The sequence below is a fragment of the Saccostrea echinata genome, unplaced genomic scaffold (assembly GCF_033153115.1).
Source record: "Saccostrea echinata isolate AGI-Se365-2 ecotype Australia unplaced genomic scaffold, CSIRO_AGI_Sech_v1 ptg000025l, whole genome shotgun sequence".
Classification (NCBI taxonomy): Eukaryota; Metazoa; Mollusca; class Bivalvia; order Ostreida; family Ostreidae; genus Saccostrea; species Saccostrea echinata.
This window is the reverse complement of record NW_026889774.1, coordinates 27357019-27429107: the sequence shown is the minus strand read 5'-3', so window position 1 is coordinate 27429107 and position 72089 is coordinate 27357019. Positions and strand designations below refer to the sequence as shown.

Here is a 72089-nt window from a genome sequence, read left to right as displayed (position 1 = left end):
CATTTTTTGCTAAACGTCCCCATTAAGGAGTTGAAGGGCCGGCCCCTAAATACTTCTTTTGCAAATATCTCAGAAACGAAAAAGAATTTCTGAATAGTTGTTGAACAAAAAGTGTTCAAAATCATGAGAGCTTTAAAGAGATATGAAGAAAAAGGGGCTGGACCCTCACAATAGGGGCTGAGAGGGGCTGAAAGTCTTTGAACAATAACTCTTTAACGATCAATATTTTGTTATGCATTACTGAATCAAAAATGTTAATCTCAACAATTTACAACTATATATTATGATATTCACATCATATGTTACATAATTAAGGGCCATAAGGGGCCAGAATGCTAAATCTTTGGCGCTTTATATCTCAAAAGTGGGAAATATTTTGATAAGCAATATTGAACAGAAGATGTCCAAAATAATGTTCTAAACAAGATGCAACCTTTCATTTTTTGCTAAACGTCCCCATTAAGGAGTTGAAGGGCCGGCCCCTAAATACTTCTTTTGCGAATATCTCAGAAACGAAAAAGAATTTCTGACTAGTTGTTGAACAAAAAGTGTAAAAAAAATCATGGGAGCTTTATGGTAATATCAAGGAAAAAGGTCTGACCCCTTAAATAAGGGACAGAGAGGGGCCAAAAGTACACAATCAATAACTCTTTAATGATCAATATTTTGTAATATATTACTGAAGCGAAATAGTTCTTCTTCACACACTTTATCTAAATAACATGATGTTGATATCATATGTTGCGCAACAAGGGGTCTTCAGGGGGCCAGATTGCATAATCTTTGGTGCAATATGTCTCGAAAAAGAAGCATATTTTGATAAACAGTATTGAACAAAAGACGTTCAAAATAATATTCTGAACAATATGCACTCTTTGAATTTTTGCTAGACGTCCCCATTTAGGACTTGAAGGGCCGGCCCTTAATATTTCTTTTGCATATATCCCGAAAACAAAAAAGAATTTCTGAATAGTTGTTGAACAAAAAGTGTTCAAAATCATGAGAGCTTTAAGATGTTATCAAGAAAAAGGGGCTGACCTCTCACATTAGGGGCCAAGAAGGGCCGAAAATCTTTAATCTATAACCCTTTAATGACCAATATTTTGTTAAACATTATTAAAGCAAAATTGTTCGTCTTAACAATTTATTTATATCATTATATTTAAACGAAAATCTCATTCAAACTCTTATCTTATCAAAAATCGGACGGAAGACCCACTCGTTGCTCGCAACGAGATTTCATCTAGTTATTATTCTTTTTTCTTCTTACAAAATTTGTGCAGACGATTTCTCGGAGATGGCTCGTTCGATTTCATTAAAATTTTCATGGTAGATGCGTTGATATCTGAAGTTAATTCCGGCAATTTCGTTAAGTGATATTTACTTCCGGTCGGAAGTTATCGCCCTTTTATCAAAATTTAGAGGACCTCCTTGTCTGCGATGGAACTCAAAAACGGCTTAGGCTAGAGTGCTGAAATTTTCAGTGATGATAGATGACATGTTGCCATGTTGCACCTGGGTTTGGATATTTTCCGGAATTGCCTAGTATGGAAGCTCGGTAGGGGTCAAAATTTAGGACACGAATCATAAGTGAATTTTTGAGACATTTTGTATCATATCTTCTAAAGGATAATTATTTTGTTAAAACATACTGAAGAATATTTGTGCAGAATGACAAGATCTTTAATATGATATCAAGAAAAAAGGGCTGACTTATCATATTAGGGGCCGAGAGGGGCCAAAAGTATTAAATCAATAACTCCTTAACGATCAATACTTTGGTATAAATTAATGAAGCAAAAAAGTTTATCATAACAATTTACAACTATATATTATAATATTTATGTCATATGTTACATAATTAGGGGCCAAAAGGGGCCAGAATGCCAAATCTTTGGCACTCTATTTCTCGAAAGTGGGAAATATTTTGATAAGCAATATTGAATAAAAGATGTTCAAAATAATGTTCTAAACAATATTTAACCTTTTGATTTTCGCTAAACGTCCCCATTAAGGAGTTGAAGGGCTGGCCCCTAAATATATCTTTTGCAAATATCTCAGAAACGAAAAAGAATTTCTGAATAGTTGTTGAACAAAAAGTGTTCAAAATCATGACAGCTTTAAATTGGTATGAAGAAAAAGGGACTGGCCCCTAAAAATAGGGGCTGAGAGGGGCCAAAAGTCTTTAATCAGTAACTCTTTTACGATCAATATATTGCAATTCATTACTGAAGCAAAAATGTTTATCTCAACAATTTCCAACTATATATTATGATAATCACATCACATGTTACATAATTAAGGGCTACAAGGGGCCAGAAGGCCAAATCTTTGGCACTCTATATCTCGAAAGTGGGAAATATTTTGATAAGCAATATTGAATAAAAGATGTTCAAAATAATGATGTGATCAATATATAACCTTTTGATTTTTGCTAAACGTCCCCATTAAGGAGTTGGAGGGCTGGCCCCTAAACATTGTTATTCTATTTATCTCTTAAACGAAAGGAAATTTCTGAATAGTTGTTGAACATAAAGTCTTCAAAATCACAAGACCTTTCATTTGATATCAAGTAAAAGGGGCTGACCCCTCAAATTAGGGGCTCAGAAGGGCCAAAAGTCTTTCATCTATAACTCTTTGATGTTTAATATTTTGTTTTAAATTATTGAAACAAAAATGTTAATCTTAACATTCTGCAACTATATATTATAAAATTTTGATCAAATGTTACGTAATAAGGGGCCATAAGGGGCCAGAATGCTAAATCTTTGACACTTTATATCTCGAGAAGGGGAAATATTTTGATAAGCAATATTGAACAAAAGATGTTCAGAATAATGTTCTTAACAATATACACTCTTTTAATTTTTGCAAGACATCCCCATTAAGGACTTGGAGGGCTGGCCCCTAAATATTGTTATTCTACATATCTCTTAAACGAAAGGAAATTTCTGAATAGTTGTTGAACAAAAAGTCTTCAAAATCACAAGACCTTTCATTTGATATCAAGTAAAAGGGGCTGACCCCTCAAATTAGGGGCTCAGAAGGGCCAAAAGTCTTTCATCTATAACTCTTTAATGATTAATATTTTGTTTTAAATTATTGAAGCAAAAATGTTTATCTTAACATTCTGCAACTATATATTATAAACTTTTGATCATATGTTACGTAATAAGGGCCACAAGGGGCCAGAATACTAAATCTTTAACACATTATATCTCGAAAAGGGGAAATATTTTGATAAGCAATATTGAACAAAAGATGTTCAGAATAATGTTCTTAACAATATACACCCTTTTAATTTTTGCAAGACATCCCCATTAAGGACTTGGAGGGCTGGCCCCTAAATATTGTTATTCTATATATCTCTTCAACGAAAGGAAATTTCTGAATAGTTGTTGAACAAAAAGTCTTCAAAATCACCTTTCATTTGATATGAAGAGAAAGGGGCTGACCCCTCACATTAGGGGCTCAGAAGGGCCAAAATTCATTCATCTATAACTCTTTAATGATTAATATTTTGTTATAAATTATTGAAGCTAAAATGTTTATCTTAACATTCTGCAACTATATATTATAAAATTTTGATCAAATGTTACGTAATAAGGGGCCATAAGGGGCCAGAATGCTAAATCTTTGACACTTTATATCTCGAGAAGGGGAAATATTTTGATAAGCAATATTGAACAAAAGATGCTCAGAATAATGTTTTAGACAATATGCATCCTTTCACTTTTTACAGATCAATATCTCAGTCAAGATCTTGACTAATCTTATCCAAAATCAAACGGAAGACCCACTCGTTGCTCGCAACGAGAACCATCTAGTTATTATTATTATTATTATTCCTCCCAAATTTTGTGAGCGCGATTACTCAGAGATGGTTGGATAGATTTTCACAATTTTTCACATGATAGTAGGCTGATATATGAAGTTTATATAAAATTCCGTTTTTTGAAAAATTCACTTCCGGTCCGAAGTTACGGCCGAATTTCCAATTTTTAAATGGACTTTTGTCCGGAATTTTTCTCGGAAACGGTTTGAGGTAAAGATGTGAAATTTACAGGGGTATTAGATCATAACATTCTCTTTGTTTCGAAGTTGTTTTCGTGTGTTTCCGGTACTTCCTGTCCGAACCGGAAGTGAACTTGTGTTTGGTCAATTTTCAACTTTTTTGTTTTTTAATATTTTTTCAAGATATTATTATGTATAACAGAGGTTATTCTACAAATACTAAATATATAATTTGTTTTGAAATCAGATTCCACATTTTGCAGATTTTCGGTACCCTCATTTTCCCTATTTACCTAGTGTGTAGACAATGGGCAAAGAAAGATAACTCTGACTTGTAAGTGAGAATAGAACTTTCGAGATAAAGGCGGAAATAGTATCGATGACGTTAGAGACATATACACTCTCCATATCAAAATATTTAGACGTTCTATATTCACTCTTCAAAATTTAAGAGGACGTTGGTTACCGCTTCCAGTGCATGTAAAGTTTGAAGTTGCCAGTGTAGTGTAAGTCTGTATTGACAGTTAGTTAATTTACACATGAATATATCTAAAAAAAATTAATATATATATGCTAGGTAGCTAATTCAAGTAAATATATTATAAGCACTGAATATACATTTATAGTGATGGACAGGCATGCAGTTTTATCTATTTCGTATATTAAGTTCAGAATACGATAGTTATAAGCCTTCTATAATGCAGACGATTTATTATTCTCTATGATCTGAATGCGAAATTATCCCGATTTCCGAGTTTTACTTTCGATATTAAAAAATATTACATACACTCAAAAAAGGAATTAAGCGATAGAAAATTGTAATACAGTACTGTTTTAAAGCCTTTATAAATAAATTGATATCTGCCACTGAAAAGAAAGAAAATCAATCTATAGATTAGATTTGGTTATTACATATATATTTGATAAAAGGTTAAATTATTTATGACACATGATCTATACTCTATATACCCAAGGAATTATAAAAGATGTGAAAAGGCGATTCTTGGATTCTTGTGAAATACTCAAAGAGTTAAGGAGTGTGTGAAATAATGGTACGCTATATGTTTCTTTTGAAAAAAAAACAAAAACAAAAAACATGATAAAAAAATTGTACAAGTCTGTTGATATGTGGGATAAGTATATCTGAATGAACACAATTTTATGCAATGATATATAATCATGTACATGCAACTGACGTCCGTACTTTTCCTTGTAATTCATAAAATTATCTAATTCCTTTGAAGCCCCCCCCCCCCCCGGTCTTGAATTTGAATTATATATTCGTTTTAGATTTAAATCTGGAACATGTGAATAACATTACCATTTACATGTATACAGAATTTCATATTTTATAATTATGAAATGTTCAATTTACATGTCTGAGAGAGAGAGAGAGAGAGAGAGAGAGAGAGAGAGAGAGAGGAGAGATTCCCTCTTAATCCCGATCCAGACCAAAAATTAGTTCTTTATCGGTCACAACCATTCTTTATTAGATGTTTTCTGATTTCATAGTCAGTCATGGTCACATGCTGTATATTTTTCAGCTTAAAAAGTATCACACGAAGTGCACGTGTGTTGACCTGTCAATCAAAATCACTTGACGCTGTATGCACTGCAATTAAGTAGCCTGCGTTCGAAATGATCTTGAAGTATGATCTTTAAGTAAATCTGATGCAACAAACTTGTGAAAAAAATAGAATAAAATAAAATATCTCGGTATTATGAACTTCGACTGTGGGACGTGGAGTCCGGTCCTTTGGATGAGATCGTATAAATCGAGGTCCCTTGTCGCAGAAGATGCTGGCATAAAAAAGATTCCCCACTGCTCAATTGCGATAAATGCCAAAGTATAGGATAAAAATTTACAGTCTCCACCGGCGAGTGGTGGCGTCTCCATGTGAGTGAAAAATTCTGGAGAGAGACGTTAAACAACATACGTATAATCAATCAATCAATCAATCAATCAATCGATTGCTGAAGAATTACTGTAATTGAATAATTTGTCTTAAAGTTAAGTTGTCAAATCTTGATATTATAACTTTACAAAACTCAGTGACTTTACGTTTAATGTGATACTAAATTAATTCATTATATTTTTTTATAACACCATCACAATTATGCCAAAACATACACACAGTGAAGTTTATGATAGTACGGTGTTCGTTCGTCTGTTTGTTTGTCTTAGAAATGATTGCAAACATTTTTTTTTTAAATTGCTAATGATATACGTATATCTCTTATAGGTGCCAAATGTATTATACAAGATTGATAATGAAAATCAAAGTACCTTAAGTACTGAAAGGACTTTTTTCCAGTTATTTTTTTCTTTCACAGTAAATATGATATGTATGTTTTTTACACAGAAAAAAGCAAATTCTTACAGATTTAGAAGAACGGAAGACTTTTTTGTTGCCATGGCAACAAGAGTCTAGTTATTATTATTTTTCTTCCAACCGATTTTGTGCACGCGATTTCTCAGAAACGGCTGAGCCGATTTACACAAAACTTTCAGATGTAAAAGATATTAAATTGATCTTGATAGGTTTTTTTGTTTTTTGATGACGTCACTTCCGGTCGTGAGATACTGACGATTTTCTGATTTTCAGAGGGTCGGCTTGTCCTGGAAACTCCTCCTAAACGACTAAAGCTATTGAGTTAAGATTTTCAGTGAAGATAGAAGAAAGATTGTAGATGTGCAATTGGGCATCTATATCTTTCCAGCTCAAATGGCGTTGAAGCTCGCCTGGGCTCGAAAAATAGGCTCACAAACATCTCGCAAAATTTGACACGTTTTCTTTTATATCTTTTTACCTGTAAATATTTTGTTAAAACATGTATTACAAAAGATGTGTAAAATGATCAGACCTTTCATTTGATATCAAGAAAAAAGGGCTGATCCCTCAAATTAGGGGCTCAGAGGGGCCAAAAGTCTTTTATGTATAACTCTTGAACGATCAATATTTTGTTATAGATTACTGAAGCAAAAATGTTCATCTTATCGATTTGCAACTATATGGTTTAAAATTTTGATCATATGTTACGTAATAAGGGGCTAAAAGGGTCCAGAATGCTAAATCTTTGGCGCTTTATATCTCAAAAAGGGGGAATATTTTGAAAAGCAATATTGAACAAAAGATGTTCAGAATAATGTTCTTAACAATATGCAACCTTTCAATTTTTGCAAAACGGCCCCATTAAGGACTTGAAGGGCTGACCCCTAAATATTTCAATTCAGCATATCTCGAAAACAAAAATAGATTTCTGAATAGTTGTTGAACAAAAAATCTTCAAAATCACAAGACCTTTCAATTGATATCAAGAAAAAAGGGCTGATCCCTTAAATTAGGGGCTCAGAGGGGCCAAAAGTCTTTTATGTATAACTCTTGAATGATCAATATTTTGTTATAAATTACTGAAGCAAAAATGTTCATCTTATCGATTTGCGACTATATGGATTAAAATTTTTATCATATGTTACGTAATAAGGGGCTAAAAGGGTCCAGAATGCTAAATCTTTGGCGCTTTATATCTCAAAAAGGGGGAATATTTTGAAAAGCAATATTGAACAAAAGATGTTCAGAATAATGTTCTTAACAATATGCAACCTTTCAATTTTTGCATAACGGCCCCATTAAGGACTTGAAGGGCTGGCCCCTAAATATTTCAATTCAGCATATCTCGAAAACGAAAATAGATTTCTGAATAGTTGTTGAACAAAAAATCTTCAAAATCACAAGACCTTTCAATTGATATCAAGAAAAAAGGGCTGATCCCTTAAATTAGGGGCTCAGGGGGGCCAAAACTCTTTCATGTATAACTTTTGAACGATCAATATTTTGTTATAAATTACTGAAGCAAAAATGTTCATCTTATCGATTTGCAACTATATGGTTTAAAATTTTGATCATATGTTACGTTATAAGGGGCCAAAAGGGGCCAGAATACTAAATCTTTAATGCTTTATATCTCAAAAAGGGGGAATATTTTGAAAAGCAATATTGAACAAAAGATGTTCAGAATAATTTTCTAAACAATATGCAACCTTTCAATTTTTGCAAAACGGCCCCATTAAGGACTTACAGGGCTGGTCCCTAAATATTTCAATTCACCATATCTCGAAAACGAAAATAGATTTCTGAATAGTCGATATGCAACCTTTCAATTTTTGCAAAACGGCCCCATTAAGGACTTGAAGGGCTGGCCCCTAAATATTTCAATTCAGCATATCTCGAAAAGTAAAATAAATTTCTGAATAGTTGTAGAACAAAAAGTCTTCAAAATCACAAGATCGTTCATTTGATATCAAGAAAAAAGGGCTGATCCCTTAAATTAGGGGCTCAAAGGGGCCAAAAGTCTTTCATGTATAACTCTTGAACGATCAATATTTTATTATAAATTACTGAAGCAAAAATGTGCATCTCAATGATTTGCAACTATATGTTTTAAAATTTTGATCATATGTTACGTAATAAGGGGCCAAAAGGGGCCAGAATGCTAAATCTTTGACGCTTTATATCTCTAAAAGGGGGAATATTTTGAAAAGCAATATTGAACAAAAGATGTTCAGAATAATGTTTGTAAACAATATGCAACCTTTCAATTTTTGCAAAACGGCCCCAATAAGGACTTGAAGGGCTGGCCCCTAAATATTTCAATTCAGCGTATCTCGAAAACGAAAATAGATTTCTGAATAGTTGTTGAACAAAGTCTTCAAAATCACAAGATCTTTCATTTGATTTCAAGAAAAAGGGGCTGATCCCTCAAATTAGGAACTAAGAGGGGCCAATAGTCTCACATGTATAACTCTTGAATGATCAATATTTTGTTACAATTTACTGAAGCAAAAATGGTCATCGCAACGATTTGCAACTATATGTTTTAAAATTGTGATCATATGTTACGTAATAAGGAGTTACAAGGGGCCAGAATGCTAAATCTTTGACGCTTTATATCTCGAAAAGGGGGAATATTTTGATAAGCAATACTGAACAAAAGATGTTCAGAGTAATGTTCTAAACAATATGCACCCTTTCAGTTTTTGTGAAACGGCCCCATTAAGGACTTGGAGGGGTGGCCCCTAAATATTTTCAATCAGCATATCTCCACAACGAAAAGAAATCTCTGAAAAGTTGTTGAACAAAAAGTCTTCAAAATCACAAGACCTTTCATTGATATCAAGAGAAAGGGGCTGACCCCTCAAATTAGGGGCTCTGAGGGGCCAGAAGCCTGTCATCTATAGCTCTTTGATAATGTTACATAAATCAGAAGAATGAAATCTAATTAGGGAAGTCTATATATTATTATCTTTTAACAAAGATCATAGTCAAAATCGTATCTCATCTTATCGAAAAATCGGACGGAAGACCTACTCGTTGCTCGCAACGAGATCTCATCTAGTTATTATTATTAAGGTCTTCCGACTTCCTTCGGAAGACCTTATTGTTTTCCGTCTGTTTTCTATTATTATTATTATTATTATTCTTTTTTTCATAGTTATGGCGATATCTCAGCTGTGAGTGAGCAGATTTCAGAGATTTTTTCGCGGAAGATGCATCATGTAAATATCTCCAGACGTGTTTTTCATTTTTTCAAAAATCACTTCCGTTCGCGATTTTTGGGGAAATTTGTATTTTTTAAATGGCATTTTGTCCAGAATTTTTCTCGACAACGGCTAAAGATATGAAATTGAAACTCATTGAATAAATAGAACATCAAATTCCAATATGGGGAACGACCTTTATTTTTCGTCGTCGGCACTTCCGGTCGCAAGCGGAAGTGAATTCAAATAATCCAATTTTTCAACTTTTTTGTTTTTCAATATTTTTCTTTAGGATTTACAGGGTTTATAGAGTGTTTTACAAGAATTCTAAATATGTATTCAATATTTTGATGCGTGCATTTATTGCAAAGATATGACTGATCCAAACTTTGTCCCACTGTCTGGGGTTCGAATCCTGCTGGAGGTAGTTAATTTTTTTTTCTTTGTTTTTCTCTTTTTTTCAGTTGCTAATGACTTCTCTCTCTTTAAAAACATGTATGGTAGTTTTTGCTGATTTTTAAAAGCTTTTTTGTCAGAGATTCTGTAGAAAACCTTTCGACATATACTGAATATCTTTGCATCTATGATATGTCCTTCTAAAACTATTTTAAGATTTCATTCTTGTCCCCAAAGCTTGACCCATTCAAAAGTTGTCACCCCTTTTGCAATAAAACCTTGTTATCGCTACTCCTCCGAAACCGTAAAACGTAGAGATTCCAAGCCTTCAGCAGTGTCTTCGACTCATTTAATACTCTCTTCATTCTATCATTGCAAAAGCATTCTTTGGTCCCTTGTATGAGTTACTGCCCCTGAAAGTTTATGCTGCTTACATTTAATGAACCTTTTTTAAAACGGTGTATCCTAGAGACATGGGACCAACTGCATCGGCATGTTTGACTTTGACCTTGAAATATAGGTCAAGGTCAAAGTCATTTAAAAACATAAGAAATTCCTTATATATGTGTGAAATATAGCAATTCACCAAATGACCTTGAACTTTGACCTTGACCTTTGGCCTTGACATTGGGTCAAATGAAAAGTAAGGACATGCATCCAGCTCCAGTATCAGGTAAAAACATAGAAAGTAAAGATTTCCTTGTTTTGTTTTTTTTTTGTTTTTTTTTTTTTGAAATGGCCTTGACCTTTGATCTTGACCTTTGATCTTGACCCAAAGGTCACAATCAGGTTTAAAGATGTGAAAGTAGTTACAATTCTTAGTTTAAAAGAGGCATAAAATAAATAATTCATCATTCCCCCCCCCCTTCTTAAAAAAAATCACATCAACAACAACGTAGAATATTTCTGTAAAATTCAAACCAGACCTCGGATCGACAACATATTTGGTACATTTGTAGTATAGACCTCAGAGAAACTTTCTTGAGAGTTTTACGATGAGTCTTATAAGTTTATAGAAGTCATGAAGTTTCACGGCAAAAACTACAAGTTCTGTTGTGTTTGAAATTAAAGTGCAGGTGAACGAAGAAATGATCTAAACCTTTTATCGGCTATTTCTTCAGATGTCGTTAGTAGAATTCGATTTTCCTGATATGATACGACATTTTAATACCAAGCATTCTCTCTTTCTTTTACATTTGGAATTTATTTGATTTTTATGTAGAATTAATCAGTTTCCAGAAATAGCGATTTTCGGTATATTAAAAACAATTCTCGCTTTCATTGTCGTGTTTCCCTTCTAAAAATGCATGTTGGGAGTTTAATTTGTGCTACACATATTTAATTTAACCCAAAGAAATGCTTATTTAAATGTTTCCTATTTATTTCAGGATATTCAGTCAGAAATGTTAAAATCCGAACCCGATCTTTTAAGCTTACAACAAAGCTATTTTCAAAAAATTCAGCATGCTCACAATATCGATGAATCGGGCTACAGTCCATTAATACATTTTCATTAGGGAACAGTGTTAACGTTTTCTCACGCACACCCGTCCCTTGTTATTTTATATACTGCTTGCAAGTTCAGGAACTATTTCCTTTTACGGAACTTCTTTCTTCCCCTACCGATTCTAAAAATACGCTTGTATTTATTCTATAGTCTTAAACAATTAACTTGCTCAATTTTATCGGAATGTGTAGCGCAGTGGTTAGAGCACCTGCCTTTCAAACCAAGGGTTTTGAGTTCGATCCCAGCTGGAGGAGGATTTTTTTTTTTTTTTTTTTGGATTTTTTTTTTGCTTTTTTTTTTGGCATTTTTCTTTTTTTCGGCCTAAACAACACGAAAACACTTAAAAAGGTCGAAAGGCCTCTAATTGTTCTCTGAACAATTAGTTTACTTGTTATTATTAAGGTCTTTCGATATATATGATAAGATATGAATATGAAACTTGCTGAGGTGATAGAGCATCAAATGTAGATATGTTGATCGACCATTATTTTCCATCGTTCGTACTTCCGGTCGCAAACGGAAGTTAATTAAAAAATGTTAAATTTGTAACTTTTTTGTTTTTCAATATTTTTCTCTGGGATTTACAGGGTTAATCGAGAGTCTTCTAAGAGTTCTAAGAATGTTTTTATCATTTTGATTGATGCATTTGTTGCAAAGATATGTAATACAAAGATAGATTACATGATCAGTACGTACTGGTCCCTGCTGACAAAGCAGGTAACAATATTGTCTTTGTTTGTAAGACTCATTATATTAAATGTATTTTAGAGGAACTTGGATTTAATTCTACAAGTGGTAATCCAACTTATACTCATAGTTCCCTTTCTAAGGAAGAACTTCTTCAAAATCATATGTCAGTTTTGAATATTTTTAATATTCCAAACAACCAAAATGAATTCGAATTACCATATTTATATTGGATTCCGAAACTTCATAAAAATCCTTACAAACAAAGATACATAGCGGGTTCCAGTATATGTTCAACCAAGCCTCTATCTTTACTCCTCACTAAGATATTAACAGTGGTGAAGAAGAAACTTCAAGAGTACTGTGCAACAATATATTCGAGAAGTGGTGTAAATCAGATGTGGATACTTAAAAATTCCAAGGAACTTTTGGAAAATTTGAAATCACAAGATTTTACCAAAATCAACAGCTTTAAAACTTACGACTTTTCAACTTTATACACAACCATTCCCCACGATAAATTAAAGTCCAGGCTTTTTGATATCATTGACAGCTGCTTTTTCAATAAAAATGGAACTCGTAAATATACTTACCTTGTCATTGGTCATTTGCAAAATTATTTTGTTAAAAAACATTCTGATTGTACACACAAGTACTCTGAAGTTGACATTAAAAAGATGCTTGAGTTTCTGATTGACAATATCTATGTGGTTTTTGGAGACCAGGTCTTCCAACAATCTATTGGAATTCCCATGGGTACCAATTGCGCCCCGTTATTAGCAGACCTTTTTTGTATTCATATGAAGCAGAATTTGTCCAAAATCTTGTACGTGAAAAGAAGAAAACACTTGCTGTGGTCTTCAACTCGACATTTAGATATATCGACGACGTATTGTCAATTAACAATGGCTATTTCCATTCTTATGTCGATACGATATGTCCTGGTGAACTTGAGATAAAAGATACCACAGAGTCTGACACATCTGTTTCATATTTGGATATTTTACTTGAAAAAGATGTTAATGGTAATCTAACAACCAAGCTTTATGATAAACGTGATGACTTTAACTTTTCAATCGTCAACTTCCCTTACTTATGCAGCAATATACCTTCATCACCTGCATACGGGGTATATATCTCTCAGTTGATTCGATACGCAAGAGCATGCTCTACGTATGTATAATTTCTAAAACGAGGTAAATTATTAACAAATAAGTTGATGAAACAAGAATATCAGCTGTCTCGTTTTAAAGTCATCATTTCGTAAGTTCTATGGTCGATACAATGGCCTTGTCAGCAAATACAGTTTATCATTGAGTCAAATGCTGACTAACGTTTTTCATACTAATTGTTAGGCCATTATTTACACACTGAATTGTCGACGGATTTTTCCGTGATTTCCCGATCATGACAAGGAGCACACGGCAGGTGTGACCGGTCGGCAGGGGATGCTCACTCCTCCATGGCACCTGATCCCACCTCTGATGCTTGGAGGTCCGTGTTTGCTCTGCTCCTATTTTGTATTGTTTAATGGACTTTTGAGCTTGAATACTGTTCGATATCTCCATATCTTTCATATGACCGATCCAAACTTTCTCGTATTGTTGCGGGTTCGAATCCTGCTGGGGCGGGAGATTGTTTCTCTCTTTTTTCAGTTGTAAATGATATTTTTCTCTGTGAAGACATGTATGATAGTTTTTGCTTATTTTTTAAAGCTTTTTTAATAGAGATTCTACAGAAATCCTTTAATAATCATGATCTATGTTGAAAGACTGTGTTACATAAACGCGAACCAAAATTACCTTCAATAAAGTATTAAATGAAGTGAGGTAGCACAGCGATCTGGAGAAAAGTTCGGTCGGAAGACCACTTGTTGCCCTAGCAACAAGAAACGCATCTAGTTATTATGTTCCCCAAACGAAGTTGGGGAACATATTGTTTTTACTCTGTTTCTTATTATTATTATTATTTTTCTTCTTCTTCTTCTTCCTGGGTACTTTTTTGTCCGCGAGTGATCTCGTCAACTACTCATCCGATTGAGGTGAAACCTTTTTAGGGTTAATAGGCATGTTATGTAGATTTGCGGAATCAAGGTCATTTTGAGTGCACGTGCATGCACGTGCGTGCGCGTGCAATGCGTAAAATGACCAATATACTTGATATAGCTGTAACTTTTATATTTTTTGATGAAATGCTTTGATACTCAGAATATAAGGATATATTAAAAGTGTAAACAAGATGACATGGTCAACATGCACATGCATGCACGTGTGCGCACGCGCAAAGCGTAAAATGACAAATATACTTGATATACTCGTAACTTTTATACTTTTTGATGAGATGCTTTGATACTCAAAATTTTTATATATATTAAAAGTGTAGACAAGACGACATGGTCATCGTGCACATGCATGCATGCATGCATGCACGTGCGCGCGCGTGCAATGTGTTAAATGACCAATATACTTAATATAGCCGTAATTTTTATATTTTTTTATGAAAAGCTTTGATATTAAGAATATACAGATATATTAAAAGTGTAGACAAGATGATGTGGACATCATGCTCATGAATGCACATGCGCGCGCGTGCAATGTGTTAAATGACCAATATACTTAATGTAGCCATAACTTTTATATTTTTTTATGAAAAGCTTTGATACTAAGAATAAACCGACATATTATAAGTGTAGACAAAATGGCATGGTCATTATGAACATGCATGCAGGTGCGCATGCGTGCAATATTAAGATGACCAATATACTTGATATAGCTGGAACTTATTTATTTTTTGATGAAATGTTTTAATACTGAGAATATAAAGATGCATTAATAGTATAGTATAGATGAGATGACATGGTCATCCTGCACATGCATGCACGTGCGCGCGCGTGAAATGCAAAAAACTATCAATATACTTCATTGGCTTATTTAATGAAGCTTACAGGAAATAAGACACCAAAAAGGTGTTGGGGAGCGTTTGGGGAACATCTGTAACGGTCCCCGTTACAATTATAACTAGTTATTATTTTTCTTCCTGGGTACTTTTTTGTCCGTGAGTGATCTCCGAAACTACACATCCGATTGAGGTGAAACCTTTTTAGGGTTAATAGGAATGTTATGTAGATTTGCGGAACGAGGGTCATTTTGCGCGCGCGCGCATGCACGTGCGTGCGCGTGCAATACGTAAAATGACCAATTTAATTGATATAGCTGTAACTTTTATATTTTTTGATGAAATGCTTTGATACTCAGAATATAAGGATATATTAATAGTGTAGACAAGATGACATGGTCAGAATGCGCATGCATGCACGTGCGCGCATGCGCATTGATTGAAATAAACAATAAAATTGATATAGACTTAACTTGTGCATTTTTTGATGAATTGCTTTGAAACTCAGAATATTAATATATATTAGAAGAGAAGACAAGAAGACTTGATCAGTGCACACATGCATGCACGTGCGTGCACGTGCGCGCGCGTGCAATGAGTAAAAGGACAGATATACTTGATATAGCCATAACTTTCATATTTTTTGATGAAATGCTTTGATACTCAGGATATCAGGATATATTAAAAGTGTAGACAAGATGACATGGTAAGAATGCACATGCCTGCACGTGTGCGCATGCGCATTGATTGAAATAACCAATAAAAATGATATAGACTTAACTTGTACATTTTTTTATGAATTGCTTTGATTCTCAGATTATAAATATATATTAGAAGTGCACACAACATGACATGATCAGCGGACACATGCATGCACTTGCATGCACGTGCGTGCGCGTGCAATGAGTAGAATGACCAATATACTTGATATAGCCAAAATTTCCATATCTTTTGATGAAATACTTTAATACTCAGAATATAAGGATATATTAATAGTGAAGACAAGATGACATGGTCAGAATGCACATGCATGCACGTGCTCGCGTGCTCAATGATTGAAATAACCAATACAATCGATATAGACTTAACTTGTACATTTTTTGATGAATTGCATTGAAACTCAGAATATAAAGATATATTAGAAGTGTAGACAAGATGACATGGTCAGCGCACACATGCATGCACGTGCGTACGCGTGGAATGAGTAAAATTACCAATATACTTGCTATAACCATAACTTTTACATTTTTTGATGTAATGCTTTGATACTCAGAATATATTGACATATTATTAATGTAGAAAAGACGACATTGTCAACATGCACATGCATGCACGTGCGCACGCATGCAATGCTAAAATGACCAATATACTTGATATTGCTGTAACTTTTATACTTATGAAATGCTTTGAACTCAAAATATGTAGATATATACTAATAGTATAGATAAGATTACACGGTCAACTTGGATATGCATGCACGTGCGCGCGCTTGCAAAGCGTTAAATGACAGATATACTTAATATAGCCGAATTTTTTTTATCTTTTGATGAAATTTGAATATAAAAATGTATTGAAAGTGTAGACAAGTTGACATGGTCATTTTGTACATGCATGCCAGTGCGCGCGCGTGTAATGCGTAAAAAAAACAATATACTTGATTGCCTTATTTAATGAAGCTTACAGGGAATAAGACACCAAAAGGAAGTTGGGGAGCGTTTGGGGAACATCTGTAACGGTCCCCGTTACAATTAATACTAGTTAAGTTCATCTTGTATGTCTTCTTGAATTTGGTCTTACAATATCGTTACAGTTCAGTTGAATTGCAATCCTGATTTCGATAGACTATTTTATGTACCCTTAAATTCTTAGAAAATATTTCAGGCACGTAGCATCAGGAGGGGTCTGCCCTCCCCCCACTTTTTTTCCAAACATAACCTACTTCTATTGTAAATTTCCACTGAAAAGCTGGTTGCCCCCTCCCTTTGTTGTAGGATAGTTTAAATCAAAGTAATTTGGTATTATAATGTGTTTCGAAAATACAGTGGCGCCTCGTTAATCCGGACGCCTCCGTCCCCAACGAAATCGTCCGGATAATTGAATCGTCCGGATAAGTGAATCACTTCTAAAAAGACCCTTTTAAAGCATGTATAGTGATATAATGTGAAGGCAAAGAAAAAACCTCCATTTTACCTTGATTTATTGAATTTATTTTTGTAGTTTTAAAAGAAATAATTAATATTCAAAAAAGAAAAAAAAATGAAATGTAATTTATTTACACGATAAAAAATGGATAAGCAATTTTATGTAGAGACTTCCTTTTTTAACACAGGAAACTTTACTAGCCTTTTATTTGACGTCTGGTTACATATGGGCTGACCAAATTTAGATCTGCTGCTGTTTTATTTCGGCACGTTTTTTTTATTTATTCAAGCTCATATTAGGTAAAACTGTTCATTATCACCATTGAGAATGTTCAAATGACTAATCGCATTTATTCTCTACATAGGGAAGTAAGTAACTAAACACTGTAATCAGTGTACGTATTGTAAACATTCAACGTAAATACAAGCCATATTCAGGATTTTTAATATTTTTTCTATAAACTCTAAGTTATATACTTTGAAAAAACGTGATCGGCATTTATAACTAACGCCAGTTACGTATTTCTTAATGCATTAAATAGAAAGATATTTTCTTGAACTATGTATCCTTATAAATTGTCTAATGAAAAAAAAACGTTTCAAATAAAGTACGCTTTGAGAAATGGAAAATCGTATTTTGATAAACTTACGCAACTCAATACCACAACGAAATCTCGTGATTTACATGTATTATTCATTTTATTTAAAACTCTATAAAATTCTCATAAGTTTATACATGGTTAGCAATTAATTCTATTCTGAACAGATTTATATTTAATTAATGCACAGTATAAGCTAAATTCTTCGAGTTTATAATGTATTATTATTTGAGGTAAACAGTTTTTACACACGCTAATTATAGACGCTATTGTTTGGAGGTCACAGGTAACCGCCTTGAAACTGACTCCACGAACAATGTTTTTACAACAATTGTCACTACTGCAAGAAAGGTGTGAAAAAGTCGCTCTTCCAAAAATTACCGTCCGGATAAACGAGTCATTTTTCAATGAAATATTACGTTTGTAGTAGAAATAGACCGTCCGGATCCGGAACGCCAATTTCCGGATTAATGAGACAGAATAACGTGGAAAAAATCGGTTCCCAAAAAATATCGTCCGGAAGGTGAAGCGTCCATATTACCGCGGCGCCACTGTACTTGTTTTGTTTTTTCAGGTAGGTTGTCAGAAAAAAAAAAAAAAAATCTGACTCCCCCCCCCCCTCCCCCGCTTTCAAAAACGATACTACTTGCCTGTATTTTATAATTTTAAATTTTCTTAACACCTTTATATGCATTTTAACTATTCAAAATAGACTACCGCCGATACATCAAAAACAACATAAATTAAACTTTAATTTACATAAGTAAAACGACTGTATATTTTTTCTACATTTTCTTGGAGTTTTTATGAAATCACCACACGCTGCACAAAAGTTAAGACTACATGTACTACATGTACTTTGTTACATACATATACCAAAAAGTGAGATATGCGTTTCAATATTAAAATTTAAGTTGCACAATTAATATTTGCTCGATTTTCTTTACTGTTGACTTCCAAAAAGTTTTCGGTCAAATTCCACAACCCAGATGATCGCAACATTGCTTCAAAAAAAAAAAAAATATGAATTGCTAGTAATATAATCTTTAATCAAAAGGTATTATTGGTGTGTCAAATAGCTATAAATCGATTAGCGTACATGTGTCTTTCGTTCCAGAACCAGCAGGGAAGGATCTCTGTATGAAAAGGTCACGCATGCACATCCTTGATTATTACCAAAAGTACACACAGTAGGTGGTGGAGGAGAAGAGTTTGATTTGTTGTTAACTCTCCTGTATTATATCACATGTTTTTATTTATTTTTATTTAGGCCTTTATGTCATTGTTTTAAACTTTCAAAAGAAATTGCTATATAGAGGAATGACATACTTTTAAAAATCCAACAATTAAACACACAACTGGTAATATGCATCCCCCTTTTTTACGTTATCTATACAAGTATTCTGTGAAGAATGTTTTTTTTATTCGGGGTTGTTCATATACTACAAGTTTAAGATTGTGTACCTGTCAATTTATCTACATGTATAATATACGTTGTACATATATTCTTGGGAGTCTAGCGGAATTTTAAAAGAATCTTTTTTAAAAAGATTACCAACACGTTAATTACTACTCCTTTTGTAAAAATTTTATAGTATGTTTCAAGCATCCAAACCACATTGAACTGTTCTCCAATGAATATTAATGAAATGTGCGCAATGAGGATGCGTAGCATATTATGTCGATGTTGTATTCTCACTCGTGCAGTTTTCGTTTTTACGTTTGTGTAATTTCCTCACTATATCGTGTAAATATTTTGTTGATTGTGCAGTTTTTCTATAGTTTGTGTAAATTTCAATAGCTTCGTGTATATTTTCCTCACTTTGTGTAAGTTTTTACTTACTCGTGTAATTTTTGTTTTAGGTCGTGCAGAAAATAATTTTGAAGCAATCGGCGTGCCATAGAGACGTTGCGAATTTAAGATGGACTTTAAATAGAAGTGCAGTGATATGCAGTATAGCGTAAACATGAGATATTCATTTGAACTTGAAAAATTGAGAAATTAAGATGTACAATTAAAAATTGTGAAAAGTCTTGTTGGTCATTAAAGTGTCATCATTACTTTACTGCCATCTTTACTATTCATGTTTATGTTATAGCACAGGAGTTCGCGTACCTATCAATTTAACCGAAATTTTCAGTAAATAAAAAAAATACGTTATACCTATAATAATAACACAAGGAGTGCAACGCATTCCAGGTCACCGGGGAACCGCTCCTTTAATATCGAGGCTGCCGCGCAATCAATTTTCAATTGAAAATTATAAAACACAAACCATTCTTTTCGGAAGGAACCATTCTTTATGTCTGTTAATGCATATGATTTGAAATGCCTGTTTAACAACAGTAGCAGTGACATTTCTCAACGACTTCGCTCAAACGTTGGTTGTCCGCGACGCCATTACGTGACGTAATACGGGCGCATCGCTTTACCCAAAAGGAACATATAATGCCTGAAATGAACAATCATATACAATATGATACCATAGTAAGCCTTTAATTTGTAATACGAGTACTTGTTTGTCTATTGTGAAATATGATTTATATAAAATATTTGAAACATTTTACATAATAAGTTAGCAGTGGTATTTAAAAGATTTGTGGGGCATTAGGCGAGGGGGGGGGGGGGGTTCAACACACAACTTACGGTTAATAAATCTAAATTTTTATGTATAGATAGAAAAATATGTGAATAATTTGGGGGCTGACGTCATCTTCATTTTTATTCTAAAATACTAAAAAAAAAAAATTGCCCGTGAATCTTTATAATTGATTATTAACTTAAGTATACTAAAGTATTCCTTGTTGTCTTGACCTTTTAGACATTGAACGGGTATATGTTTTCCAACCCTTATTGAATTTATTCAATGTAAAATGTTAAAAATTAAGCATATATTAATACTAGATTACGTTTAAGGTGTTAAAAAAAACTTGAAAGCAGGAAGTAGAAGGGGGGGGGGGGGTCCAATCCAAGTTCATATGTCTTCAATTTTGGCGAGGAAAAGTAAAAAAAAAAAAAAAAGAAGAACGAAAAGATTATTCAACAATCGTATACTTTGAGAATTTAATCAGTACTATCGCGGAAGATGGCGTACCCATCAATTGTAACGAAATTTTCAGTAAATAAAAAACCTATTAAATACTTATTTTAAAAAAAACGTAACACTTATAATTTGTGCTCGTGCTCACCTGGGCAGAAGGCTCAAGTAAGCTTTTCTGATCATTATTTGTCTGTTGTTTTATCAAGAAAAAGGAGGCCATTTCATAAGTATCTATATATGTGGGATGTATTTACGTACAAGTTGTCGGGGGGGGGGGGGGGGGTCGATATTCAAGGGTTGTTCAATCGCTGGACGTGCTGCGCTTCCATTTTACTTTTATTTATTGGGGGGATATATGATTTTTTTTTTTATTGAACTTTATCACTCACAATTTTGTTCACATGCATGCAGTGTTACATTATTAAATAATTCATTTTACACATACATGTACAGACCCTCGCACACTTCATGCAAGAATATTAAAAAGTGCCCAAAGCATTTTTTGAAATGATGTTTCAAATGTCAAAAGGAAATGATAATTATCTTTTAGGAGAAAGACACTGCTCAAAACATTTCCCTGTTACGTTCAAATCATTTGTCTACTGGAAGTACATGTAATTCATTTTGATTTCTTATACATGTATGTATCATTTTGTACGTTGTATTCTTCACATTATTTACACCTGTATTTAAAAACGGAGAACTGTTGAATTGGTTTGTAGAAGATTCATATCGTACATGACCTTAAATTATCTAAATTTCCATATTATTATTCATCTCTGGCATTTTTTTTTTCTTTTTGGGTAAATCAACGCACCCAATATAACGTCACGTAATGGCGTCGCGGACAACCAACGTTTGAGCGAAGTCGTTGAGAAATGTCACTGCTACTGTTGTTAAACAGGCATTTCAAATCATATGCATTAACGGACATAAAGAATGGTTCCTTCTGAAAAGAATGGTTTGTGTTTTATAATTTTCGATTGAAAATTGATTGCGCGGCAGCCTCGATATTAAAGGAGCGGTTCCCCGGTGACCTGGAATGCGTTGCACTCCTTGTGTTATTATTATAGGTATTACGTATTTTTTTTTATTTACTGAAAATTTCGGTTAAATTGATAGGTACGCGAACTCCTGTGGTTATAGTTACACTATAGATATTAATTGGTTAGCAGTAAATACACTCACAGTTTTTCATTCACGAGGGGCGGAGCCCCGAGTGAATAAAAACTGTGAGTGTATTTACTGCTAACCAATTAATATCTATTGTGTAAGTTACTTGTACCAGAGGACCAATGAGAGAAAAGCATGTTGATAATTAGCACCGCCTACTACGAGGTGTCAAGCCACGGTCCGGAGTCTGTATAAATAGCTGTCTCCATCTGCAAGGATCATAGTTAGCTGCGTCACTGCTACTGCGAATTGTTGATAAAAAATTCGGAATTGATACGTGTGAAGATATTGTTCCCTTGGAATGTTGAAGACGCAGAAAACATGATTTTTGTCAGGTACAGGGTAGCGATTGTAGGCTTTTATATTTAATCCGTGAACTCTGACAGAAAATTTATCTTTCTAGATCGTTTTTTTTTTTTTTTTTTTTTTTTTTTTGAAAAAAGGGGGATGGGTATGGGAAACATCGCCATTGAACTTTCTCTAAATGGCAATCGGCGTACAGAAAAAAAAATGAAATGATTTGTGACATTTTAATGAAAGTTTGAAATGGTATTGGAATTAAAAAAAAAACGCGGGGTGACTTCTGATGTGATATTGCTATTTGTATTTGGAGACGGGAAAGAGAATGACGAGAACTCGAGATAGGACGTATCATTTACTGATTAAGGATACGCGGAGAAAACATACAGAAACATTAAAGAAACGAACATCGACAAGCTAATATTAGTATTTTTTAAATTACAAATGTTGACTTAATTTATTCATCAGCCAGCTCTGGAAATTGACATCATTTATTCATCAGTCAAGGTCTTGTCACAGTATGGCTTGATGCCAAAAGGTGGGCGTGACTTAAAAAAAAACTGTGATTCTTCTGGCAAATACACCACAGCAACATCAAGGCAAAATCTAAATTTACCGCCAGTCCTATGGTACAATGATTGGTGAGACACATGAACTAGCTAACATCATTACTTTCAATTGTACCATAGGACTGGCGGTAAATTTAGATTTTGCTTTCATGTTGCTGTGGTGTATTTGCCAGAAGAATCACAGTTTTTTTAAGTCACGCCCACCTTTTGGCATCAAGCCATACTGTGTCAAGACCTTGACTAATGAATGAATGATGTCAATTTCAAGACCAAGGCAATGGCTGATGAATAAATTAAGTCAACATTTTAAATTTCAAAAATACTAACATTATTTAGCTTGTCGGTGTCCGCTTCATAAATGGTTCTGTATGTTTTCTCCGCGTATCCTTAATTAGTAAATGATACGTCCTATCTCGAACTCTCGTCATTTTCTTTCCCGTCTCCAAATACATATAGCAATTTCACATCAGAAGTCCCCGCATTTTTTTTACTTCCAATACCATTTCAAACTTTCATTAAAATGTCACAAATCATTTCATTTTTTTCTGTACGCCGATTGCCATAAAGAAAAAGTTCAATGCCGATGTTTCCCATATCCATCCCCCCTTTTTTCCAAAAAAAAAAAAAACGATCTAGAAAGATAACTTTTCTTTCAGAGTTGACGGCTTGAACATAAAAGCCTACAATCGCTACCCCTATACCTGTACCTGACAAAAATCATGTTTTCTGCGTCTTCAACATTTCAAAGGTACAATATCTTCACACGTACCAATTCCGATTTTTTTTATCAACAACTTCTGGTAGCAGTGCCGCAGTAAAGTATGATCCTTGCAGATGGAGACAGCTATTTATACAGACATCGGACCGTGTCTTGACACCTCGTAGTAGGCGGTGCTATTTATCAACTCGCTTTTCTCTCATTGGTCCTCTGGTACAAGTAACTTACACAATAGATATTAATTGGTTAGCTGTAAATACACTCACAGTTTTTATTCACTCGGGGCTCCGCCCCTCGTGAATGAAAAACTGTGAGTGTATTTACAGCTAACCAATTAATATCTATAGTGTAACTATAACTAATAATATGTCTTAATGACAATGCCAGAAGATCATGTTATCAATGCATGAAATATCAGTTTCATTGTCAGTAAGTGCTATGAACATGACGAATGCTCTGAAAGTTTTCAAAAGTAGACGATATACATGTATATTTCAAAATTTGACAGAAAGTAACCAGGATTTACAAGGTTATAGCTTTTTTAAAAAAAAAGCTGAAAGTCAGCCACTTGAATACAGAAAGTTTCTTTCTTGTTTTGTGATGGTATATGATTTGTTTTATCCATCATGTTGTGTTTCTTAAAAGTCATTGTAATCTAGGTTAAATTCGCATAAGGCCATCTTTGAAAAATTGTTTGGTTGCCCTCTCCCGACTGACTGGCTAAAAAAGGCCCCACTCAAAACATTTTTTAACCTCCAGGAAACAATTTTTTTTTATGCATTTCAGAAAATAAATTTTGAAAATTCAGCATTGATGTTAAAATTTTTCTAGGAAAAAAAAATTTCCACCTACCTACCCAGACCCAAATTTTTCATCTTGAGAATGGAGAGGCCAAACCAACATTACATGTATTTTAAAGTTGGCCTAATAGTTTTCTTATTTATAACATAATGCTGTACATAATAATTAATAAAACATTGAATAAATTTTAGTTAGACTGCATCGTGATCATTATGATGACTTCCAATTAATTTCTCTTTGGCGCGGACATCAGAGAAAGTTTGTCTCAGAATTGAACAAAGCCACTTAGATCCCATTGAATCAAGGAACGTTGATGAATGTATACATTTTCATTTATACTGTTAAATTCTATAAATGATATAGATTATGATGCATAAAAGGAAGGTAGACTTTGGATTAGATTGTTTTAATCATTATTAATCATGCAGGTTCGAGGCAATGCATGTTTTTTTTGGGGTGGGGGGTGCATACTGCATGTATATTTAATTAAGTCAATTTCTAAGTTTAAGCATCCATTTTGTGTAATTAGGAAAGAAAAGAATTGCTTCCAAAATAAAGTAATGAAATGGAAAACAATTTAAACTGGAAATTCAAAATATGTTTATATATATATATGTATACTCTAAAATGTAACTGATGATGCATGATGTCTACCATCAAAGCAATACTAGATTAACATACTGGATTCCATCTCTCTCACTCCCTCTCATTTGGGGAGGGGGGGGGGCTGTCTATAAATCCGCGCAGTTTTTCACAAATGAATCTCTCAACTATCGCAATTCTGCTGTGGTCAGTTTCTCATCTGTGAGCGCAGTTCACGTGCACACGCTGCACTTACACCTCTATCATTGCGTGGACCCTAAGGCCCATGCAGAAAATATATAAACGAGATTAAACCAAAACGAATTGCATTTAATACGTCACTTAATAATTTTCTGGATTTTTTTTTATGAAGCATAGTGACGTTTTTTTTATATTGATTGAAATATTTGTCCATATAAACGTACTAAGAACCCTCTATATACACTGCACACTAAAAAGTTCTGATTTTGTGGTACTTGTATGCAGATAGAGTAATCCGCCCTTTGATCTAGAATAAAATAAATTGAAATGTACAGTTTATTCCTTTATTTGAGATCAAATCAAGCATTCATAACATTTAAACAGGCCAAGAGAAATAGATTGAACACATCATTTGCAGGTAATTTTGCCCACTTAAGTAAACAACAGTGGTTTCTGTTCATCAGTACTTCATTGTCTTTGAACATTTTTTCTGGGGGTAAATGTGAAGTACCCTATGTTAAAATGTTATAGATAAGCTTAATATTTACACCTTTACTCACTATAATTTTCTCAATGTACAAAAAAACTTCTCCTTTAGTGTAATAGAGGGTCCTTAAGGGGGGAGGGGGAATGTCCGAAATCTAAGGGTCGATCTATTGCTGCATGTGTGATAGAATCTTCCGTACAAATCAACGAATCTCTGTATAGAAAGTGTTGCGGCTGCGGAGCAGCACACACAATGCCTTCGTCATAGAATAGAATCCGACATTTAACAGTTATAATATCTTTTAATACGTGCAGACATTTTTAAAGTTAAATCATGATTATTTTAAAATTTACATGTTTCAAGATGGAAGGCTTCTTTTTTGTAAAACGTATTTATTTAACCCAGAACTTCTTTTTTCTGCTAGAAACACAGACCTATAGTCCACGTATTGCAGTCCTTTTTTTTAAAGACAGCAACTTGTCATGTAAATTATAAGATTTTACTGTCTTACAGTGGTCTTCTGATGTTTTCATTATAACTTTCATCATTAAAGTGAAACGAGATTCATTTTTCACTGAGCTGGGACCTTTGTAGCAAGTGGATTATTGTGTGAATTCCGACCCTTACATGTCTTATGCAAGATATTGATCGAGGGTCTTGCATCAGGCATCTAGAAGAATACACACACATTCATGACATGCAACGGCGATTGAGGGTATATATATATATAATTTAATTTTGTTTGTATTCTAGCCTCTGATTGGTTAATATCCAAAAAGGAACACAAATTATTTCTGTATAACCTGGTTTGGTATGGGGACACACACCCCTGACAACCAGCTGAATCATCTGTATCCATACAATCCTCTCATTTCCAGTCCTCGGGATTCATGGAAAATTCCATATTAAATAAATGTACCTTTAAATTCAAACAATAATTCGATCTTACCACATGTAACCAAACAACATGGCTGCTATGCCTATGTATCAGTTTTTACCTCCCCTCGCTTCCCATCACTTCCGTTACTTCCGTTACTATGGTTGTATTATTGAGCGGCAAATTTGAACTAACAAAAAGTAACGAAATTTTACACCCATAGTTATTTAATGATTTTAAAATTAAATTATAAGGAATGACTCTAATTCTTGGCCAAATTATTCGAGTATAACCTGGTTTGGGTCAGTTTTTATATATATATATATCAAGTTTTAAATGTGCTGTACATATAAACTTATCTTCTATAAAAAGCACCGAAATATTTTCAAAGTATAATATAAAACAGTACAAATTTCCTACTTAGAACAATCTATGTCTTTAGTTTTCGTCGAGAACGAACAAAGAATGATGCAGTCTATAAATAGATCGAGGTTCATTTCTTTATTCAGAGAGTGTGCGTGAAGAAGCAGGCCTTCTGATTGGAGCAAATAGTAGGAGTTTCTTTAGAACAAGTCGTGTAAATATTTTTCCCAGAATTCCAAATTACGCGAGCGCACTTGCAGTTTTGTCATGTTGTAAATTTTGAATTTACCGGGTGGCAGTAAATACAAAATTGACAACATGACAACTTAATTGTAAATTTTGTATTTACTGCCACCCGGTAAATTCAAAATTTACAACATGACAGTTTCATCCCACCGTAACTAGTCAGCCCGCGGGCTGACTAATTAAAGTCATATACGGCGTATTTTTGATAAATTAAGACTAACTAAAATTAGAAAGATCTTTCTAATTGTTTTATTACTTTATATAAAGATAGGATTTTCCTGTAAATTACACAATTTAAATCAATCGCGTTTCATAGATATTAGAAATTTAAAACAATAACCGATTTATTTACCGACTCCGCATTTAAATATCAGACACAGTTTAAAGTCAATTTAACTATAGAAACGTGCGGTTATTCAAGTTCAAAATCGGTGAAAATTTTAATTTGAACGTAAATAACAAATATCATGTACATATACACTCAATCTCAATTTTTTTTTTTACTTTAGCTCAGATACGCCATATGCATATAAAAGAAGGATAAAAGAAGCTTTAAAAGAAGGATAGATTAAGTTAGTTGTTGATCTATGGATATACATAATATAATATTTATATGATTGCGCCCATGAGGATAGTGTGCTTATGACAGTTTTTTTCCTTTGTTTTGTTTTGTTTTGTTTGTTTGTTTGTTTGTTTTTTTTGTTTGTTTGTTTGTTTGTCTTTTTTTTTTTTATACATATACTGTGTTTTTACATCTTTATACGATACATTTTTTTCAAAGTCCATTTACTTACATAGGTTATGAAGGTTACTTAAGCATGATTAAGATTTTTGCCGCCATCTTGGGGCCAACATCCTTAATTCCTTATAAGTTTAAACCCCCGTGAGCTATAAGTTTAAGATAGGTTTGCTGATCACCCCTTGTCCAGCGTTCGTTTGTTTGTCTGTCTGTAAACTTCATACTTTTTAGTTCATCTGAAATCTCAAGTGAGCTTTTCTGGTCACCTGTTGTCCAGTGACCGTCCGTCTGTCTGTCCGTCAGTAAACATTACACATTTTCCTTTCTCAAAAGCCACTGGGTCAAATCAAATAGTAGAAAAATCTTTTTAAAATCCTCTAGGCTGAATAACCACTGGGTCAGAAAATACGAAATCTAGGTGAAGGCTTTCTGACAAAAAATAGATTCTTAATTGTTCAAACATAGGTGATCAAAGTTTTACAGAGGATATATGTAGGAAAAAACCCTCATTTTAAAAACGAAGGACCAGAAAAAAATGAAACTAAGTATTTCAAAGTTTCCAGGCAGTGTAGATTTGAAGATGTTTAAACCATGATCCCGGAGTAGGGTGGAGCCATAATAGGGGATCAAAGTTGATCAGTTAAAGTCTACTTTTCAAGAATCATGCACTGAGCTAGGAGAGATAAACTTATCTGAAAGCTTCTTGACAAAATTGTTCAAATCTTGGTCACAGGTGTTAGCATGGGAACACTATAGTAGAACAAAGTTTTACACTGGAATATATGGGAAAAATCTTTTAAAATCTTAATTACAGCAGGGTAATGAAGCAAGCATCCTCAAAGTAGTGTAGATTCAAAATTACATGTACATGTTTTGGGACCTTGTGTGGGGCCATAATAGGGGATGACATTTCATATGGGAATCTAAACTAGGGAAAATCCTTTAATAATTTTCTCAAAAGAATCATAAAAGTGTTAACATTCTCAAGTTGTGTAGATTTATTATTATTTTTTTCTTTTTAAATAAGGGACTCTGTCTTGGGATGGATTATGACTAAATCGGGGATCAAATTTCATGCACATAATGCAAAATTCAGGGTAAAAGAAAATATCCAATTTTAAAAAAAAATCTGATGAAGAACAGAAGGGGTGAGGTTACTCTGGTGAGCCTTAATTGTGGGTCATGGGCCTCTTGTTTCAAAGAGATCTGAGTTTCAATTAAAAAAAATACCCATATTTGAAACAGTCGTGGTGTTTTGCAGTATACTTGCAACCTGAATTTTTTTTCCAAGGGTAGTGGTGGTTGAGGGGGGGGGGGGGTGACTCCAGCTAAAAAAAAATCAGACCAGGAAATTTTTAGAGAAGCACTGAAAAACCTAATTTGTGGGCGGAGCGAGGGGGGGGGCAGATAAGTCATTATGACTTTCCTGATATTATGTGACTATCGTTACCAATTTTAGAGGGGTCTGTGTTTCCTAGGGGGAGGGGATCCATGTGCATTTTTTTTGGTTACGTTTTATAGAAATTTGATAACTCTGCAAATCCCGATCGAGGAGGGGGGGGGGGGGTTTGAAGGCGTGGCCACAATGATTATACCTGAATATACTATAGGAAAGGAAATCATGCTAATTTAAAAAGTACAGTAGAAAACCAGTGCTAACTTATGACATGTATTATGCACACTCAGTAATATTGTCTGATCTTTTTGTTTTTGTTTGTCAAAGATTCAATTTCTGCCCCCCCCCCCCCTCCCGCCCAATAAAACTGCTTCCCGAGAATTTGTTGGATGTAAATCGCATCCAGCTGTACCCTGGGGAAAGATTATGTAAATATTGCATGTAGTTGAGTGTAACATTGAAAATTTTCAATCCCAAGAAAACGTTTCAACCGAGACGCAATGTTACACTTAACTACATGCAATATTTACAATATCATTTTGAATGTTTTACACAAATATATATATAACAGTAAACATTCTGCGCAGTCAATATTTTTTGGAAATCACCCGTCGTCAATTAATGTTTCACATTTGCTATGCTAGAGAGCGTGTCTTCATTATTCGGCGGGTAATAGTGTTTTTAAATGTTTCTCGACGAATCAGATTCATCTAATATTTCCAAATACATGTAGAGATGGACTTATCCAAACATTTGCGACACAAACTAATTGAAATGATTCATGGTCATATTTTCCCTGCCAACGTAAATGTTTGAATTGCCAAAAAAGTAACGTGTTAGGTATACATACGTTACAACTGTTGTGACGTTAAAAAAAATTGCGGTTTTATGTTGTATCCATGACGTAAATGAAATATGGAGATAACGAACAGTATTCAAGCTCAAAGACAAATCGTGAGCAGAGCAAACATGGACCTCCAAAAGCATCAGAGGTGGGATCAGGTGCCATGGAGGAGTGAGCATCCCCTGCCGACGGTCACATCCGCCGTGTGCTCCTTGACGTGATCGGGAAATAACAGAAATCGCACTTGCCTTATATAGAATTCTAAAAAATGAGGGCGTACAAGGCGAGGAAAATTCCCCGCTCTAGCGCATGATCTGAGAAAGTGAATTTTTAATATTGCAAAGAAAAGTTATATTTTCCAACTATCGTGTAGTCCGTTACGTCATCTACAACACATTTGATTCGTTTATTTTATTGAATGAACTATTGATTGATAATTTGGTTAAGTTACTGTTAAGCAAATTTAATGGAAAATGAGTCTACTGTAGCCATGAAAATGATTTTGGAATATGAATGTGGACAAACACATTATATAAACGTTTAAATGACAGGAAATGAATGTAAAATATATCTGCTGTTTAAAAATAAGGAATCTGAACACATCTTATATGAAAATCGATTTTTTCTGAAGAAAAGATATTCCTCAACAAACTCGTATAAGTCAATTTGACACACTACACTGATAGAAAGACTGAGATGTAAAGACCCTTTTCTTTTCTGAATGAACAAAATATTGAAGCACTGTAGTTTTTTTCTTGATTTTCTATTTCATTCCAGACCAATTGATCAAATTCCACATTTACTTCAAATACTTCAGTATTATCACAGTCAATATCTGCTAGATTTCAGTACACTAATAAATATATAAATGCAAGACCCTTGATCCCCACTGCACCTCCATCTTCTGATGACCTAGAACAACATCCAATCTGTTATTAGCTTGTCTGTTTTACATTGGTATAAGCCTTAGTTCAAATAATTCTAAGATACCTGCATTATTGTCAGACCGCAGACAAAGAAATCAGAATACAGAACATTATCTTTTCATCAAGTATTCAATCCGTGCAGTGAGTAAAATGAAGATTTTTCTATACACCTAATTGTTATTCACTTCTTGGCCAATTTCTGCATTTAAAAAATTTACTTGTACAGTGTAATGTACATCTCAGTGAAATACAATGTGTTAGATGATAGATAAATGCTGAAGAACCATACTTAACTTAGTTTGCTTCATGTGAGAGCTGTCAGACAAAAAAAATACTGATATAAAGTTACAAATATCCTCTTTAATAAGAAAGTGACACAAAATGTATAAAACACGAAGTTCCTCTCTCAAAAGATTGTTAAAACACAGAAACTGACAAATTACACAAGAAATGACGATCAGTTGTACTGGTAACAACAACAGAGTCACTGTATGTCATTATAAATTGACTAATTACACAAGAAATGATGGTAAGTTGGCCTGGTAACAACAATGAACTCACTGTGTCATTACAAAGTGTTAACGTAATACATGTACTCCTGTAATCACTCCATCTGAACACATTTTTACAGCTGTGACCTTGGTTTCATGACCCTGACCTCACGACTTTGGTTTGGTTTCCTGGTCACTAACATTTCTGATATAGATCACGTCCTCTGTTGGTTCCACGGGCTCGTCATTCTCATACATGTACGATGACGCGATGGCCAAAACAGAACCATCAGGACTGAAGGCTAATGACGCTATCCCTGTTGGGTACCTACAAAGGAACATTACATGTAACCTCAATGTAAGAGCAAAAAGTTATAGAGATTACATCATGTGTAATTAAATAATGCAGCTGTAATTGAAATCTACAATGAAATTCACCCATTCTATTCTATTCAATACATTTTCTTGGCTAACATCTCAATAATCAAGTACTATTTTCCAGGATAAAATTTTTCTAAAAACATTTCAAAGTACCTATGAAACTGGCACAATCTCTTTTTGTTAAAACCGTCCCAGATATTGACAAATCCATCAGATCCACCAGAAGCAAATGTGTTGTGGTGAGAGTGGAAGGCGATGGCATTAACAGGATAAATCTTCTCCACACCGTTCTCTTTAATTCTGTGACATTTAAATGCATATTTCCTCTTCTGGACTTCTGGACTGGGATCTAAATACTCCACAGCAACTCGCCCTTAAAAAAAATGAAAAAAAAACCCCTTTATTTCAACGTTATAAACACATACCCTGTACACTGTGCCTTGTAACAGCTCTGCTTCTGTACTTTTCCAAAATTAATGCCAAGTCTTTTATAAAACACCTTATTTAAGTTTTGCAGACTTCACAATCACTCTACAACCCCCCCCCCCCCCCCCAAATTTGTTACCATTAACCTTCCTTTATTTCTAAGATACACATGTATATTAACAGCTCTATGAGCAAATTTCTCCTCTCTATCAGTAATATAAATACCGGTAAGTCATGTCTCTGATAAACAATGAGCATATGCATTATCTCTAAGCTCTTTGACTATACATCTTTGGTCATAATATTCTCAATGATTACACTCTAAAACTGAGCAAGACCAACAATGAAAAATAATTTGTTTGATGTACTCCAACTGACCTCTAAAAATATATTTTTTTTGTTTACAGGAAAACACAGATTGTCCATATCTCTTTTGAAGTTTAAGATTTATGACTTCTCAAAGACACTTTTCAGATTGAGAATTTTTTTTACCGCAATAAATATTAAATCTGTCTAGCTGTCCCATGCATACATTGTAATGAAAACATCAATAAATTTCTAAGTCTTTGACATTAATGAGGATTATCAATGTGTTTGACAAAAAGCTACCTACCTACCCAACTTGAAAAATGTGGGTCAGAGTACATCAAACAAATTTTTTTTAATAATGGCCTAAATATCCCTGTTCTCAGTCCAAACTTACCCTCAATAGAACTGAGTACATATCCCTGTTTGTTTGGAAAGCATCGAATACAGCGAGTTTGATATTTGAGACTGGACTCCCGTCGCTGCTGGACATATCCCATGTTTCTTAGATCCCAAACCAGAATCCTTCTTCCGGCAGTACCAACCACAAGTCTATCCCCACAAACAGACATTGTGTATACCTGTCATAGATGCCAATGTAGTGACGGAGATAAGGAATGACTTTCTGATGCATTTCACAAAACAAATATAGATATTCTCCTCATTTAAAAGTGTATCACTATTGTTTACCTCATGTAGAAGTCAACACATTGATGAAGATAAGCAATGATTTTTCAGCATATTTCAAAATTCAAACATCCTTCTTATCAAATAAGTTTATGTAAAGTGTACAGTGGCAAATCCTTGTTAAATATAAAATCCATGGAATATTAAGGTTGCCTTCATCATTTATTCAAAACTTTGTAGAATACCTTGTCAGGTTGACTGAAGGAACCTGCAGCACACGGAGCCCGGGGGTCCCAGAGCTTGACCGTAGAGTCCCAGCTCCCTGTGATGATGACGTTAACCTCTGGGCAGTATTCCACACAGCGGATAGGATCATCGTGCTGACCTACATTCTGTTCTGTAGAGAAATTTATATCTTATCTTTTACTACATTTTAAAAACAATGGTGTGACTCGATTTATATGATGAATCACTGTTGTTACAACTTCTATTTTTTTTACAGAATGAAATTTTCTCAAATATTTTGTAATTGATAACCACCTAGAGTAATGAAGTAAGTTGCTTTATTTTTCTGTGATATGTGATGAGGAATAAAAATCATCTCTTTTTGAGAAACTTTCCATAATTATCAAAGTGTTAAAGATCCTTAGTTAAGAGACTAACACAATTACAATTTATTTCCAATCTTTTTCCAAACTTGACATGCCATTCACTGACATGTACACCTCTTCTAATGCCCTGTGTCATTGGCCTAAATTCAAATATGAGCAAAAACTACCAAATAACGGAGCACACTTTGTGCTTACATAAAGAGCACAGTTGATATGGGAAATTGCTTGCATTTTTTGCAGTCGTGTTTTTGTTTCAGATATTATGTATACTATTACTGAAATTGATTTGAATGCAAGAATAAGATTTGTTAACTTAAAATATGTTTTACAACAGTCCTATTAGATGTGTGTCAAAAGAAAGACAACTCTGGTTGAGCTTGACGGTGGAGTCCCAGCTTCCTTTAATGATGACTTTGACCTCTGGGTAGTACTCAACACTTTTTAGGGGAAGTAAATATCTGCTATTGAAATATTTCCACTAAGAGTTGTGAATTCATCACTTGAACAAAAATTTCAATTTTTTTTTAATTTTTTTTTTTTTTTTGTCCTTTTTGATTGTGAAGTCATGGATACAAACTTACTATGTGATTCAGCATTTGTACTAATAACTAAAGCCTTGTACTTTGAAAGTAAAACATCTGTTGACCGTAAATCTATACATGTACTTGTAAAGAAAAGTCTGAATGAAAATAAGGGCACCGCAAAGCAGAGCATTTCCTCACAAAAGTGCTCATCGATCCTGATATAAATTATCACTTGAGCACCCACTCACCACTACACATGTACACAAGCAGGTTACTAAACCCTTGCCAATTTCCTGTAAGGTAAAAAAAAAAAAGGTAAAAAAATATCTCTTTTGTATATTCTGATAACACACCTGTGCTTGTGTTGAAATCAAACATTTTAAGAGTACAGTCTAATCCTCCACTGTAGGAGTGTACTGCATCCTAGAAAAAATAAAATCAAAACAAACTGAAGCAAGCCATTCATAGTGTTATTAAACAATAAAATATCTATTATCATCAACTGACTCCCATTATACATTTTAACTTGTTCTGTAAGTTTCTAAGCTCCTATCCTTAACTCATTAATGACAAGTTCTTGTTTTAATTAAAATTCTCTAAGTCTAATGTAAATAAAGTAGGGATGTCAACGAATATTCGAACATTCAAATATTCATTCGATAAGTTGATATTCGAATACAAATTCAAGATTCGAATATTCGGTGTTTTACAGATTTCGTAAAAAGAAATAGTGATTAATAAATTGTGATTAAATGAAAACCTTCTTAGAAAGTATAAAAGACGTGAAGAGTATACTTATCAAAATAAATTTAATTGATCATTGAATGAGTGTCTGATAGAATTAGTCTGTAACTAATATTGTAAAGGGCTCAATTTCAGAACAAATGTGTAAATTACTTGATTTTCTCGGGTTGTACATAATCCTGAATTTTATATTCATTATCATTATCGGTAAATTAATTAATTACCTAGGAAAATTGTCTATAAAAAAATATTTGTTTATATTTTAAAAATATTTTATCAAAGATTTTAATCATATCTCTTATTAGACTGATAATTGTAATTAATTACACGTATTGAAATCTAAACAGTATACGACTATCCTGCCTTTGGTAAGATGACTGGTTCCTCAACTGGAGCTACTATAAATTTATTAAATTATTAAATTTGTTAAAATCATTTTTTTCTACATTTAAATCAATTATTTATTTCAAACATTGACAAATATCAAATGGAATTTCTTATTGTACATCTGCAAAAGCCTTCACACAATTTTACTCCAATATTAGAATGCCTACGCTAAACCTTTCATGAGAGTAGGATCATGCATATTTAAAATAAACCAGATTTTATTTATTTTATCGAATATTCGAATATATTCAAATACTTTCATTGAATATTTGAATATGAATTATTGACAAAATTGACATCCCTAAAATAAAGGAATTTAAATCCTGATCTAGGTGATGATTAACTGACTTACATAGAAGCAGCAGTCTAAGACAGGCTCGGCGTGGTTGTACTTGATTCTCATGTTGTTGGCGATGACATCGTAGAGTCTCACTGTACAATCCCAGGAAGATGCCAAGAGAAACTGATTGGTTGTGCCAAACTTAACAGCAGAAATCCCATCATCAGGGGCATTTTTTAACTTAAACTCATTAGGTGTTTCTGCCATTGCTGTAACAGCTGAAAAATGACATCAGATTATAACACAGTGTGCACAGAATTAGACAATAAACTTTTGTTTTTATTCCCAACAAAAGTAAGAATTTAATGGTAAGTTTTCCTTAATGAGATTTTCTTTTAAAATTAGATTTCAACACATTTTTCCCCCTTCAAATCTAGAGAAAATACTTTTTTCTTTATTTTTTCAAGCTTACATACACTTGACATGTTACCAGTAAAATTTCTAACCAAAGCCAAAATGGGACATTAAATTTAGCTTTCATCTTTTGTTCAAATGCTGCAATGCACAGACAAACAAAAACTTTCTAAAATCTTTTCAGTTTTGTTCTTCAAATGAAAAACGATGTCTCAATTTTAACAAAGAAATACTTAAATTTATACCAAAGTCTGCTATTGTCCAGGCATGTATTTTACTCAGAATAAAACCCAGATTGGCCAAATGTACACTTGCATCACTTACTAGAACAGCTGTAGAAAGGATGATAGATATATTTTCAGCTAGCCTGCTATGTTTATATGTTCCTTGCATGAATTTTACAGAATAGCGTAAAATTAAGCATAAAAATACAATTATATACACTTTGCATCTTCTTTATTACAATACAAATTAATATAAATGGTGTGATTTCAAATAAAATTTTACACCACACGTGGAATACACATTTTTGTAAGAATTTGTTTCTCTGTTGGGTCTCTAAAACGTCCAACTTCAATTTACAATTAACGCAAACTGTTAATTTAAAATGCAATATTCGTGCTCCATGAGATAAAAATTATTGTTTAGCCTTACATTTATTGAGAACAGCCTGCAATTTGTGTAGTGAATTAGTCTTTTTTCCAACAGTGGCTGTCAGCTATCATCCGCAACTGTACTCGGCAATGCTGGTACCGGACATCCATGACTGTACCTGCTCACTAATATCAAAAACGGAATGTCAGAGCAAGATTTTCCGGATTATTCAACGTATTAAACTGTATGTAGTTAATTAAGTATGGATTGTTTTTTTAATGAAACATACGAAATGTGTTACTAATTAATCTACTTTATGGAAGGCTGTAATCGCCAAAACGGTAACGATAACTAGCTTAGTGAATATATCGCGGAAAATATATTTGTAAGCTTGACTATGCCTAAATCCATTGCATAGATCGCTATTATCTCTAAAAAGTAACATTTACTACAGCGTACATTTTGTATATCTATGACTGTATACCTGTGCCTGATATACAACATCTGCGACTGTACCTGTGCCATACATACACACTACCACTGACTCAACCCGCGCTTGATTAACTTAACCCGCGCTTGATTAATAACATCCACAACAAAAAATTCTGTGGATTTTCTCCGATTTAGATTTAGACTGAATTCGATCAAAGCGCAATTAACGCTAATCTTTATATTACCCATGACAGTGATACCGAGACAAACGATGTCAGCAGTGATTAGGGAAGGATCCAAAACTTTTACAGATTTAAATTTAAAGCTTTATGTTCAGAGTACAATATGAACCAGGTCTTTATTTTTTTTTGGGGTGGGGGGGGGGTGGGGTGGGGGGGCTAGGGGCATGATTTCAATATCCTACATGCTCAATAACAATGATGAATTTAAAATGAAACATCCTAGTATAATTGTAGAAAATATACGAGTAAACAATAAACAAAGTAAAATAAAAAAGGAAATTAAAATAAATATTGGAATTAATTTGTAATCCTTAATTTTATGTTAGAAAGTATAAGTACGTCACAATATTATTAATTTCACCCATTTCATTGATCACGCAAGAGGTGTCAATGAAAAGCACAGGTTTTTTCCCATAATTATATGTCTTACGATATATACGGGTGGAATGGGCTGATCCACCCGTTTTCAATGTGTTATATATAAACATCTCAAGTGCACCCCCAGGAAGTAGCCTCCTATACCCTGAAAAAGAATAGTTCCTGACCAAAAAAAATTATTTATTTACAAAGTACATAAAATTTACTAGGCACAGGTAACAAAGTTGTAAAAATAGGCTGTAAGACCCCCCCCCCCCCCCCAAAAAAAAAAAAAAAAAATTCTCAAAAGAAATAAAAATTAATTTCATATGCATGAAACAATTAACATCTTGACTGGTCGATAACCGTGGTGTGATACCTGGAATATGTAGGGTATGGTATTAAAATAATTGCTCATATTAAAGGAAATTAATCCTATAATTATCGACAACATCCAAAGAAAATATTTGTATAAGTAAATATTTTTATTAGATCCACCTCTCTAAGATTCTGCTGTACTGTACAGACAACTCTAGAAATATTACACCATGACTGTACCGGTGTCTGATTGACAACATCCACGACTGTACCTGTCCAGTACACACACTTTATTCTACATCCATGACTGTACCAGTGCTTATAAACAACATCCATGACTGTACCCTTGCCTTATAAACAACATCCCTGACTGTACCTGTGCCTTATAAACAACATCCCTGACTGTACCTGTGCCTTATAAACAACATCCACGACTGTACCTGTGCAGTATAAACAACATCCATGACTGTACCTGTCCAGTACACACACTTTATTTTACATCCATGACTGTACCTGTGCCTTATAAACAACATCCCTGAATGTATCTGTGCCTTATAAACAACATCCACGACTGTACCTGTACCTAATAAACAACATCCATGACTGTACCTGTGCCTTATAAACAACGTCCATGACTGTACCTGTCCAGTACACACACTTTATTCTACATCCCTGACTGTACCTGTGTCTTATAAACAACAACCACGACTGTACCTGTCCAGTACACACACTTTATTCTACATCCCTGACTGTACCTGTGCTTATAAACAACATCCACGACTGTACCTGTCCAGTACACACACTTTATTCTACATCCATGACTGTACCTGTGTCTTATGAACAACATCCACGACTGTACCTGTCCAGTACACACACTTTATTCTACATCCCTGACTGTACCTGTGTCTTATAAACAACATCCACGACTGTACCTGTCCAGTACACACACTTTATTCTACATCCCTGACTGTATCTGTGCATTATAAACAACATCCACGACTGTACCTGTCCAGTACACACACTTTATTCTACATCCCTGACTGTACCTGTGTCTTATAAACAACATCCACGACTGTACCTGTCCAGTACACACACTTTATTCTACATCCATGACTGTACCTGTGTCTTATAAACAACATCCACGACTGTACCTGTCCAGTACACACACTTTATTCTACATCCATGACTGTACCTGTGTCTTATAAACAACATCCACGACTGTACCTGTCCAGTACACACACTTTATTCTACATCCATGACTGTACCTGTGTCTTATAAACAACATCCCTGACTGTACCTGTCCAGTACACACACTTTATTCTACATCCCTGACTGTACCTGTGTCTTATAAACAACATCCACGACTGTACCTGTCCAGTACACACATCTTACTATACATCCATGACTGTACCTGTGCCTTATAAACAACATCCACGACTGTACCTGTGCATATATACATACTTTATTCTACATCCCTGACTGTACCTGTGCCTTATAAACAACATCCACGACTGTACCTGTCCAGTGCACACACAGTCGTGGATGTTGTTTATAAGACACAGGTACAGTCATGGATGTAGAATAAAGTGTGTGTACTGGACAGGTACAGTCGTGGATGTTGTTTATAAGCACAGGTACAGTCATGGATGTAGAATAAAGTGTGTGTACTGGACAGGTACAGTCGTGGATGTTGTTTATAAGACACAGGTACAGTCAGGGATGTAGAATAAAGTGTGTGTACTGGACAGGTACAGTCGTGGATGTTGTTTATAAGGCACAGGTACAGTCAGGGATGTAGAATAAAGTATGTATATATGCACAGGTACAGTTGTGGATGTTGTTGATAAGGCACAGGTACAGTCAGGGATGTAGAATAAAATGTGTGTACTGCACAGGTACAGTCGTGGATGTTGTTTATAAGCACAGGCACAGTCATGGATGTAGAATAAAGTATGTGTACTGGACAGGTACAGTCGTGGATGTTGTCAATCAGACACCGGTACAGTTATGGTGTAAAATTTCTAGAGTTGTCAGGACAGGTACAGTTGTGGATGTTGCATCCCAAGAAATTCCTTACGATTTTCTTTGAGCTGAACACAATAAAGGTGCTATTAACGCTATTCACCGATATTCCCTATAGATTGATTCCAGACAATTGATTGCAGAATCTTAGAGAGGCGGATCTAATAAGAATATTTACTTATACGAATATTTTCTTCGGATGTTATCGATAATTATAGCATTAATTTCCTTTAATATGAGCAATTATTTTAATACCATACCCTGCATATTTCAGGTATCACGCCACGGTTATCGACCAGTCAAGATGTTAATTGTTCCATGCATATAAAATTAATTTTTATTTCTTTTGAGATTTTTTTTTTGGAGGGGGGGGGGGGTCTTCCAGTCTATTTTTACAACTTTGATACATGTGCCTAGTAAATTTTATGTACTTTGTAAATAAATAATTTTTTTTGGTCAGGAACTATTCTTTTTCAGGGCATAGGAGGCTACTTCCTGGGGTGCACTTGAGATGTTTTTATATAACACATTGAAAACGGGTGGATCAGCCCATTCCACCCGTATATATCGTAAGACATACAAATGTATATTTATGGGGGGAAAAAACCTGTGCTTTTCATTGACACCACTTGCGTGATCAATGAAATGGGTGAAATTAATAATATTGTGACGTACTTACAATGTATACTTTCTAACATAAAATTAAGGATTACAAATTAATTCCAATATGTATTTTAATTTCCTTTTTTATTTTACTTTGTTTATTGTTTACTCGTATATTTTCTATAATTATACTAGGATGTTTCATTTTAAATTCATCATTATTATTGAGCACGTAGGATATTGAAATCATGCCCCCAGCCCCCCCCCCCCCCCCCCCCCCCGAAAAAAAAAATAAAGACCTGGCTCATATTGTACTCTGAACATAAAGCTTTAAATTCAAATCTGTAAAAGTTTTGGATCCTTCCCTAATCACTGCTGACATCGTTTGTCTCGGTATCACTGTCATGGGTAATATAAAGATTAGCGTTAATTGCGCTTTGATTGAATTCAGTCTAAATTAAAATCGGAGAAAATCCACAGAGTTTTTTGTCGTGGATGTTATTAATCAAGCGCGGTTTGAGTCAGTGGTAGTGTGTATGTACGACACAGGTACAGTCGCAGATGGTGTATATCAGGCACAGGTATACAGTCATAGATATACAAAATTTAGGCATAGTCAAGTTTACATATATTCACTAAGCCAGTTATCGTTATTGTTTTGGCGATTACAGCCTTCCATAAAGTAGATTTATTTAAAATCAGAAATTTTCTTTCCTCCATATTAACACATTTCGTATTTTTCATTAAAAAACAATCCATACTTAATTAAAAACATATAGTTTAATATGTTGAACAATCCGGAAAATCTTGCTCTGACATTCCGTTTTTGATATTAGTGAGCAGGTACAGTCATGGATGTCCGGTACCAGCACTGCCGAGTACAGTTGCGGATGTTAGCTGACAGACCCCACTCCTTTTTTCTCTACGCCGCCAAAAGCTAAAATAGGAAATTCACAAAGTGAACGAAAAAGGGAATGCGAACGGACACTTATCAAAAACCCGGAAAGATACCTTCAACATAGGATAAATCTGTCTACAGTTTCTAAGTTTATTAAAAAACACATTATCACGGCAGATTAATCGTTTCGTCATTATGAACCAGGAGGCCAAGACTTAAACTACTCCTACCAGTTAACAGTGTAACGAGTATTTGATTTAAGAATTAATTAAGGGGGAAGAGGGGGGAGGGGTATTTGTGTGCACTGCTACAAGTATATCGGCCATTATCAGTCTAGACGAACTCCAAAAACAGCGTTTCCGGAAGTAAGAAATTGAGACTGAAAAAGACTCCGAAAAAAGAGTCCGCGCATGCGCACACACACACTAAATGGCGATTTTTCGGCAAAAATGATGGGTCTACAAAAACTGTCCGTGCAAAGTTTTGGAAAGTATGGCAATTACACCAGTACTCAGAAATGCTAAATAAAAGACTTCGGAAGAGATCGTATTTGTCAGATTTTTGATTTTATTTGCAAAAAAGGAGATATTTACTTTCAAAGTTAACGTTTCAAGTCAGATCAATCATAGAGAAAATGATACGTTTTGATTATGCAGCGATTCACAAGGAAAATAAACGTAGTCAAAATATAATTAACTGTATATAACAAACATAAACAAAGTTGACCGCTATTGATATTAATGGGGTACAATACGTGCATGCTGCGAATTTCTCAACATAAACACAAATTATAAACACACAAAAATTATGAAAACATCCATTTGGTACCACACATATAAATAAAACAATATTATGTTATTTGTGTCCCTGTTTAGTACTGATTCTCATTTTGACAAAGTTTGATTTTTCCCCCAACCTGTTTGAAGATTTTTCCCCCTCTTAGCGCCTCCATTCAGGGATAGCCAAATCATAGGATGACCCAGTTTTCAGCTTCGGCAGATAACGATGGACGGTGGTGAAGACCGATTGTTTCTGGGACTTGATTTTAGCACTCAACAAGTAGGTTTAATGCATTTTATTTAACAGCTGCATTTAAGCCGCGTGTCACTCGATAAAGTTACTTTTGCAAACAAAATAAGAAAGTTAAAGGTGAAAAAATCTTGATCCCGATCTAAATATTGAGAGAAGTGTTAGGCGGATCTAAAAGGAAATACATGTACTATGCGTATATTACCATGATTACTTTATGCAAATTCAGAGACAACACCTGAAGCAAGAAGCACCTAATTGGTGGTAAATGCAGGAGGGGGTCGCCCCTCCCATTTATTGGGTGGGAGAAAACATCTCTTGGCCTTTTCTGTTCAATCAAGAAAAAAAGTTTTTCTTGACTTTATAGCTAACTTTTTTATTAATAAACATTGGAATGTCATACTTGACACAAAGATTACTTTTGACCTGGTGACCTTGACCCAATTTCATTTGTGCAAGTTTAAGGTCACCAGCTGAATAAGTGTGTGATTGTCCTAGTGTACGTGGAGTAGCATGTGTATGATTTTTCAAAAGAAATAAAATACATTTTAGGATAATAAGAATGATGCAATCCCCTTCCCCTATTTTTTAAAGTACATTTACCCATGTTTTACCCATAAAAATACTTTATTTTTAAAGAATTTGGAGATTCTAGAGACACTCACTACATTATCTCGTCGACCCATTAAAAGTAAATCTGACAATTTTTTTTTCATGTTGAAATAGTTGATATATATAATTATATTTACTAAAAGAAACTCACTGGTCCAAAATTTTGAAAACCTAGAAATTAAACCAAACCACAACCCTCCTCTTGATAATTAATTAAAAAATGAAACAATCAGGTATATTTTTCCTCTACTTAAATTACAGTCGTAGGAACAAGCTTCTAAGGATCGGTCCCAGCAGGACCCCTCCCCCTCTCCCACAACTGTAACCCTTGATAGGAGGGTGGGTGTTTTGGGGAATGGGTGAGGTCTTGCCAAACCCCCTTCAGTTTCAACTCAGGACTCCCCACCCCCACTCCTCCAATCAGGAGGATGATTGATATTTCTCTCTTTTTCTCAGTTATATACAAAATCCATGCCATGGTATTGGTTTTTTTTACAATATAGATCAAGGCTGAAGCAATTAATGACTCTCTGCAAATTGTGAATGAAACGGCAGTAAAGTTTGACTCGGATCTTCCAGAATTCAAGTAAAAATGAGAATATTTATATTAAATTACTTTTATAATATTGAATCAAAATTGCTCATCCCTGGCATTTTCTGTAACAGTGTTTTACTGTTTTTTATGTTTTGTAATTGGATATAGGTATGTACAATCAAACCTTGTTAACTGGAACTCAATGGGACCTTTTAAAAACTTAAAAATATTTTTAAAAAATGGAGATAATGAGGTTGAAATACTTAAAGAAAAAGTGATTGAGAACTCCTACGCATTTTCAACGTATCAATGGTACAATGTACAATAAAACACACTGATAACGAAGTGCCAGGGATGAATTTGCTTCATTATAAGTGTAATTTGTTATATTTAAGTTTACGATATATTTTAAAGTCAGGGGAATGAAAATCACTTCGCTATAAGCATGAATTCATTATAAGTGTGTTTACTATTAGCATGTTTTACTGTATTGGATATACCAAGGAATATTCAAGATACTGAAGTTCAAATTTCTATAATTAGTCAAATTTCAATATGAATTCACTGCCTTCTGTGTACTTAAATTCTAGCATGAAAGAATTAACAGCATATGTATGGAATTGTTTTAGAACTCATGGAGGGGTGCACATCCACAATGATAATGTCACAGTTACTGCCCCTACTATTATGTGGGTCAAGGTAAGGTTACCTGTCATTAAAAGGACCACCATGTACAGGTAGCACATTTTCCTGAAATGAATTTTAGGAACACTAAATTGTTAGAATATTTTTCTTCAAAGACTGTTTTTAAAATAAGAGTACTTCTGATGTTCTTAAAAATAGGACATATAAATGAAAAATATCTCATTTATGTATACAAGTACATTTTTAACAGCCAAATGTAAGAACAAGTAATTCAATGATCAAGACATAATTAATTATTTTGATAGGAAATCTCATGAGGCGAAAGGGAAAAAGTGCATATTTTCTACAACTACATGTATTTTATTTTTAATGCTATATTTTTGTGTACTTGATACAGTTAATACATTATAAATAAATTGCACAGAAATTTTTATCACACACACACACCCATGCACTTTCACTCTTCACTCATACTTACATAAACAATATCTACTATTTAGCCATATTTACAAGCTATGTAAAAAAAAACCATATTGTATGCAGACAAAGGTCTACAACAACATATAAGTCTTACAACACAAATGATAAATTTTTTGTACTGTATGCATTTTTTTGACAGGCATTTGACTTGTTGTTAGAGAAAATGAAGAAGGATGGCTTCCCCTTTCACAAAGTGGCTTGTATTTCAGGAGCAGGGCAGGTGTGACAACTTCTACATGTATATCTGTAGCCAAAAATTATTACCTTTTTATGTATTGTTTTGGATATGAATTTCTCCTCGATTTTAGAAATTGAAACAAATTTGACAATCAGTGCTTATAGGGGAGTTTCTTTACTGAAGTAGGGGAGATAAATAAGAAGAAAAGTTAAGTATATAAGTGATTATTTATAAAAGCATTCTTTCTTTGGTGGTCTGATTATATATAAATTCTGTAGAACCTTTTTCTCTGCAGCAACATGGTAGTGTATACTGGAAAACTGGAACAAATAAAATCTTAAGAAGTCTTGATGAGAAAAAACAACTCCACAAACAACTACAGGTAAAATAATTATACAAGAAGAACAGAAAAAATCAAGTAAAATCACTCAGGCAATTAAAATTTATAGATTTACATTTCCAATAAATTTCCCCTATGATTCTTTGCAAAATAGAAAACAGTTCATTTTCTCATGAACTACCATTATGAGCATGAATATCTCAATTGTTGCATCATAATACAATACTTTACATCAAAACTACATGTATAGTGCAAACTGTTTTGCTTTAAAAATGACAGTTGAATGGGCATAATTTGTGGTCAAAAAATAATGTAAATATAAGAAATGAATTTAATTTTTGAAAATTCATGAGGTACATGAACTATTACGCTTCACTCCAGCATATTTATCATGAAGCGCTAACGTGCTTCATGAAATAGCTTCATGAACATCGTAGTTCATGTCCTCATGAATCTTCAAAATTAAATTCTTTTCTTAAAAATACCTGAAACAAAACAACTAGAATTTAAATAATACATTTAGACAAGTACAGATAAATAATTAATACATATAGACAAATACAGATAAATAATTAATACATTTAGACAAGTACAGATAAATAATTAATACATTTAGACAAGTACAGATAAATAATTAATACATTAAGACAAATACAGATAAATAATTAATACATTTAGACAAGTACAGATAAATAATTAATACATTTAGACAAGTACAAATAAATAATTAATACATTTAGACAAGTACAGATAAATAATTAATACATTTAGACAAGTACAAATAAATAATTAATACATTTAGACAAGTACAGATAAATAATTAATGCAAGCTGAGCAGATTAATACAAGCATACATGTAAACCTACTGTGTAAGGGCGAAACGATTACGTGTAAACGGCGATGTTTCGATTAAACGCTCTAAACGTTTACAGATTGAGTAAACGTTTACATGAAGGTCATTATCAATGTCTATCAGAAGTAAAGATAAATACAAACAAGTTGTTTAATTTCATATTTACCAAAGAAAACAATTGTTTTCTGTTGTAATCGATACCGGAAAATGTTATTGAACAAAACTATCTAAAACCCGATACCGTCTATGATACATATATATATATATATATATATATATATATATATATATATATATATATATATATATATATATATATATATATATATATATATATAATTCCGATTTTGGAGTAGCGAATACTAATGATGTATTTGATTTGATTTTTCCAAGCATGAAACTTGATTTACTTTGATTAAATTAATATAATACATTTTCACCAGTCTTTGCAGAGTGTTTCAATACAGTCAGCAGATCGCAGTATACTTAATTCAGGATTAAAAGATCCATTTTTGCAAGTTTAATTTGACAATGCTTATTCTTTGCCGGGTATGTAGCCAAACAAAATAGTAATGCAGTCTTGGGTGACGGCGTAGAAAACGAATGAGTTCTATGCGCGTCATATTCTTTCGTCATAAAAACCAACAAATAAATAGTTATAACAACTCATGCTTACATTATAGTAAAAGAATAGAGTATTAAATTAGTGTTTCATGAGTAGGTAACCATAAAAATTCAACACAAAATATTCTCCCGTTTAAACGATAACGTTTCGTTTACTGCTGATTGTTTAAACGTTTACAAAATTCAGTAAACGTTTCACCCTTACTACTGTGATGGAGAGTCAAATCTCAAAAGCGGTAGCATTGTGTGCAGTGTACTACGCTTTGATTTTGAAATGTAATTCTGGCCTCTAATGACAACTGCAATAGTCACATTAATATCATCTGCAATGAAGTAGGCAAAAACACCATTTACATAAATTATGCAAAGAAATTTTTTTCATGTTCATCACAATAACTTTTAGTGGCTGACTATCCTTTTTAAGAGTGATCTTTGTTAAAATAGCCTGGAAGCAATAATTTTCAATGTTCATTTAGTTGCCAATTAGAGCAAAGAATGTCATTAGACAGTTCAGATTTAAAATAGTTTGTAAATTCTTTAAAGAAGATTTGTATTTCCCTCAATAGTCGTTTTTTTCTTGGGAGGATGTAAATGAAATATTTTACATGGTGCTCTTACCTACATGTATTTCTTAAAATTATTGTAATTTCCTCCTCAATATTGAAATTACAGTGAATGACAGATTGATTGAAATACAGTAATGCCATTGCCGATGTGAAGCCCACTTGAGTTTTACTATTCTGAATTAAGACCCCCCCCTTCCTCTCCCCTCTACCCCCCACCAGTGCAGCACAGTCATATTAATAATCAATTCAGGAAAATTAATCAAGGGTTCAGATATCTACTTCTGTGTTTTATAATGGCTGCAGTGCTAGCTCACCTATCTTTTTAAAGGATGAGCTTGTAATGCTAATGTAATGTAACTTATGTAATCACAGAGATGTGTTCGGCTGTCGTTGTCAAATGCATGCTCTATATCTATGTAAACATCGGTACAAAATGACAGAGACTCCCATAAATTCCATGGCCACTTGCTCAGAGGTCAGAAGATCAAGATTATTGATATAAGCATACTGCAGTGTCATACATGTATATTATGTTCAAAGTGTATTTTTGTAATGGTACAACATGTAGTGCATAAAATGGCTTTTTATCATTCTAACAGAACTGTTTTTCAATCCCTGATTCTCCGGTCTGGATGGACGCAAGCACAACAGTGAACTGCCGTGAACTGGAAGAGAAAGTAGGCGGCCCCTTGGTATGTTACCTTTATCTTCTGAGTAATGAAAATATTTTGATGAATGATGTTCTATTAAAGATCTGAATTATATTGGTAGAAATAATGTTGATTTTGTAGAAACTGGCAGAGATAACTGGTTCTCGGTCCTTTGAGAGGTATACAGGGACCCAGATCATGAAGATTTCTCGGACAAGGCCATCAGAGTACAAGGACACTGAGGTACAGATTTACTTATCATGCTGTCAAAATCATTGTTTTGCTGCTTACTTCTTTTCTGTTAAACTTTATCTGCATTAATGTTACAGAGAATTTCATTGGTCAGCAGTTTTGCAGCATCCCTTTTCATTGGAGATTATGCTCCAATAGATTTGAGTGATGGGTCAGGAATGAACCTTCTGGACATTAGAACTAAAAAGTGGTCACCAGAATGTCTTCAGGTAAGTATTTTTCTGTTCATAATGTCCCTTCTCCTTTTAAAGTAACTGATGCTGCACTGATCGAGATTTAATTATTTAATTTTTCTATGTACATAATTGCTAAGAAAAATTAAATAATTCAAAAAAATTGCTTTGCAGTTATATGCTATAATGGAGGTCAACCTGCTGAATTTTCCTCTTTGATTAACTAATTAAAAATTAAATATGTGTGGTCGGTATACCTGGTATCTGGGACAAAATCTTTACAATAATTGATATAAAGTTATGAATTACTGTAGAACAAAATTTTTGAAACCCCTTATTTTCATGGGAAAATTATTTGAAATTTGTATTTATAAGCAGGACAATAATTTCACAAATATTCACAATTGCTGTGCATAATTTTTTATAGCACATTATAATGTACGCGAGAATGAAATTTTCACAAGGAGATGGTCTCGAGTAATTACACGAAAATAAAGTTCTCATGAATGAAAAGCGATTTATGGTACAGTATATACACTCGTCAGAAAACCAGTGTTTAATTTCTACACCTCAATGGCCAATGAAATCTGAGCATTTTGACTGCCAATTATAGCAGCCAATGGGAAATAACTCTTGCTTGAAAACTATCTACATGTTTTTTGTTGTTGATTTTTGAAAATATTTTTTGTTGCTAGACTCCCCGCCCCCCGTTTTTTTGGACAAGCTACAATTAAAAAACCCTTACAAATTGATACAAGTACTGCATGTATAAAGAATTTCATTCACAGAAAAAAATGAACTGTGTAAGGTTAATTGCCATAGAAAAAGATTAACAGATTTTGTTGACTTATATAATTAATATTAATTTTTAAAGGCTTGTGGATCAGATTTGAGCCAGAAGCTTGGTGATCCAGTGCCCTCCAAACAAGTTATTGTAAGTAGTACAGTTCATGGAAACCTTACACAGGCTCCCTCAGATGTTTACTCTTATTCTGCATTTCTAAGTTTTGAACATTACTATAAATTCCTTTACCCCACCTCTGTTGATTTTTCTATGAAATCCTGGCTTACAATTGGTTGAAGTCTGTCACGTGAAGGGGGTGTATTACTTATACCTAGTCGCTTGAGAATCAATACATGGTCGATACGGAGTTATCGTTCTTTTGTAACGTTCGAACAACTCGAATTCACGCGATTTGCCGAGTGTCTGTTGACAATGTTACAGTTAACTAATGTAAGTAACGAAAATGGAACCTTTTTCTCCTTTGACTTCAAGTCTTCAAAACTGTCAGTACGTTATTACAGCACGAAACACTCGCAAAACAACATTACGTCACACAACGTGACGTCATAATAGGCATTGTATGAGTGATGAAACATATATATAGTGAGAAAAACAATTTTACAAACCACAGACAATGCATAAATATTTTATCGGTGGGGTAAATTCGTTACATAGTTTTTTAGTGACAGGGTACGGGATGATACCTGGTTAGTAAATTCCATACCTGGCTCGGCTTCGCCTCGCCAGGTATGAAATTTACTAACCAGGCATCATCCCGTACCCTGTCACTAAAAAACTATGTAACTAATAATACCACTCACATTGCTGTTCATGTGTTTTTGATAGGGAAATGTGAGCCAGTATCTCATCAGTCGATATAACTTTAGTCCAAATTGCAAGGTTGTTGCTTTTACGGGAGATAACCCAGGTAATTTTTATTTTACTTTGAGAATATGAAAATTAACAACTTAGAAATTATTGCCTTTGATGAATTTTTGCAAACCAAAAGTATAATTTATTACATGAAAATGTTCAATTATATTTGTTATCATGCAACATGGAAAATACAGTATTGCTTTAAAATAAGTTTATGAACTCAGTTCAGGACAATTTTCATTGATTCAAGACTAGAAATAATCTTTCCTTTTCCCCTAAAATCAGAACTAAAACAAACAATGTCCTTATTAAAAGAAAAAATAATAATAATTTTTTTTTTTATTGAAATGCAGATATAATTCTTTAATCTACAAACTGCTATATTATATTTTCTGTAGCATCCCTGGCAGGGATGGCACCTAAACTGGGCGATGTTGTTGTAAGTACTAAACTGATATTAAATGGACTAGTATTCAATGAAAACAGCATCACGTCATTTATTTTGCATTTACCTCCTCTTTGATTACAAAGATTGATTTGTGTCTAATTATACCCCATGCAACAAGAATATAGAGATGAACAGTTTGTCAGTGCAACTCCTCTTAAACCGCTGCACAGAATTTGGTCAAACTTTGCAGATATTTAGTACACAGTGTGTAGATGTGCATTTTACTAGGAAATTCTGATTCCATTATTTTTGCCCTAAGAGTTTTGCCTATTATTGAAGAAACTTTCCAGCTAGGTAATAAGGAAATCCACTGGAATCAGCTTTTGTAATGAAATTTTATGTGAAATATTTTATGACCTTAAAAGACCCCTATAATAATTGATTTTGAGATCAAAATATTAATGATTTAACACACACACATATATGCAAGAAGTTTTGATGTGATGATTTTTTGCAAATTAATGCTTCTTTTTGAATTATACTGTGTATTTAAAATGCACTGTGCCATTCATTACATGTTGCATTGTCGAGTTTTGGGGGAGCGTGGGGTATGTGAGCTTGCTCACTTTTTCTTTCATTTCAAAGGAGATGGCACTGACATGCATTTTCTATTTCCAAATAAAGATCCCTTAGCTTTTTTTAATCTATATTTTTACTAATTTTTTGGCTCCTTTAACAAATGGTGCATATTAAATGTACATTTATTATAGTAGTCTCTCTATAATCACATTTGTTGTTCTATAGATCAGTCTAGGATCAAGTGATACCGTATTTTCCTGGTCTCCCAGTCACACCGCAGAACTGGAGGGGCACATCTTTGTTAACCCCATCGACTCCAATACCTATATGTCTCTAGTCTGGTAAAGTTGTTTTTCATAAGCAAATTATTTTGATTGATTTCATTTTGAGGGGTTGTTGTTTGGCAGTTACAATATTTATGGTAGTGGGAAAAAAATTGTTGAGACAAATTAAGAAGTCAGTAGTTAGAAAATCAAGTGAATAAGAGGTTTCACAAAAATGAAATCTTTTTGTTTGCAGTTTAGATTTCAAGCAAGTCTTTTACTTTTTTTTTTTTTTTTTTATATAAAATTAGATTTTTTTAAAACCTTTAAGCAGTTACAAAATTTTCTGAATTTTATAATGCAAACTTTATGTATTACATTCTTTCCTAGCTTTAAGAATGGTTCACTCACAAGGGAGAGAATTAAAGACGAAAGTGCAGATGGCTCTTGGGACAAATTTTCAGAATACTTGAAAAAGACACCAATTGGAAATAATGGAAATATTGGTAAAAATAAAATATGACTTCAATGAGCATTAAAAATATTTCCTTTGGGTGTTAATTTTGACATCAGAAGAGTTTTGACAATAATTGATAAAAGTCTTGTTTATGGAAAATTGTACAGTAATTATCCATGCAGTTAAGCCATTAAATCAACATTGGAATGTGTACATTAATTATCACAAGCCATAGGTTTTATGTATCCTTTCTCATTTCCAAAAATGAAATTCACACAAAAAGTTGTGACCTGCGACGATGTAAAGAACTATGAAGTGGCACATATCAGTATTGTTTTAAGGGTGGGGTGGGGGGGGGGGGGGGGGGGGGTGGGGGGGGGATTGATGTATCGTGATAAAACTATAGATCTATCACATGAAACCATCATACTTTATGCAGGAATATATTTTGATGTGATGGAGATTCAGCCATTGGTACAAGGAATTTTCCGGTTCAACAAATCTGATGAAAAGGTACATACATGTATAAATGAATTTAAAAACAAACAGAATATATAAATTTTTAGCAATTACATGTAAGCATATTTCCTTTTTCTTCTTAACACCTATAACTTTATTTTTCACCTGCAAAATTATTTTCAAAAAGTTATGTATCTGGTAGAGTTTTTCTTTTTTTAAAGAATTAAGAGTCTTTTTAACTGGACATAGGATCTACCTTGGTCAAGGGTGTATGAGATAATATAATGTCTTAAATACTTAATGATTTGTGGTTTGAAGATACATGTTTCTGGGTGTAAGGTTTTAAATTTTTTTCCTCACATGATTACATGTACTATTGTACTTCACAGCTGACAAATATTTATCTTAATTCCATTATGGCTATGGAAGAAACAATGTGAAAAAAAAATGTCCATAGAGTTACATGTACATACATGTATAATTGGCTTACATTTGTTGGTATCTATGTTTGTAGGTGACTTCCTTCCCACCAGAAGTAGAAGTGCGAGCGGTGATAGAAGGTCAGATGATCGCTCGTAAAATGTATATGGAGATGGAAATGAGAGGAATGCACACAGGTATTGTATATATTTACAGGACATTATGTATGGTACTTGTTATCTAAAGACATTAGCATATTTTTAATTAAGTTACTACACACTTGTTTATGAAAACAACTTTCACAGATTTTTCAACAATTAATCTTGATTTCATTGATCATAGTATTTATTTTATTTTCGCTTTATTATGTGAAATGGCCTGCTTGAAAAATATTTCTCGTGTATATTTTCATGAGACTAAGTATAGATTATATACAAGTCAACAATAACTAAAATTCATGAAAATTTTGTCTCTATTACAAATACACTGTACCAAATACCTCTCCCGCAAAAAAAAAAAGGTGTCACAAAAATTTGGGGATCTTACAGTATTGTATATAAGGTTTTCTTAAAAAATCTTTAACATTAAATATCTACCTACAGCGTTGACTTGCAGATGTCACTGAGTTAAGTTGTATTTAGAATCAGGTCAAATCTTTTTTGAACTTTCTAAAATAATGTATACACCAGCATTACTGTAACAAAGTATGTATTTCATTATCATAAATTCATTTGACAGGTCTAGACACCCGAATTCTGGCTACTGGTGGAGCCTCTCTGAACAAGGCCATTCTACAGGTAAAGTATGAGTACCATAAACATCCTGCTAAAGGGTTGAAAGTTTAACATTTTCAGGATATTAGAAAATTGGCGAGTGGAAACTTTGACAATCTACTAGTATTTAACAGTGCTCTTTAACAGGAATGTGAAAGTTGACGAGTGGAAACTTTGACGATTATTAGAAATTCGTCAATTTTGTCAATATTTCCATATCGTCAAAGTTTCCACTTTTACACTTTATCATTAAGGAAGGTATAGCAGATTAAGTTCCCTGAGATCAGATCTATTTTCAGAGGCAAAACAATAGGAAATGCGTTTTATAAAAATAGGCTGTAGTGCACAAACAGATGAATAAGTAACTGTACATGTATATCATTAAGGAGGGTAGCAAGATTCAGGTTTTCCTGAGATTATAAATCAGATATATATTTCCAGATGTGACACCATGCGAAATAGGTCTGATATGAATATAAAGCTGTAGTGCACAAAGAGATTGAGATATTACCAATTTTTATTTGTTGCATTCTTAGGAGTTCCGTATTTAGGTTTATACATGTATATCAGATGTGCAAGTTTCGAGCACTTGTCTTTGTTGGTCACACTAAGTCTTATACATTGCAGGTTATATACCACTGTAGATTATATCATTGTAGATTGCATGTAATATATCATTATAGGTTATATCAGATGTGTTTGGAGCACCAGTCTTTGTGAGTGATATCCCGAACTCTGCTGGCCTTGGTTCCTGTTACAGAGCTAAACATGGTGTGTATAGTTTATCATGTTCCACCTCTCCACCATCATTTTCATTTAAGGCCCAATATTTCAGGCCCAGTATATCATGAAACAAAAAAATCCATTTCCAACAATATCTGAAATTGTTTTGATTTGTTTGATAGCATAGATTCAGGCAAATTTACCAATTACTGTAAAAAAAAAGGAAACCAGGAATAAGAACATGTTTCAGTTTGATAATCTTCACACTATTGTATTGATTTAAGAGGATTTTTTGTATAGGACTTGAGGGTTGTGATTTCTCAGAGGTTGTTAAGAACCACCCCCAGCCTGAGTGTGTGGCAGTTCCAACGGAGGGAGCGCATGAGGTCAGTACTTACTGATACTGTAGTATTACATTTCATCTGAACACATGCACTTGGTTATTCTGATAAAGGACAAGATAGGCTAAGACCCCTTTTTGGCCCCTGGTTTGGTGTGTTTTTTAGAATGATGCAACATTTTATCAATAAAAACCTGTTGTCACCTCTGCCACAAAATGAGTATTGGTTCTACATTATATGATACACAGAGGTTACAGGAAGGTCAGAAAATATGTCAATTTCCAAATTTTCTTTATGCAAATTTTCTTTGAATTAACAGCACATTTTGTTTTAGAAAACATGGAGCACAAGTTTGCCTATCTACCACATTTACATATTTCACACACTAGTATAAGATGCATCTTATGTAAAAAAAAATCTCAGATAGGCAAGCTTGTGCTCTATGTTTCCCGAAGTGAAAAGTATCTCAAATTTGACAAATTTTCACCAGAATTGAGGGAACTCAGGAAAATGGCCTACTTCTGCACCCTCTTGTGGCCTCCATGTAAGCTTTGAATCAAAATAAGTGCTGATTTTAAAGCAAGCATCGTTTTAAGTTCTTAACTACAAACTATCACAATTTTAACTGTGTTCTGATTTTTACATCAAATAAGGGTCAGATTCAGCCATTATCATACTTTGTCCTTTGTCCATATTTTGAAAGTTATGGATTTCTTTTAAGGATTTCCTTGTACATTCATGTAACTTCTTTGTCAAGAATAAGAATACTGATACAATGATAGTTTGTTATCACAGGTGTGAATAAATAAACCTTTCTCAAGGTAATTAGTCTTATCTTTTTAGAATCTATATCACCTAACATTAATACTCATGTGAAGATAACCATTCCATACTGTCTATATGATTTCTTTGTGTTCTTGTGTTTCAGGTTTATAAGGAAATGAGTTTGAGATACAGAAAACTAGAGCGGGAAATTGCCAACCAACAGTAGCGGAGTGATGTCCTGAATTAATTAGTCTGGTCGTTAATTAATGGTAGCTGACTCCTTTTATATTTGGTGCTATCTCCACCTTGTTTAATTTTATTCGTTGTTATGTAAGTGAGATGGATCACTTCCGATGTTTATGTTAGATGAATTATATATCGTAGCTCATCCCTTGGCGGACAATAAATTAATTATGCACATCTTTCCTGGAATTTTAGTTCAATTTTTAGGCTATTTTTAATCTTTATTTGTAATGTGCAATTTGATTGGATAGAAAAGTTAGTTTTTATCATATAAGCTGTGTTGCCTCACAGTATGACAGTATCAATCCACTTGATGTTTTGTGTAAATTCTATACAAACTGAAGTCATTTTTGAAGGAAATTTGTCTTACTTTTTGGACAATGATAGAAAATTAAATTATAAGGAATGAATTTAATAGCTACCCAAATTTTACTTGTATAAGCTTGGTTGGAACACACTTTATACACAGATCAATAAGTGTAAACTGTCCCAATCAAAGTTATACAGTATAACTTGGGTAGCTATAAAATTCATTCCTTACTTTAAAAAAAAATCAATGAAAAATAAAATTCAGCCTGTAGGTAAACAAGAGAAGCTAGGGAAATAATAATTAGAGTTATAATTTACTATAATGTATACAGTACATGAAAAAAAAGAATTCACTGGGAAATTTTTGATTCTGTTTTATTTTCAACCCTTGTCTTCAGTTGTTGAATTCCAAACTGGACAAATTCAACAGAATAGGAGTTTTATCTTTTTAAACCAGCTGTCTTTTTGCAAATTTAAATTTGCAGGTGCAAGTGTGATTGCAAAAATTTTGATTCATTGTAAGCGTTATTTATTATATCCATTAAGTTCATTATGCATTTTAAAACCACAGGGAATGATAATAGGTTTGCTATAAGCATGAATACATTATAAATATGTTCATTGTATCCATGTTTTACTGTAAACAGTCTCTTCTTCATGCAAATGATGTATAATAGAACACCTTCATTCATTCCTAGTGGTACACAAGGCCACCACAGGACGTTTTCATTCAATTTGTGGTGTACAAAGGCCTCCACACTCAAATCCTAGTGGTGCCCAAGGCCTCCACAGAACACTCTCATTCAGTTAGTGGTGCACGAGTCCTCCACACTCCTAGTGGTAGACAAAGCCTCATTCAATTTGTGGTGCTTGAGGCCTCCACACTCCTAGTGGTACACAAAGCCTCATTCAATTTGTGGTGCACAGGGTCTCCACACTCTTAGTGGTACACAAGGCCTCCACAGACTGCACCAGCTCACTTCTACTGTCCCTGCCACTATACCAAATTAACGTCATTGGATTTTAAGATTTTATTTTACTGAGGGAACAGCGAGTTTGCATTTGGGGGGGGGGGGGGGGATTCTGAGCACCAAAGTACTGATATCTCTGATTTTTATAACCATCAATTTAATATACATCTCTTCACGTTAGAAAGAGATCTGTAACCTGCTTCATTTTTGCATGATTGATAAGGTATGTTGTTCCTGGGCTATCAACAACTGAGAAATATGTTCAGGTCATTACTGTTGACAGCATTAACTCAACTGAGATAACTTTCAATGGGATAAATGGCCATTTTCCCTTTATAATAGTGTCAAGTTAAAAGGTCATTTCTGTCAGATTTTGCTCTGCAAGATACTAGTATGCTGAAATTATGTGCAATTTAATTATAAATCATTTCTTTTGCAAAATTATTTGTGTGAATTAAAGCAGATTTTTATATGAGCGACTAGAGGGATGATAAATCTATTGCCAGTGACATAAAAATGTGTCCTTATCTTGACTAAAGGACAACAATTATAACTTTACGAATGGCACTTTCCCACAGGCACTTGTTTCTGTGATAATTTTTTTACCCATAGTAAAATAATATCTTACTCCAAGTTACATGGAGGAACCCCTCCCCGGAATCGCAGTCATGTATACACTTTGAATTCAGAGAAAATGCACTGGCAAACTGTTTATTACCATTCTCTCTATGATGATTTATCTACAAAGCCATGGTATGCTTGTCTTTATTTTCTACCTCTTTGGGGTAAAAAAAAATTCAGTGTCTGTGCACTTTCCATATTTCTTTTTATGCCTTGACATGAATACAGTGTTGGCATCAGGCTCTTAGCAACGGTTTCCAAAGAGGGACATCCCAAAAAATCTGACAAGTAAGAAAAAAATCCTTAACTGCCCAAATCCTGGAATTTGCCAGTTCTCGACCTCACAGCAACTAAAAATTTAGGGGTGGGCACCAGCATCTAAATGAAAATTTACTATACCTAAATACATGTACTATACTCAAAAAAGGCCCCCCTCCACCCTCCCGCGTTCTACGGGCCTAAGAATATAGTGTTTGTTATGTCTATCTTCTGTCCTTTGCATCCAGCACAGTTTCAAAGAAACTGTTCGATATTTTAACCAAAATTCATACACTGATACATATAGATGAAGATGAAGCTGTGGCATAATTTTCTAACCTTGACCTCCCCTGTGACCTTGACCTCACAATTCCCTATTTTTATTTAGCTCAGTTCCAAAGGTAAGATTCAGTCTAAGAATATTTTTATCAAAATTTATATGCTGATATACATGTATTATGGTGGGAAGTATTCAACTGTGTCATGGTTTTATAACCTTGACCTTGATTATGACCTTGACCTCACTACATTTTTTTAATTAAAAGAATATTAATTATTTTGCATGTAGCATAATTTAGAAGATTTTCATCCAATTTTAAAATACTGATACATATTTGTGGGAACTATTCCTTACGGTTCTGACCTTCCCCTGACCTCTTACATAACTACTAAAGATTTTTGTTTACTCAAACTTTATGTACTGATACAAATTGGTAAGAGCTATTCGACTGTGTCATAATTTTCTGATCCTTATTTTTTGTATGGTTTTCACCTTCCCTGACCTTCAACTTTACCTTTGAAGAATTTTTAATCGAACTCAATATACTAAGAAAGATACTCGTGAGAGCAATTCAACTGCGTCATCATTTTTTACCTTGACTTATCTAATGACCTTGCCCTCACTATTCCTTCATTTTGCACTTACTTGAGATTTAGGGGGAAAAAAGTGTTAAAAAATATTTTCATTAAACTTTGTATACTAATACAAATTGATGAGAGCGATTAAAATGTATCGTATTTATTTTAGGGGGGGGGGGGGGGCATTCATGTCCTATGGACATATTTCTAGTTTTGTTTTAATTTTGTGTTTTAGCAAGACCGAAGGAATTTTGGGGAAAAGTGTGAAGTACTTATCTAGAGGGACATTTTTTAACTGACTACAATTTTGAATTTATTTGCAAAGAGAGGAAGTTTCATCTTTTGTGAGAATTCTAGTGCTATATTGTGTAACATCTTGATCAATTTCTACATTAAAACATTCCTTATAATTTTCTAGCACAAAGGATTTCTGTAATTATTTAATGAGAATAATTAATTAACTTCCTGATCCGTTGTTAAATGTGGATAATTCTGTGGATTAATGATTGATTGAATGTTGTTTTACGTCCCATTCGAGAATTTTTCACTCATATAGAGACGTCACCATATACCGGAGAAGGGTTTCAAATTTTGACCTTTACTCGGCACTCAGGGCCATTGAGCAGTGAGGGATTTTTATCGTGCCAACGCCTGCCGTGACACGGGACCTCGGTTTTTAAGGTCCCATCCGAAGGATCCCTGTGGATTAATTAATGAACGAAGACACGAACAACTTTCGGTTATCAGTGATGCATGATAATTTATTCAACCTCGGGCGTCTATATACAAATGTTAAATGAAATCTTTTTTTTGTTTTGTCCTGAAAACAAATAAAGCAGAAAGTTAATGAAGAGATACAATATACGATATCTATAAATAATCCTCAAAATGTGCAAATGAAATTGACCCATGTTTAATCAAAATCTATTTCTCACTTGAGAAATAAGTAAATATAGGAAGTATATTTGACTTGAAATATATTTTATGAAAGTCTTAAATATGTGATCAAAGACGTAGATTTCCTTTTTTTATTTTAGATACTTCAGTATGTGTATCGAATTGATTGATATTCGGTTTTATATTTACCTTACACCGGACTGTCTAGAAGACCGGTTTATATTCACGTCCTCCATCTAGTCCTCCGTAAGTGGAAAATCTATAACTATATCCGGGGCTGGAATATTGTCGCCTGACTGTGGTAACTTGTGGTCCGTAATATGTACGGGGAAAACGATACGTCCTCCGGAAGGAATATGAGGAAGGAAAGCCTGTGGTTCGTCTTAAAACTGATGCGGAACTGAACCCGGGAATATAATCCCCTGATTCGAGGTAATCTAAGCCTGAACTGCCGGAGCCACGAAGGTAATCTAAGCTTGAACTGCCGGACAAGGATCCGAAGCCAGTTTCCCCTGCGACCGATCCGACATCGGAGAAATCGCCACCAAATCTGGGTCCGCTGTCGTAAAATCTCTCCCGGTATACTGAACTCCCGCCACTTCGGAGAGGGTTATATTCGTCTAATATGTCTGAATAGCCGCTCGTGTAGGGTCCTGGAAAATCACTATAAGCAGTGGTGGAGGATGAAAACCCTGAATAAGGTACGAGATTACCAACCCTGGACGATGAGGAAGTTGGGAAAAAATCCGATCCAGCGTCCGAATCTGAAAGGCCGGCGGCTGCTGAACTTGAAGGGCCGACGGGTAATGAACCACCTCCTGAAAGGCCGGCGGCTAATGAACCACCTCCTGAAAGGCCGGAACCACTACCAACCAGTTCTGTTGGCAACGAAAAATCACCGGATCCTGGTCCATTTGATCCAAGTGGTCCACCTGGTCCTGCTGGCCCTAACCCAGGTCCATCCACTGGTCCGATATCGGATCCAGAATCAAAAGGTATGGGTGCAGCGGATGGACCACTTACATCAACACCTCGGTATAATTCTTCGTAACCAATACTTGGTCCTATACCTGAGGTAGAGCTTCTAACAAATGTGCTGTCTAGATCACGCGGGTATCCAGGTGGTGCAGCTACATTGGGGCCAGACCCAGCAGGTCCAACAAAAGCGGGTCGTAATCCAGCAGGTACAACATAATCTGGTCCTACTGGTGCAGCAAATGGCCCATCATAATCAGGACCACTGTATAGCTCTTGATAGGTTAAGCTCGATCCACCAGGCAGCGTTGAACTTCGAACAAAGGTGCTGTCTAGACCAGATCCAATAGGGGAATCTCCAAAGTATACACCTCCTTGAGAGAGGGATGATCGCCTGAGAGCAGCGATGTCGTACACCGAGTAAACTCGAAGTCCCCTAGATCGAAGTATTCTGGCCACTAGCTCAGAGTATTGGTTTTGGTATCCGGGAACAAACCTTGTACCAAGGTCGATAACCCTAGGAGGGTTACCGAAAACTGACGCGGCAAGGAGAAGTAGCACGCAGAACCGCATATTGGTCGTCTGAAATGAGAGTCGAAAGGTTTTTATGGTACAAAATGTTAAGAATTTTTTTTCCTAGTCTATAATGATCATCTGCAAAAATATAGTACAGAACGGTGATATACAAGTAGAGATAGAATATATATGAGTGCCTATAGTCCTGGTATTTGAAAATTAATGTAATTTAAGGGCCGAGAAATGTGGCGAGTTAGGGTACCGAGTATCTTTGAAGCCAAGATGATTTTCGACTACCTAATCAATACATAGGGCCCAAGGAGGGTGTGACCGGTCAACAGGGGATGTTTACTCCTCCAAGACACCTGATCTCACCTCTGGAATTTCCAGGGGTCCGTGTTTTATGCCCATTTCACAGAATTCTATTGTTTATAGATTTTTCGAGATCGATCACTGATCGTTTTCTTCACCGTTTTCATCTTGTAGACAGATGTACACGTAGAATTTTGTCAGGGAAATGTATTGACGGCATTAGCTGTAGTGTTGAGCGAAGACTTTCCCGATGTGATGCAGGGAGTCTTTATTTTCATTTTTTTACCTGTCTTCCATCCAACTTCAAGTTTTTTTTAGAATTATCGAAATAATTTAAATTCTGGTTATACTTTAAATGCATGTAGTCCATGCTTCCTTGGGTATCTACATGTATATCTATATTAGAAACAAGAATTTTTTGAGACCTTTAAAGTCATATATATGGAAATCTCTTTTTAAAAGTTATGTTCTCATTGTATTATTCATGTCGGTGACCAAAAATATTGAGGCTTAATTCATCGTGAAATATATATATTTTAAGGCCATTGCTTTTAATAAGACTCACTAATCATAATTTGAGCCGAAAATTCAGATATTATCTCCATTAAAAGGAAAATGAAATCTAACTGAAGTGAAAGTTAAGGTAATGGATATTGTTGTAGCTTAAAGAATACGCAAATTAAACTGTAAGCACCCTCACCAAAAGCGAAAGTAGAACAATTCTTGAATAAAAGAAAAAATGTAACCATATCGAAACTTACCCGGTGCCCTGGCAAATGTGGGATTTCTCGCAGAAGTGGACAAAAGATTTTGTTCTTTTGAAATGGATTTTATATCGTAGCCACACCCTCTTACTGTTGAGGTAAACGTCAATCATCAGACAGTAACCAATAGAATAGTGGTCCTTTTGTCCAGGCCTATTCAAAACAATTTAAATGCATTGTCGTTTCTGCAAAAAATCCTCGATAACAAATGTGCGGTGACCCAAAGATGGTTAATTGAGAAATCCATTATCATGCTTTTTGGTTACGATGCACCAATGAACAAAAGCCATTGATATTTCTTAATTTTAAAAGTACTGAATCTTCATCAATTCATATAGCACTGAATCACTTTTAGGGAAATGACGTAAAACTTTTTTTTCCTCCTATTCCTTCAAGTTTGCTCAAAATAATTAGTGAAAAAGTGGGAAATCTTCCTTTTTCATAATTTTCTTGATGAATGTAAGAAATGGACTAAATAGTTGATGGATAGGTATCATATTGATCAACGTTAGACCACGTACAACGTACAATAGTACGTTCTACGTACAATAGATTCAAAAAGTATAGAAGTCACCTATCAAGTAGATGCAGTAAGAACAGTTTTTACAGAAGATCCACATAGTATAGAGGTCACCTTGTCAGGTAGATGCAGTAAGAACAGTTTCTACAGTAGATTCACAAGTACAAAGGTCACCTTCTCAGCAGGATGGAACTTTTCGTCCTCAACACATTATAAAAAGGATATTTGTTACAGTCGGTTACTATGACAAGTTATGAAGAGCCTTATTTATACGCACGTATACTACAGCAATTCCTCAGAGTACGACTGCAATTGAGTCGGTAAATACAGCTCTGTTTTTAGTCATCAAAGCGTTTGGTATAAAGGATGTCCTTTGTACGCCAGACTCTTGGTGTGTTCGACCGACCTAAAAATAGAGTGTATTCGTGGCTCTCCTGAAAACTTCGAACTTAAGATGATGTTCTTTCATAAATGTCATATATCAAAGGTCAAGGCCATTGTTACAGTGGGTCAGCTATCCTGTTCTTTCAGTTTTACTCAAGAATCACCAAAAAATGGATACTTCAGACATAACTTGTATTTTTGCATTAAAGTTTCACTAGTGACTTATGGTCATTTCTCTTGGTAAATTCGTTATATCTTTCTATTAGAGATGTTTCTGAATATGAAACTAATCCGAATCTGAAAATGAATATGAAACGAATCTGAATCGGAGGAATCTCGATCCCGATTTGAAAATTAATACATGTATACATGATATCAAAATTATACATTGAGAATATGATTAATGATCTCTTTCCTTTGGTACATTAATCTGTAACCTGTATAAAAATATTATAATGTGTTTGACATATATTGGAAGTAATAAGTCCATGATTTATATCGTATATGGATGTTATCTTTGTACACGTATATTACTTGTAGCAATGTGGAAATTTATGAAGTAAGCTAGATTTATTCTCTTCTTGGACTAAGAAGTGTGTTTGAAATGTCAAGAATGAACCAGGAATTTTGAATAGGGTGGGAGGGGGACATACTAATAAACTCCTAGAGGGAAATAAATAATCACAATATTTCTCCGACTAGGACTCGGATATTTTTTGACCCAAAAAAAAAAAATCCCAATTCTCTCCAGACATGAAAAAATCTATCTGTGTATGTGGGCTTAAGTAATTCTCTTTGACCGACTTACAAGGGGTCTTTTTTTCCCAGGGGAGGACCAGAGGGGGGGGGGGGGCTGGCAAGTTCATCTTTGCTTACTCTATTACATACAATTTAATAACTCTAAAAAATCATTAAATTGGGGGTGAGGGATTGACTACTTTGAAACCTTCCACCACTTGATCGCTACTGAACGGCCTCTCAGTTCAAGTCGTCGAAGTTAATGGTATGACATCAGGCCCGTAAGAATTGGGGGAGACATGGAGGCCAGCCCCCCTCCTATTAATTGTCCCATTATATACTACACAATATAATCAAATCGAGATCATCAAAAATACGGTTATTTGTGTCCTCATATAAAAAAATTGTAGACTTTTGTTTTATGTTCGTTAAAAAAATGTTCAGTTGCGATGCATTCCAGTACTGTAATTGACTCCTACAGATCATATATGTTACATACTATATGTACTATTAATAAGTGTTTTTGATAAATACGAAACCTGTAAGTTTTGTATTATTGCATTTTTCAACTCACTAGATGTTCATTCCTTGCGGGAATCGTGTTCCGTTGTCAGAAAATGAAGACAGGAGGAGGCAGGCAAAAATCTTTGAGATGTAGGAGACAAACTCAACGTTTTACTTCTCACTTTAATAAGCTACATCTTTCGCCAATCGAGGAAATTTTCTGAGAAATGAAAGGAAACCTTAAAACTAGAAAATGTCAATCGCCAAAAAAATTGCCTGCGGAAAGTGGCCAAGGGGTGGCTTAAAAAAGTTATTTATCGGACATAATTTTCAATTACATTTAAATATAAAAAATGGCTCGTATGTATGCATTTACACAGAATATTGTTTAAAAAAAAAAAGGTCCAGAACACGATTCTTGCGAGGAACAAATAAGGTAAGTAGGTGAATAATACAACAATAATACATCACGAGCACCTTTTCAATTCACGGGTGTATAATTAAGAAATTTTCTTGTGCTGAAATCTTTCTCAGTTTTCAAATCGGGATCGAGATCCCTTTGATTCAGATTCGTTTGAGATTCATTATCTGATTCGATTCATATTCAGAAACATCTCTATTAATTTGTCGATTCTCAGAAGTCACAAATGAAAATGTTTTGATACTTCACGGCTGTTTTTGTACTTACATAGATGAAATATGTGAAGATGGCGAACATACGTGGTGTCTTATAATTAAGGTCATTTTTACAAGGTCAGAGTCTTTTTAATCATAGCAATGGAGAAAAATATTGTCTGGTGGCTATCTCAATTCCAATAGAAAAAAATTGTCATTTCAAATAATGGTTGGACTTACTCAGATGGTGTGCTTTGACCTCAAATTATGGTGATATCTCAAAGGTCAAGGTCATTGTATCCGTAGAGTGTAACATTTTGTTCTTTAAATGCTATAGTACACGAATAAAACAGAATGATTTGTCCACCCCCCCCCCCCAACACCCAGCACACATGAATGACTTGATACTTTATCCAGTACTAGTAGTTTAGTCAAATGTTTTTAATGACCTTGGCTGAAGTTCATACCTCAGTGACATGCAGCTACTAGGTTAAAAATTAAAATTTAGACCAATTTATATTATATAAGCCACAGCTGAAGACCGTAATTGGATACAATTGCATGAAATTTATTTCTCGCCTAGAAGGTGCATATTTTCCTAGATTCATGGTCAAATGGTAAAGTTGAAGGTCATAACAGATGTTTAGCTAAGCCTTTGTATGGTCCAAAATAATTTAGACAGCCGGTTTGCTCTCTTTTCTTGTATGCATAATGAATGTTCCAAGTGTTTCTTTTTCCTGGAATTAACTGGGATTAGTTTATATGAATACATTTTTGTAGATAGGCGGGGTTAACCAACATTATTAAGTAGATGACAAGTTTTATATATTTTCTCCTTTACAAAACCAGTACCAGCTCGAACTTTTCCATTGAAAATTAACCCATTTATCATTCTTTATTACGTGTAAGTACATACATGTAAATGATCAATTGTCTTAATGATATTTGAAAAAAAAAGACAGGATAATGAAAATGAACAATGATATCTTTAGTACGAATCAGGATAATTTGCATAATATGTGCTCAGCATTTGAAATTTGAATGATAAGCCGGAAATCGTACCCCTTAACCTGTATCTTATCAACTATATATCCCCTGAGTAATTTCACTTCACAATTATTTATTTTTGTGTGCACATAAATTTATCACCTTAGTGAATTATTTTTTTAACAACAAAAGACAAGTTTTAAAAATTGCCCATATATCGTGGAATGTCTGTCTCCAAACATGCAAGATTATTACCAATAAAATCAATATACATGTATCTATATACCAGTACTAGTATATGTCAACATGCACGTGGGACCTTACATGCAAGATGAAATTTAACTAATTTAATTTTAAATTGCTAATTGTAATAGAGATTGTTTTCGATGTTCTATAAACAGCTCCCCTGTACACTCTGGTAATGTTTCCAATGTCTGAGGAACATTCATTAGATTCCTACTAAAACGTACATCACATTTTAAAATTTTTCTCAAAGAAAAATTGTAGACATAATCTTAATCAATTTGATTTTATCACATGTGCACGCACACATGCTGTCATTTTCTATGAATGATCTCATACTTCATGGAGACTCAATATATGCACATATTTTAAATTCAAATTATTTCATTGAAAAGTATAGAAAAGTTACATGCATTCTAGCATTATATCCAATTAGCCAATCATATCTGACGTGTTTGCTGCTTTCTCTTATACACCACTTTAAAGTGCCTCGTGATGGAACCTATATTTCAAATTTCAAGGAACATTTAAAACGAAAAAGTAAATGTAAAGAGTTTTGTATCATCTGATCAGAATCAACAGCATGGGACTGCGCCTGCTTACATGCTACATAAATGAAATGATTCAGTCATCTAGTATAAACTGTTGATTTTTAAGTATTTTAATTGAGAAATGTCTTTCATGGAAATCCTAGCAAAAATAAATAAATAAATAAAATAAATAAATAAATAAATAAATAAATAAATAAATTTTTTAAAAAAAAATTACAAGAAGAAAAAAAAGGGGTTCCTAAACTATATCAGGGAAACTTATGACATTATTGTGTCAACTTGCAATTTAATTAAGTTTACATTTAACTTGAATATGTCGACATGCAATTATTCATGCCAACTTGGAACTTAAGGAGGGATTCTTGTCTGGTTTCTGACTAGCTGAAATATTCAAAGTATATTTCCTTATATGTTTTATATATTTAGATGTAAGAGATTTAAAAAATGATAGTTTTCTTTCCTCATCACAATTGTACAACTTTAAATAGAAATGGTAAACTGAGTTTGAAATCTAACAGGGACTATATTTTTGGCGGAATGGCGGCGTATGAAAATATCTTCTTTTCTGCCTCTCAAAATAATTATAGAACAATGAATTTAGTTATAATTTTTACACAATCAAAGACTTGGAGAAAATTTTTAAATGTAAGTCAAATTAATAATAAGGGACTAAAGTTTTGAAATATATCAAATAAATATGATTTTCCAAACAAACTACAATTATGTTAGCTTTTAAAAGCTTCCAATCTAAGTTCAGATTTGAGCCAAAAATCCGTAAAAAGTGTTTTTTCTCTCTTAGTAAACGGTCAAAACTTTTTGTTTTTATGTCATTTTGTATCCTTATGTGACAACTTTACCATATGTGAAAATAAGAAAAATTTAATTATAGGAAGCATATAAAAACAACTAAAATATCTTAAAATTTTAAGAAAAATAGAGAAAATTCGGATTAGCCAATATCCATTTTAGTTAAATTATTTATGTTAATTTGGTAATATCATCTTATAGATCCTATATGGTAATATCTCTTTATGCAAAAAGAAAAATATTTAATTTATTGAAGTAGAAGTAGGCATTGCATAATTGGCAACAGTATTTTTTTTATTCTTAATGTCCAGGGAAAAGGTACTGACCTTGACCTGACCTTGCCTCTAATATAAAACGGTCAAATTTAATCTAACTGATACCATCACTTAGTGATATTGTCTTCTTGATTCTGTGAAAATTTCATTGATTTTTAAATATAAGAAATAAGTGTTCTTATGAGAAGAATACCTCCTTAACTAGATGGTGTCATAAGAAAATAATACCCACACGTAACTGTTTGCCTCCAAATGTACTCTCCTCCGTTTCTATGTAACTAGAAAAGAATTCTAAATATTGAGCATCAAATGTGCAGGTGACCATGTGACACATGGGCCTCTTTTGTTAGTTTTTAGCTCATCTAAGCCAAAGGCTCAATGAGCTGAGGTCTGTCTGTCGTGTGTCGTCTGTAAACGTTTTGCACTTTCGACTTCTTTCAAAACTACTGGGCAAATTTTGACGAAACTTGCCACAAAGCATCCTTGGGTATAGGGAATTTAGGTTTGTTTAAATGAAGAGTGACGGCCTCTTTCAAGAGATAATTAAGAAGAAGTCAAAATTTGGTGGCCGCTTTTAAATAATCCTCTTATCAAATACCACTTGTCCAAAATAGAAAACAACTTTTATGAAAACTTCCTTATATAGTGTAGATACAAGGATTGTCAAAATTTGCATGAAATACGGGGTCTCAATATGGGACCAATCTTTTACATGGGAATATCAGCATTGAGAAAAAAATCTATACAAATCTTCTTTTTAAGTAACGCAAAGCAATGATTAGTCATATTAATATGGAAACATCCTCAGGTTGTGTAGAATTAAGGTTGCTTAATTCAAGGTCCCCTGGGGGCTTGGGTAAGGTGGGACCCCAATTAGGGATAAAAGTTTTTTCATATTGAAACTGAAGCACCCAATGTGTAGCCATGGATTCAACTTTGGTTATATCATAACCTATTGAGGATATACTGACCCACAATATTGGGTCAATTTCTAATATTTGATTAAAGAGCAGAAAAAATCTTTTTTTAAAATCTTCTCTGGAAAAAAAACAAAAAACAGCAGGGCCAAGGTGACTCAGGTGAGCGATGTGGTTCAGAAGCCTCTTGTTACATAATAATTTCAATACCAGTCTGAGATTAAAGAATTAAAAAAAATAATAAAGCATGAATACTGTTTAAAATGAGATTAAGAAAAGGTTTTTGAGTGTGTGTTTGTATGTGTGTGTGTTAAAACTTTTTTTCTATTTTCAGTATACCCTATCTGTCTCCTGAATGAAATTGGATACTAGTATTCAAAAATTAAAGTTACAACACATTATTTCACATCTTGAGGACACTACCAATCGTATTCCAAATAATGATTTGGCTGTTAAGTAAAATGTCAAAGGATTTCTTTTCTTCTTTGTAGGAAATCGTCTTTTTTATCAACTGCACTCCCTAAAATGAATAAATATTCCGAAACATTATTACTTATCTACGGGACAAACCAACCATATGCCAAAAGATGAATTGACTATAGCTAAAAAGTAAGAGGAGTTTTTTTTAATAAAAATACTGTGACAGACGGACAGCTAGACAGACCGAAATAAAACAGTCCGAACTTTCTTTTAGAAGATACTAGTATGTTGAAAGCATTCATGCATTAATATTAAGGATTTCCAGTAGAATTGCTCCAAGTTTGTTTTTGTTTTTTTACGACAGAATAAATGGAATATCTCTGAGAATCTTCCTCAAAAACAGTAGGCTTACCGTTAAAATGAAATACAATAGATTAGAATTGAAATCTGTAAGACAAGGGACACAATAATGGATTCCACGTGTCTAAAAACTTGTTTGAGGAGGAATGTGACTCGGTGAGCAAAATAGCCTATGGGCCTCCTGTTCAGTATGCTCTACATGTTTACATGACCAGCTTTAAATTTACTTACTCCCATGTTTAATCATGCGTGTCATTGTTTGATCTCTTTCCTACAAGAACATTGATATTGAGAAACTGTGATTGCACTAATCGGTCAAAATCAGTTAGCTTTCCGTTTTATGAAGCCATTGTTTTCACTGCATTGTTTGTGTTGTGTCGTGTGATGTTTACTAATTACGAATCTCAAGACAAATTACAACACTTTGTCAACTGTCTACACAGAGCAAAATCTCAGTTAGGTTCAAGTAATCGTCTAAAAATATACTTCGTATAATTCAGGACTACATTGACACATCTTAATAAATGATGTTTAAAATATAAACATTATACTTAAAAATTAAAAAAAATCAAAGTAATTCTACCAAAAGCTTTTTTTTCTGAGAAAATTTTCAATTAAGTTAACGTTGACAGAACTTGATGCAACATCATAGTAATAAGAGCATCACAGTGCTACAAGGTCGAATGAATTTCAAAATTAACTTATATTTCTTTTTATTTTATCGAATCATTTGCATTTAAGAGTGCCATTGTTTGTAGCTCTATTACCAGATTACTAAGACCCAATACTGATATATGTTTGTTAATGAGATTTCATGAATATGCATATCGAACTCACAACGAGGAAATGATGTGGACGAACATCCTCTAGAACTAAACTTTTTATTTTCAGACTTATACGTTTGCATCCTCATGATAGATGAAGGTTTAAAATTGTCCAATCCATATTCAACGGTGCAGGGATGGGGAATATAAGGAGAAAATCTTTAAAATCTTGTGAAGAATTCAGGGCTACAAATAATTGTTGAATAGTCCGGGGAAAAAATCACTTGAAATCTAAAATATGAGTCGTGACCTTTTTGCACTTAAAAATAAGAAAATTTAATATGGACAAAGCATATGTTTCTAAAATTCATTGAAAGAGTAATGCCTTTTTAAATATTTCTGCATGAATATTATTGACATCTTCTGTTTTGTATATGTAGAACAAAAAAAAAAAAACATCGAGAAACATTTCATTTGCTCAAGTTATGGAGGTTGTAAATAAAGAAGATGGGCGATCAAGGCGAGCGAAATGCCTATAGTGCGACAAACATAGAGGTGAAAAATTAAATTTCATGTATAACAAAATTTTCCTTGATATTTCAGTCCATTTAATCATGGGTAATATCACAAACATGATTTGAATGCCACCATTCATCAGGAGCTATGTAGCGTAGTGGTTAACGTTTAAGTCTCATGAAGAAAAATGTTACTCAGGATTTTTATTGCGAGGGTTCGAACCCCACAAATACCATACTATTCTTTTAATAACAGAATAATTTTTGCCTGGAAAACTTTCCTCAGAAAAATTTTCTCATAATTTCATAAATTTCAATAATGAGAACTTTACTCCAAATACTAGATTAACAAACTGAATATGATTTTTATATATCTGAACCTATGGGCATTCTATACGCCTTGTTCACCCATCTCCTTTAATGAAAAAATTGAAATTATTTTTCAAGAGTTTTTGTGAATGTAAGCCTTGTGTATTTTGACAAGGCATCGATTGGTTTATTTTTACATTCGATAAACTACAAGTTGTCAGATGTCAGATAAAAATAGTTGGGCATAACGATTACTTAGTGTTAGGAGATGTTTTAAAGCAATTTAGAAATTAAAATAAGCAAATGTGTTTGCATTTCTAGTTTCCCTTCCGTACAAAAATAGCCCCCAAGAAAATACTTTTCAGGATAAATAACAGTTTTTTCTTTCAAAATTCAAATATCTTGGTTCAAATAGGTGCCTCTCTCAATAAAGAAGTGATATATGTCATTTTCAAGAGTGTATTCTTACGCAATTAAAATTTCCGTATTAAATTTCTATGGAATGACATATTGAAAACAAATGTAACCCTTCTTTGTGGGAGATAGGAAAATTTGTTTGTGGTATGCATTTTTAAATGCATTTGTCTTTCATTCTTTTAATAAAATCATGTTAGGTCGTAATTCTTATGAATATGAAGGTAAAATGTTAAATACACATTTTGAAATACATGTATATTAATCCTCCTAACTTGGAATCCTAATGCGTAGGGGCGTACCCCCTTAAAGCAGATTTTTTTAAAGTATATAATATGAGAGTCAAATGAGTGATTAACATCATGGAGTATAAATATCAAATTTATCTGAAATGAAATTGTAGTGATAAATGTACTATAACGCCCAAATATTAAAACATAAAATTTCATGAATATACTTATGACTGAATCACAGGAAAAAAAAAAATAAACGATTGTTTTTATGTGAACAAAATTTATTGTTTTCAGTTACTATTACAATGCGCACATTGCTATGTTCATAGTCTTCTGACAAGCCCCC

The 72089-nt window shown here is 33.8% G+C and overlaps 3 protein-coding genes across 6 annotated transcripts; 1 reads left to right on the top strand and 2 right to left on the bottom strand.

Moving 5' to 3' along the window:
• Positions 1–31381: 31381 nt before the first annotated feature.
• Positions 31382–42697, bottom strand: LOC133192288 (mitotic checkpoint protein BUB3-like). Of its 2 annotated transcripts, none has more exons than XM_061328301.1 (7): positions 42615–42697; positions 35891–36096; positions 34761–34830; positions 33518–33669; positions 33043–33226; positions 32067–32286; positions 31382–31860 (listed from the first exon to the last, which is right to left on the bottom strand). In XM_061328301.1, exons 1-7 carry the CDS (start codon positions 42667–42669, stop codon positions 31701–31703), a joined length of 1047 nt encoding a protein of 348 aa, XP_061184285.1. In that variant the 5' UTR covers positions 42670–42697; the 3' UTR covers positions 31382–31700. The 2 variants fall into 2 exon arrangements, with proteins under 2 accessions (XP_061184285.1, XP_061184286.1); XM_061328302.1 differs by lacking the exon at positions 42615–42697 and adding an exon at positions 36887–36928.
• Positions 42679–55888, top strand: LOC133192281 (xylulose kinase-like). Its single transcript, XM_061328292.1, has 19 exons — positions 42679–42757; positions 43843–43925; positions 44504–44573; positions 45139–45219; positions 45473–45559; positions 48160–48252; positions 48352–48453; positions 48540–48671; positions 49510–49569; positions 50266–50347; positions 50694–50734; positions 51488–51603; positions 51916–52031; positions 52422–52495; positions 52956–53058; positions 53600–53658; positions 54318–54405; positions 54658–54743; positions 55627–55888. The coding sequence occupies exons 1-19, from the start codon at positions 42704–42706 to the stop codon at positions 55687–55689; spliced, it is 1590 nt and encodes a 529-aa protein (XP_061184276.1). The 5' UTR covers positions 42679–42703; the 3' UTR covers positions 55690–55888.
• Positions 55889–59784: 3896 nt separating this feature from the next.
• Positions 59785–62283, bottom strand: LOC133192283 (spidroin-2-like). 3 transcript variants are annotated; one of them, XM_061328296.1, is made up of 3 exons: positions 62185–62283; positions 60436–61177; positions 59785–60384 (listed from the first exon to the last, which is right to left on the bottom strand). In XM_061328296.1, the coding sequence occupies exons 2-3, from the start codon at positions 61166–61168 to the stop codon at positions 59825–59827; spliced, it is 1293 nt and encodes a 430-aa protein (XP_061184280.1). In that variant the 5' UTR covers positions 61169–61177; positions 62185–62283; the 3' UTR covers positions 59785–59824. The 3 variants fall into 3 exon arrangements, with proteins under 3 accessions (XP_061184280.1, XP_061184279.1, XP_061184278.1); XM_061328295.1 differs by having other exon boundaries at positions 59785–60435; positions 60466–61177; XM_061328294.1 differs by having other exon boundaries at positions 59785–61177.
• Between the last annotated feature and the right edge of the window lie 9806 nt (positions 62284–72089).

Bases quoted from the DNA above. Each gene is read 5' to 3' on its own strand.
- LOC133192281 (XM_061328292.1), top strand. From the start codon at position 42,704: ATGGACGGTGGTGAAGACCGATTGTTTCTGGGACTTGATTTTAGCACT. The intron at 43,926-44,503 runs GTAAAAATGAGA...GAATTGTTTTAG, and splicing joins TCGGATCTTCCAGAATTCAA to AACTCATGGAGGGGTGCACA. The intron at 54,744-55,626 runs GTCAGTACTTAC...CTTGTGTTTCAG, and splicing joins CAACGGAGGGAGCGCATGAG to GTTTATAAGGAAATGAGTTT.
- LOC133192288 (XM_061328301.1), bottom strand. From the start codon at position 42,669: ATGATTTGGCTATCCCTGAATGGAGGCGCTAAGAGGGGGAAAAATCTT. The intron at 36,097-42,614 runs GTTGGGGGAAAA...GTCATTTTTCAG, and splicing joins GGGGAAAAATCTTCAAACAG to CTGTTACAGCAATGGCAGAA. The intron at 34,831-35,890 runs GTAAGTCAGTTA...TATTTTTTCTAG, and splicing joins TCTTAGACTGCTGCTTCTAT to GATGCAGTACACTCCTACAG.
- LOC133192283 (XM_061328294.1), bottom strand. From the start codon at position 61,168: ATGCGGTTCTGCGTGCTACTTCTCCTTGCCGCGTCAGTTTTCGGTAAC.